The sequence below is a fragment of the Rhopilema esculentum genome, chromosome 5, assembly GCF_057945365.1.
Source record: "Rhopilema esculentum isolate cy_ngs chromosome 5, ASM5794536v1, whole genome shotgun sequence".
Lineage (NCBI taxonomy): Eukaryota > Metazoa > Cnidaria > Scyphozoa > Rhizostomeae > Rhizostomatidae > Rhopilema > Rhopilema esculentum.
In genome coordinates, this window is record NC_142819.1 from 11,613,796 (window position 1) to 11,674,882 (window position 61,087).

Sequence of the window (61,087 nt, forward strand, 5' to 3'; positions counted from 1 at the left end):
TTCCAGCTTTTAATTTCTTTCTTAAACTCATTAATAGATTGAGCATTCCTTATGTGCTGAGGTAAAGAGAGCCAAAGACGCTGCTCTCTATATTTGATAGTTTCGGTTCCATAAATGGTTGTTCTTACTCTTGGTACCATAAATTCATTATTATTTCTCAAATTATAAACAGCATGACGCTCGCAGAAAATCTCCCTCATAAAAGGAGGGTTGATATTTCCCTTTGTTTTAAACATTTCAATCATAAGATTTCGCAGGTGTTTTACATGAATATTTACCGAGCCATCATTTTCTAGCAGAGTGTTGAAGCTAGAATCATAGTCTTTGTATGCAATTCTCAGAGCTCTTTCGTGTATTCTATTAATCTTACTATTCAAGTGCCTACTGTGGAACATCCAGACTAGTGGACAATATTCGAATTGGCTAATTACAAATGCTCTCATTAAGATTTTAAGTTTATTAGCGTCCATGTATCCAGATATGCGAGCGAGGGCGGTGAGTTTGCTACCAGCCTTCTTACATAACTTACTGATATGTGTCTCAAAACTGAGTTTTTTGTCTATCACAACACCTAGTAGCTTTTCCTCTTCCGAGTTTTCTATGATAGAATCTCCTACATTAACTTTAACCTGTTGATTAGAACTTTTGCCAAGAATAAGTAAATGACATTTGTTTGTATTCAACTTCATAAAGTTATCAGCGAACCATTGGATAGTTATACTTGAGTCATTCTCTAGCCTTGCAATTACATTATTGAGATTTTTATCGCACGCATATAGAGTTGTATCATCCGCGTAATTGCAGATATCCGTATCCATTAAGGAGAGAAGTAAGTCATTTATGTAGATGTTAAAGAAGAGGGGACCAAGAACTGATCCTTGCGGAACACCAAGGAACAGTTGTTTGTAGGTACTGAATGATACATTAATCTTAACTCTCTGATGCCTATTTTCCAAGTAGCTGTTAACAAGACACAGTGCTTCATGGCTGAATCCGTAAGCATCTAGTTTTGCTATAAGGAGGTCATGTTTAATACAATCAAAGGCTTTCGAGAGATCCATAAGGATTGTGCCAACATTTTCTCCCCTGTCTAAGCTTGCTTTCCATTTTTCAAGCATTCGAACTAATGCGTGCTGCACATTGTACCCTTTACGAAAACCACATAAAAGTGACGATAAATAAGATTGCATATAATCAATAATCTGTTTATCCATAAGTCTCTCAAAAACCTTTGAGACAGTTGGTAATACACTAACCGGTCTGTAATTTTTCTTATTGGTTTTCTCCTCCGATTTGTGGAGGGAAGTGACATCTGCTAGTTTTAATAGGTCCGGAAAGATACCATTTTGAATGCAGTTATTGAAAATAAGCTGCAACGATTCGGAACAAATGTCAGAGCTATTTTTCAGCACTCTCGCGGGTATATTTCCAAAGATTGTTGCCTTTTTAGGATTAAGCCCCTCAATTTCAGAGTGCATCTGTTCCACAGTAACCTCTTGGAATTTAAAGTAGCCGTTAATTCGAGCAAAACTGCGAATTTTCCTAATGCTAGGGTGTTTTGAATATTTCATTATAGCCTTTTCTATAGGATCTGATAAACCATTTGTACTGATGGTAACCTCCCTGTTCCCTGTCAGACCTAATGAGTCAGTAATCGATATAAAATAATCGTTCATGGCTTCTGCAACTTCCTTATCATTGGAAATCATCCTATTATTATCGATAAGGGTAATATTTGAGTTCGATCGACTTTTATCGGAACGGACACGTTTTACAGTTTTCCAAAATTTCTTTTTGTCTGTAATATCAGAAGTATTCAAATTTTTATAGAAATTTCTTTTTTCCGTTCTAAATAATTTGACACACAAATTACGCTGTCGACGAAACGCTTCCCAATGTTCAGCTGTGCGGCTTTTATTATATCTATTTTTCAACCTAGAGCGCAGCATAGTAGCTTTACGAAGAACTCGATTCATGAAGGGACCATCATTGGCCCTTGCATATTTTTTCTTCATCGGTGCATGCTTATCAAGTACCTTCTCAAAGCAATTTTGAAAAGAACTGTAGTCTAAATCAGTTGTTTTAATGCTAGCCAACTCTTCCTTAAGTTCTCGTTTTAAAGTCTGCTCCGAAAATTTCTTATATTCTCTATAGTTAATAACAGTAGGTCCAGCCTTTTGGTACGTCGTTTTCAAAACTGTGACTACCATTTTGTGAAAGTCAGAGAGACCTGTCTCGGTAGTGGTGGTATGTTGGAACAGGGGTGGCGCTAGAGACAAACCTTCAAGGTGCCGAAGTTTATATTCTCCGTAACTGCCGACGCTGGATGTGTCAAATTGCCGACAGAAAAAAAATTCGATTTTCCCCATATAGCAGGCAGGGCCGTCCCGAGGCAAGCCTCGTTGGGGGGGGGGTGTGTGTGAAATACAAATTTACCGGATTAAAAAATTATTGCCTGAAACTTTCTAGCTGGTGTCACCGACTTTCATTATAGTCTTGTCAAATCTCTATATCGGGACGGGCAAAACATATAGTTACTACCCGAGGCGGCACCATGGTTGCCGCCGAAGGGGCAGGAAATTTTCGAATTGTGACGCTTCTAGTTCCCTGGAAAATGCGCTCTTTTAAGCAAATTTCACTAAAGCAATCCTCCTAATCCTATTGAAAATTATTGTCTTTTTGCAAAACTTTTTTACAGCAGATAAAAAAAACAATTTCGCCGTGGTCTTGAAAAATACCAGTTTGTCAGTTACTTCTAAATTTAGATCCCTCTCTCCATCTTAGCATGCCTTTTGAATGTTAAGAAAAATCTGGAGCTCATAGTGAATTGCAGTTGACGCTTCTACTGAGAAACTTTAGGAGAAATAGACACGAGGCACAATTTTACCTAAGATTGCTTGATCCTTTATAGATTTCATGACATGAAGGTCTCTGAAATACCTAAAGCGTTTCTTCCACCGAGCGGATTTTACCTGAAATTTCCTATTGAGATACTATTGGGGTGGGTGTGACAACCCCCCCAGTCGCGACGCCCCTGAGCAGCTGTTAGAACACAGGGTTCCCATTCATTGCAGGACATCACATGACAATTGCATCATTGCGCTGCAATTGCATCAGCTTCTGTAAATTGTATTATTCTTAGGGTATATAAGGGGTGGCTTTATAGTTAGGTTCAGTCTTGCCGTAAGCTTTGTCGAACTCAGTGTACCTTGTCGCTAGCTTGCAGAATTGTGTTTGCCGTTACATTTTCGCCGTTAGCCATTTAAGATATTTTTAGTCGTTTGCCGTGAACTGATGAATTAGAAGAAGTGTATAGAGAATTGGATAACAGTTTTTGCCGTATTTATCGTGTACGTTTCTGCGAACGACCTACGAACTCACATTTGTAAAATCCCCTTTTTAAGTGGTTTTACACAGCACCTCCAATGAAGGGACACCGAGGGGTCATGGCCCCCACTTTTTTACAAAGCAATAGAGCATTTTTCCAAAATCTTTTGCTGTGGGTGCAAAATTCTCCCTTGCCCCCTCCCCGCCCCCACTTTCCAACCTGAGTTGGAGTCCACGAGATTTTCTCGGCAATTTGTGCCTTGTAAGAAACTTAATGCGCAAATATTGCCTATTGTTGAATATTTCTTCCTATCTATGGTGGAAGATATTAATCGATGGTTTTCTCTAAACCATTTGTTTCTCGCAAGCTATGCGGTGAACAATGCTATTGAAAAATAGTTGATAAAAAAGGACAAGAAGTGCATTTTGAAGAATTTATTACGCAAAATGTGCTCATGATCGAAATGTTTTCATTGGCAATAATAATGTCTTGAAACGAAAAGAGAATCCCTTAAGAAGAAAATTCATTAGAGACTTTATTTATGACAGCGTGATTTTGCTGTTGTTAGGGTAAATTTCCTTGAAACGGTCCAAAACATGATCTAAATCAAGCATCTCTGCACGTTTCGCATGAATTCCAGGCAGCAACAGGGATTTCAACCGAGAGGAGCACGATGGTATTGTGGGTCATGCGAAGGAGCACCACGAAATTAAGTCACAGCTTTCACGGAAGCGACAGAATATAATGCAATTTAATGGATTTAATGATAATAAAATTGCCAAAGAAAAGCCTTTGAGAAAACCATAAACCAGCCAGTGCAGTTTTCTCCTCGATTATTTATGTCATTCAAACAACATGTAAACCGGGTGACATCCATCAAGTGCCGACGGTATTGAGAAAGCAAAAATTGATTGGTTGCCGACGTGGGGGCCAACAAAAATCTAGGGGGGGCTAAAGCCCCCCCTTGCCCCCCCCATGCCGCCACTCCTGTGTTGGAAGCTCCTATATCTGTTGGTTAAGATTAGGTCAATACACCGTGGATTGTCAGCCTTGAAACAGGTTGGCTCCTTCACCAGATTTCTGAGGTCAGAGCTATTCATAAAAGTACGAATCTGTTGACCTGTCTCTACTGTATTAAAATCCCCAAGTAATAAAAATTTGTCATATTTTTCACTGTAATGATCAACTGCTTTGACAAGATTTTCGAAAAAGTGATCTTGTGATTGGGACGGTGGTCGGTAAACACTGAAAAGAGCCCACTTTTTCCCCCTTAAATTGATTTCAAAACAAATACATTCAATGTCAAGATCAAATTTAAATGACTTTAACTGCTTCATTGGGATGTCACTTTTCACATAGACCAACAGACCGCCACCCTCACAATTTCTGTTTGCTTTCGAGATCGAGTAAATGCACGATGCATGTTGCCCGCCAAAGACTCCTTTGCATTGAAATATTTAAAACAATGAATCATTTGAATCCACCATTTATGCAGAGCATTTTTGAATTACGTTCTTCAATTTATTCTTCAAGAAATCCAAATAATTTAGCACATTTTAGGCCTAATCAAACGACAAGGTGACGACAGATGATCAAAGGAGAGGAAATGCCATGTGGGAATAGCAGGGTTTTGATGCTGATGATCGTCATGGTGATTAATGATGATAATGTCGTAATTGTCTGTTGGGAAATGTCTTACGTGTTAAGTGGAATGTGTTGAACAGGCAGAAACGAGTGTATGGCGTAGGATGGAAAATAGGCCTAGGCAGGGTCACTACAGTTCTGCTTGTTCCTGGGTTGTTCCGCTTTTTACTGGGTTGTTACTGGGTTGTTACGCTTGTTACTAGGTTTTTCTGCTTGTTCCACGTTTTAGCAAAGGTCGTTTTTTACAACTACTCAAATGAGGCGGTATCAACATAAATCAGGTCAATTGGGTATGATGTGTCAACAAAATGAGGGAATAAGTCACCATTGCCACTAATAATGTATGCCCTGTTTCTATTTAGTCTTGCAGTGAAGATTTTATGTTTGACCCTCGGCGACTTTTTTTCTCAGGTAGGTTGAGCTCGTCAGTTTTGGTCGGCAATCAATCTACAATGCCTGCCAAAAGTCTTGGAACACTGACATCAATTTCCAAGGTCAAAACCAATCATCCCCCTCTCCCCCACGGAACAATGTTGGTTTACTATTAAACGGGTTAGGGTTTTAGGAAGCAATTTCTTTTGCGCTTCTTTTATGATATTTCTCTAAATCATCAACATTGTTTGAAGGGAAGGGGGCGGAAGTAGCAATTTTTTTCATGAAAGGAATGAAAGATATCAAATGCAGCGTAAATTGGTAGGTGTTCCAAGTACTTTTGGCCGACGTTGCTAAAACGAGGAACTAGCGGAACGTGCGCGGAACTAGCGGAACGACTAAGGAATGACCGCGGAACGACCACGGAATGAGGAGAAAACTAGCGGAACGACGAGGGAATGACCGCGATACGAGAAGAGGGTTAGCGGAAAGACCAAAGTACACCAATTCAACTGACGGCCTCAGTTTCATTTTGAAAAATTCTTCAAATTCTTTTTTACAAAATATTTCACTCCAGATTCGGATTGAGAGCAAGGGATTAATGTATCGCTCACGATATTGATTTTATGACGACATTAAGATTTTACCGTTATTGCCGACCATGGGTGTACTGTAAAGTTTCCCCCAGAATGATTTTTGCGGCCAAATCCCTTACAGGTTTTCAAACTTCATTTCTCTGTAAAATCTAAAATACAAGCACAAACAATATGAAAGATTGTATCCAACCTAAAATTATGGCGATAAAACCAAATCTGAGCTTAAAAAGCCGTACAATGAAGTTTGGAGAAATTTTCAAAACGAGACCGTAAGTCTAATTAGAGTATGGATTGATCAGACTAGATAAATAAAAAATAACTTCGAAAATAAATATGAGATGCAAGATATATAAAAGAAATCATGCTGGAATGATAAAATTCTGTCAGGGCCCTAGAAATTTTTTTGCAACAAAATCTTTTGTTATGGGAGTTTAATTTGCACTGTTTCTGATCTGTAGCACATTAGGCCTAACATTCAGAGTATCGTCGTGATAAAATTTCGTCGTGGATTTAAGCACAGCGGAGATAACAAAATACTATCAGGATTCTAAGAGGCAAAATAACCTGATCCTTGGAGACTTGAGCCCCACTTGGAATTTGGCTTAACCTTGCTGACAGCATTTTCATACAGAACAGCATTTTAGAAAAATCAAACAAAAGCGTGATGTTTCCCACGTTTCTATGAAAGTATTCCGTTGTTGAATATCACCGCAGCGATTATGGCGATCTGGCAAAAGGTAAAAAACATTAATCAGTCTAGTGCGAATACATCTCTAAGCAACTTAATGAATAATAAACCAAAACATGACACCAAAATAATGTACGCCTGCGAAGTTCCCTGACATTGTTCCATCAAAAAGTCTTCCTGTTGAGATCAGTGGGTTGTTCCGCGGTCATTCCCTGCTCGTTCCGCTAGTTCTCTCCTCATTCCGTGGTCGTTCCGCGGTCATTCCTTAGTCGTTCCGCGGTCATTCCTTAGTCGTTCCGCTAGTTCCGCGCACGTTCCGCTAGTTCCTCGTTTTAGCAACGTCGACTTTTGGCAGGCATTGTAGGAAAACTCTGATTTCAAACTGAGGTAGGAGGGACTCCTTAGCCTTGGCCGGAAGCTCTCCTGGATATGGTTTCTCGATGAAAATACTTTTTTAGGAGGAGCTGTGACCCCTTATCACATTAGCAACTGAAAAAAGTCATGACAAAAGAAGCTCATAACTCACATTGCAGCCTCGCTCGTCGGGCGGGTCACCAACAATGATATAGAAGCGCCGAGGGCGCTAGATATCTAAGGGGCCCTTTACATGAGACCCGAAATGAGCTCATGCCGGCATGAGTTCGTGCCGGCATGAAAATTCGGTGAAATTTGCTCGCCGTTGCATGAAACCCGACAGGAAACTGTCGCATTCTTTCGCATGATAGGTTCTTAATTCTTCATACAATGTAATATTTCTAATTGTTTAAAAGACTCACACATCTGCTTGTTTTTTGTTATCTCTGTTTTACTGTTAGTGAAGCAATTCTAATTACCGCTTACATTTTTTCGATTCCCAGTGTTTTTTTCCCCGACATGATTGCAACCATAGAGCCGAAATAAAGAAAATGGCGCCAAAATCAATCCGTAGCGTCCACTGAGCAGCATTTGTGCAACGGAGGCATGTCATATGCGTTTCGGTAACCTTATGCATTTCGGTTCGGGTACTCAAACGCATGGCAATTTTGGTTATGCAAAATCGTACCCAAGCACTTAAACAATAAGGTACCAAAACGAATTGTGGAATTTAGCATGCAAAACGGTCCCGGTACACAAACGCATGACAATTTTGCTTATACAAAAATGTACCAAAGCTCTTACAAAACAGGGAACCGAAACGAATGGTGGAATTTAGCATGCGAACCGGTCTGGGAACACAAATGTTCTGGTTCATACTGTTCAGAATGTAAAGAACAATGGCTGTGCTGTGATTTCCCTTTATGCAAAAAAGTACAACATTAATTCAGTTCAGTTTTTTTTGAATTCCACTGGATACATACACTTGTTGCAAATTAGAAATAATCTAAGCTTAAAAGTATAAACAATGTAAAAGGAAGTTAAATAATATAAACGTAACATAACAAATACAGAGTAGAGGAGAAACAAGCTAGTATTGTAAACAGGAAATTAAAGGAGAACTGACACGCAAAAATAACTTTAGCTTATTTTATGCAAAATTTGTCGCTGACTTCAAATCTGGAAAAAGTTTTCTTCTAAGATTCACCGTTTTTCTGATATTTGCACTTTTATCCGTCAATTACGTCACAGCCAGGACTCGGGAATTTCCCGAAGCGGAAACAAGATTATCGCCAGGAGTTGTTAAAATTCTCGGTTGACGTCACAAGTGACATGTTAACAATGCCGTTGTAAAGGCCTTCACCGCAACGGTGAAAGTACAAATGAAGTTTCGTGTTTTATTGAAAATAGTCCGCGGTGAAAAGACAAACAATTGTCAGGCATTTCATTTATAAGTATAAAAAAGCTAGAAAATCTTAGCTACATGTCTGCTAGGACGCCAATATCCACATAAAATTTATTTTTTTTGCCATGATATCTTCGAACATGCTTTGAAACATTGAAAGCACCTCTAAGCTTCTGAAAAGAGGAGTCGACTTTGTTTGAAAACTGACACCGTTTCTTCAAAGTTTTTACTTTTATAATTACAAATGAAATCGCAACATGGGGGAGGGGGGATGAAGCAATAGCCAAAAGACAAACGAAATCTAGTGGAGACGGCGGTAAAAGCGATCCTGCAACCTGCTTTGGGTGCAAAAATATGAATTCAAGAAAAAACCTTGGTTGACGGGAGCTGCGAGTGTGACTAAATAATAATTTCACTGAACTTGATTATCGTATTTTAACAGAGGTTGAGATACTAGGGAATAACCTAGTCTTGAAAAAGACCATCCCCTACCCAAGTCAAAATTGTTTGCAAAAGAAGATAATGCGCCAGTTGATATTCCTATGACAACTAAAAATCATTTTCTTCGACTAAGAAATCAAGTTCTGTGACTAAGAGCTAAGAGCCTATTTCGTAAATCCAGATTTTTCAACAGCCTTAAAGGTAATTCCCGAAACCCTTCACACCCGGTGAAAATGGCATATAATCCGCACAAGTGAGACTTTCAACCCGCCTTTACTATTTAATACCACGATACAGTTAACGAGTTTGAAACATGGAAAAACGATCATAGAATGCTATATTGATAGTGAATAACTTGCAGTTCCGTTCAGGGCATCATAGGCATTTCAGCGAATTAGGCCATACAGACAAAGCAGTCTGGACAAAGACCCCTCAATCTGAAATGAAATTCTAGTTTTACGATACCTGATCTCATTTAGATTGTAGCAATAGCATTGTTTTTAATAGAAACTCCATATCAGTTTGTACTTTCAGTCTGTTCTTTGTTCATAATATCGTCACTGTTGAGCCATGGAACGACTGTCTGCCCAAGCGGCAGCGCTGGTTGGTAGCAAAAACTCAGACGGCTGAAATTTTCCATTTGTTTCGAAATCAGTGTAATAAAAAATGGAATCAAAGTCCCAAACCATTGAAAAAGTCAATTATGTGTCAAAAATGCAAAATTAGCTCCTTTCAGATGCACAAAATAAAATTTGTCCGCAGCATTTTCTTAAAGGTTTCTATAGAGAAACACAATACGTGCTGAGAACATGTCACTTGTGACGTCAAAGATGATCGCCCAATCGTGACGATTTTCGCCTCGAGTCTCAAGTTGTCGGAACAATTGTCGTTTCTCAACTTAAAACGCCTGTATTTCAAAAACGGTAACTGTGATTTAAAATTTTTTTTCGATCCCGGAATTTGCTTGTCACAAACTACCGTTTTAGCCAAACTTATTTTTGCGTGTCAGTTCTCCTTTAATGGCGACTCCAAAGTTTTTTTGATTGAAAAGTGTGAAATTTTAAACTCAAAAAGCATTGTGTTCAATTTGTTATTTATAAAGTGTCATAATATCGCACTACGATGAAATCACATGATTTGAAACACATTGCGTTTCTCAATGTTACATATTTGCATAGGGTACCAAAACGCATATTACACCGGCATGAGATTCGTTTCGGGTCTCATGTAAAGGGCCCCTAACTTGTTGTTTCCAGCTGAGGCAAAATCACTCAAGGGCTCAGTACGGGAAATTGCAAGGCAGCCGAGGGAAAATCAATATTTTCGAAAATCGGCATAAATTTGAGAGGTAAGCGATACTGTATCAGCTTGCCATATTCATTTCGTTTTATACTGTTTTGGTAAACAGGGTTTTAAGATTTTTAAAAAAAGTTACTTGCTGCGGCGTTCGTAAAGGCACTGGCCTAGGCAATGTTTATGTTGTTACAAACATGGTTTATAGGATAGCTGGCACGAAAACCAAATTTAAGTGAATACAGAACATTCTGTTGCTCTAAGAAGTTGATCTCACAATGTTATGACAATGTTATGGCTATACCCTGATTTGCTAGCAATCTTAATGCCCATCTAACGAGAGGGTGATAAACGAACTAAAGGCAGTGGCGAAGCCAAAGGTCCTGCTTGTCCTGCCGGGCAGGACCACGAATTTCCAAAGATAACAATTTTTAAAATGTTAAAAATTGATTCACTTTATGAAATCATTATATGCCTGATTCAAAGGCATTTCTTGTCTTATTCTACACTTATACTTCGTAGCTGTGCCCTTTTTCAATTTTGAGACACAGGGTGACTGAAATGGAATTTCGAGTATCCCGTTCGTAAATTGATATCGTCAAAAATTTAGCCCTGTGGTCAGTCCTGCCCAATACTCGTAGGCAGGACTAAACCCTATGTTTGGTCCTGCCCAACAATGGGCAAATGCCTCGTAGCCCTGTTTTTGGTCCTGCCTCACAATAGAAGAAAACAATGGCACTCCTGCCCTTCAGAAATGGCAGGACCTCAGGTCCTGCTCTTTCATGAAGGCAGGACCTAGACTTTTGGAGCCCTATGTTTCGGTATAATTTGTTGATTTTCTGCGCCGTGGTCAAAGGTCACAAAGAATTTTCACTCAGGCCATAGTCAGGCTTAACTATTTTGATATCATGGATAAAACTAACTGTAACGAAGACATCATGATTCTGCTGCTGAAGAAGTTTTTGCTGCTAGAAGCTTCGGCCCTACACTGTCGTCAATTGATTTATAAAAGAATCGATCGTTTCAAGAGGAGTGGTACTTATGGAAATCAAATTGTTTAGGATCGTTCTGTTGCTCCTATTTACTGTTAAAGTCGGGAATATCACAGACATCGCGAGAAACCTGATATGCATATAGTTTTCTCTCAGACTGCTATCCATGTTGTGACAAAATATTTTTACTTTTTTAAATAATTTGAATCAATTATGTTTCCAGTATGTATTACAACTGTATATGCCTATCTCTACAAGCAATTTCTTTTTAGTCCATGATTTCAAAATTTTCAATCAATGAAAACATTTTCAAATCTAACTTATTTTAGAAAGAATTTTTGTGATGCTCTTTTGACTTCTTCAATGTAAGGCAGGAGGAACTTGAAAGGATCCGAACCTTCATCCCCTTTTTTCCAAAATGTGACAGTGAAAAATGTTTCACTGCAATCTTGATTTCAACATATCCAGAAGGGCGTTTCCCCCTTTTCTGAGGGTCTTTAGGGCGTGGCTTCACGCGATTTTTCTGGGGGCTATGCCCCCAGACCCCCTTTCAGCAGGACCACCTGTTCTTGGTTAGCTTCGCCACTGACTAAAGGTGAACAAGTAGAGGCCAACATACCAATGTCCCAATGTCAATACCCAAGGTCATGTAGTCAATAACAAGTGTCACCAGCTTACAGGTTCTAGGAGAGACTTAATCATGGCATCCCTGAATGTTAATGGGCTGAGAAGTTACCTAGATGAAGTCAAGATACTAATGAATGACCTTGGAATTGATATATTGGCACTAAATGAGAACAAACTAGATGGCTCAATTGACCATCATATTACTGACGTGATATGTGACCATCAATTGATCTATTTTGTTTTGGCGGAGGGGGGGGGGGGGGGGTGGTCTCTATATATGTTAGAGATATTTTCAAATTCCTAATAGGCCGTAAGCTGTGTCAGATTTTTATTTGGTCTCGCTGCCCCCATTCCGGCACTACGTTTAATAAGCATTTTCCTGTGTGTTTTTTCGTGCTGATTACGAATCCTCTTGTTGTCAACTGTAAAAACCTGCAATTCTCTTGAAATTCAGCTTCAAACTTCACCATTCCCGCGCTTAAGGTGTATAACGTGGAATGCCAAAAGCCGATATTGCTTAATTATTCTCGTCCCTATATCACAGTCCGGGTAATACCTAAGTACCAATTGCTTTAAAATAAACATGGCGGTCGGCTAAACAAATGGGTCGTTGTTTGATACATTCTTGATATTATTGCCTTCCAGTAGCGACACCAATTGTTTTAGCTTCAAATTTTCTTCATTTTATGATTATATCTACTTATTGCGGCCTCTTCCTAAATGAACAGCCTTCAGTTAGCCTTGCTCTACCACCTGTTGGTTGGCAGAGTACAGTTGAACAACTGACACACAATACAACTGTTTGGGCATGGCTGAATACTGTTGTGATTTTGAAGCATCCTGGACATTTGACATCCATGAAGTATGAGTTTGGTGACTGAACCAGCCTTTTTAGCTTAAACATTCCTGGACATTCTTGCTTTCCAGTAGCGACACCAAGGGGTAGTATGGACGGTTATCCCCCCCCCCTCCCCTCTTGCAAAACATTGTCCAGATATTCTCCTAAAATTGATGAAAAATGCACTGGGTAGGGGCAGGTCATATTTTTCAAGATTTGTCTATGAAAATGCACCTGGCATAAAAATCAATTAAAATGAGACAGTAAAGGCCTAGTCTCCTGGGTCACGCCCATTACCCTCCCACTCTGCTACAGCTGGCGCTACCACTGTTTTATTTTTAACGCTTTTACAAAGCTTAAATAGCTGAAATGTTTTTCATAAAATTATTGATTTCAACCTGATGTAAGAAAGTAAAGTACAAAAATTATAAAGGGATGACGTCATTAACTATTCAAAACCTGTATACGAGAACAGGGCCGCGGAGAGAATTAATGGGCCCCAGGTCAGGACAAAAATTAAATTATGAAGCATGCCTAAGGCAGACGCTTCTAGGAGGTATGGGGAATGCTCCCCAGAAATTCTTGAAAATTATGGTTGCTTAAACTGCTAGGGTGGCTATTTTGGTTGCTAAAATTGTCATGGTGGCTAAACTGCGCCGGTGGCAATGGTGTAGATAGAGGGTGCCAGAGGGAGCAAAAACACTACTATAGAGCTAAACTGCTATTTTGTCGGAAAACCTCTGCTCTTTTCAACAATTTAACATGGTTGTCTATGTTTATCTAAATGCTATGTCTTGATGGAAAAAATTTGAATCTAAATAAACATAAGAATATTCAATATATCAAATGATCTTTTTTTCAGTTCTGATGTCGTTATGTTATGTTGAAATTTATGAGAAAAGTATAGAAGCTTGTTAGATTTTTGTCGGAAAATCCATGGTTCTCACCCCTTCTGTGAATTAGAAAGAAAAAGAAAATAACAGTTACAAGATGATACGTTTAAATAACTGAGAATAAAAAACAAATGGGTTAGGCACAATATTTAGGGATATTCAATGGAAGAGATATAATCACAAGTACATTTAATACTTTAGGCAACTGTTTATTCTGTTTCCTTCCCTATCGCACTGTTTTATTCAACCTCGCACTTCGTAAATACAATCGAAATACAATGTACGCATCAAATATCATACTTACCATACCTGATAACTGATATCTGATACCTGATAATTTGAGCTTAACTGATGTCTTAGCACCATAATGCATGAAAAGGAAATTTTCTTAGAAATTCTTCCATTCACGTTCCATTCATTAACTAAATTGGACCACAACCGACACACTGTTGCAAATAGATGCGAACGCCATAGTGTAAATCTGTATGACATACATATTGCCCTGTATATTACCCTGCAATCACATTTCGTAACATTTTTTTTTCTATCAACTTAAAACAACTACAACTCTAATATTTACATTCAACTGTGCCCCTCATAGCGGGAAAAGATCCAAGGTCATCGTGTTCCCACTACGAGGGACACTTACAATAAACAATCCCTTACAAAGAATATATACAACAAACTAAAAGGGGGGGGGGGGGTAACTGCTGTTTGGGGTTTCACTTAAAGCGTTGAGTAGTCTTGATGTATGATATAGTGGCATCCATGATCATCCTATTGCTAATTATATTCAATCGTGAACTGCCATATAAAAGGAGATCGCACAAGGCTGTTGTATCCATATCATTAATGTCAAGGGCAGGGATTTCTGAAAGCTGACCAAAGAGATCTGTACGCATCAAATCAAACTGTGGGCAGTGCAGGAGATAGTGTTTATGTCCTCTTTTCCAGTTCCACAACTACAAATCGGGTTTAGGCAGTCAAAGTTATGCCGGAATCTATGTTCGTTTAATAAACTAAAATTCAATCGAAGTTTTGTTAAAGATCTAACACCGTCAATGTCATGAATGTTATATGTAGAGTTTCCTAATGGTCGTATGATTACAAGAAGTTTACGTTTGAATTCAGCAATGCTTACAGAATGTTTTATATCATCACAAAGAAGATTCCATTCCAAAAGAGTATTTTGGAAATACGTATTCGAAAAACGGACAGTTCGCCCAAAATTTTGGTTGTAAGCGCGTGTTGCTCTGAGTTTGTAGGTAAGTTCGCGTTCATCTGGATTTTCCCCAAACAAGTAATGAGGGGATTGTGATTTTTTCACGTTGAAAAAATGACACAAACGTCGATACCATCTTCTCTGATACAAGTTTTCCCAACCTAATTCCTCGTAGAGTCTTTGTCTACTCGTACCTCTCCATGCTCCAGTGACTGCAAGGGCAGCTGAATATTGAATATGCTCCAGTCTTTGTGTGAAAGCAGATTGCATTTCAGGATCATATCTATGATATATGATGTCTCCATAATCTAGGTGGGGCCTCACATAGAGCTTATATATCTGATCGAGCACATTCCTAGAAACATATTTGGAAAGGTATTTTACCATACCGATACCCCTTCTTGCTTTTAAACTAGCTTCTCGAATATGGCTTTCAAAATTTAATTAAGAGTCAAGAGTTAGTCCCAGGTGTTTGTGCTCAGATTTTGTATTTATCTCGTTGGATCCCAAAGACAGGGGGGAATGGAAGGGAGGATGGAAATTTTGTAACATTCAGAAGCTTTTGAACTTCTTTAGCCCTAGCCAACAAAGATGAGAGATTCTTAACAAAAATGTCTTCACGACTTCATGGACCTTTGTTATTATTGTCTCATATATTATGTTTTGTTAATGTTGATGGGGAGGCTGGATTATTACTTAGAAATTTTGTTCAATTGAGTTATTATTTATGGGCCCACTGACCCCCCACCCCCCCCCTCTCCTCAACACTGTACGAGAATAACCTGTACAGTATGAACAAGCTTACTTGCATTTGCCAACTGTAAGCTCGTTCATGCTGCTAACTACGGTGTTAACTACAAAAACAGATGGTTTTGACCATAATACATGATGATGTTGTGATGACGTCATCAACCGTTAAAAGGCATCTTCTCAGACACGAAGCGTTTGACAACGCTCTAAGTTGCACGTTTGTATACTAACTTAAAGTGATCTAGCTGGTGAGGGCAGTTTCTGTGTCAAAAAATGTTTTTTAAATAATTTGACTGTATCGATGACGTCATAAAACCTAGAAATTATTGACCCCCGTATCTCACGAGATGCATGTTTGTCAAAGTGACAACAACTGATTTTATATTAAGTAACACATTATAAACAAGAAAAAACAGTCGTGAAGTTGTGCCCGGATGCGGGCAACGAAAATTGATTTTGGAGCACCTTTTTTGGTCACAGCTTACGGCCTATAACTAGAACTGACATTCCCAATGATAATCTGGAGATGCTTTCCGTTAAAGTTTCATCCCCGAAAATTAAAACCTTCCTTGGTTGTTGTTTGGTGTTGCCCCCTAGCAGCCCAGTTAGCACCTTTTACAAGGCTGAAAAGTTCTTTTGTACCTTGACAACGAAAGTAAGGAGATAATACTAATCGTTAGTAATGGGTGACACAAACTGCGACATATCTCCTGAAGTAATGGGCTCATCTGATAGTGATTCTAGATGTATCTAAAAGCTTTACCGGCTATTCCGATAATTGAAGAGCCAACTAGGGTAACACTCACATCCTCCACACTTATTGATCTGATAGCAACAACATCAATTGATAAAGTTATAGAATCAGGGGTGCACAAAGTTTCCTTGAGTGACCACGACATGGTCTTCTGTAAACGCAAACTAAATGCTAAGATTGGTGGAGGTCATAAACCACAATCCTTGCCAAAAATAACTGGAACGCCTTCTCATTGCAGCATGCAAATAAACAAAACAAGTCTAAAACTACTATCCTAAACATCAGTTCAAAAAAATCTTCAGCTTTGCGCAAGTGTTCGAACAATTTTGGCAAGGATTGTAGTGATTACCCGAATCATGAAACATCTTAATGAAGAATCATCTTTGGCTGATATCTCCAATTTCTGTTGGAAAAAATTGGTTTATAGACCTGATGACATCAACACAATGGTTAATGATTGGTCGTCTGCGTTCTCTGCTGTGATAGGAAACATGCTCACATCAGAGAGATAAGGGTTTATAATGAGAACTCTACCTGGGTAAATTGTGAGCTGAAGTCCTTGATCAAGTCAAGAGATAAACTCAAAAAAGCTGCTAACAAGCATAAATCCTCACTATGATGCGCTGCTATAAAAAGGCGCGAAATAAGGTTAACAGCCTTAAAGTAGCCTCTGCTCCAGACCCGTAACTTGAAAGTTAGGGTTCTGGAACACAGGCTACCTTATAGGGCCTCTCCAGCCAAATTTTGCACTTGCATTTTATTGGCTAATCTAAAGGAGTTGAACCTGCTGGTCACGAATTCGTTATTTGTTTTTCGATATTTTTTACAGTTTGTGAGATATAAGCTCTTGCATTTCGATAATTGAATTGAATTAACCGAGAAAAATTTTTCGGCTTGGTGACACTGTGACGCAATTTTGACGTCACAGTGTATTTCGTTAGTCTCGCCTCAAACCGAATCGAACGACGGCGATTCGCAAATTAAACACTGCAAGTGATTTAACTCTCAGTTCTGTTCCACCGGCTTTTGGTTTGAGCATTTCAGATATCAATTTTAAAGCCTTTAGTTGTTCATCGTTTCTGGTGGACAACTGAAGTGTCAATTTCGATTAATTATACGCGAGGAAAGAGCTGGAACAGGAAGCCGTAGCTTTGTAGGCCTACACAGGTGATCAAAACAAAGTCGTGACACGTTTTGTTTGTCGTGACACGTGAACCCTATCTGGAGCACAGGCTACACGGCATGGACACATTCCGACCCGCAAACTTAGAATGATTGTAAACATTTAATATTTTTTGATCCTAAAAAGCTCCTACTCTAGATTTAGATGCCGTTATCAACGCGTGACCATGACTCCTTCACGATTCGGTGGAAGTGTACGAAATTAATGGCGAACGAGAGCCGCACATTGTGACGTCAGAATGTCACAAAACTGATTCGGCTTTTGTCGTTTTTTTCTTGGAAAACTTGCAACTTTAAAGCCTTATAACTTCAAAACTAATTGGAATTTTGCAAAAACAACGACTTTGCCATAATACACGCACCAGATGCTAACATTTTAGTCAATAAAAATTTCTTTTTTTTGGCTGGAGAGGCCTTTAACCTTTTGCTAAAAAACAATATTTTACTAATAAGCAGAAGCGGACTGGCCCACCGGGACACCGGAAAATTTCCCGGTGCGCCCTCTGTCCCAAGTCATTTTTTTCAAAAACATGAAACTTTCAAAAAGCAACTAATCTTCGCACAGAACTAAAATTGATTACAATCATCAATTGTCCAAAGCACGTTTGCATAAAAAGTGTAGATTCACTTTTAAGCCCTGGTTTAACTAGTACAGTGGTATCTGTAATACAAATTAGATTCTGTTTCCAGTTATATTTGAGAAGGGGGTTAGCGTCGATCAATTTTTCTCCTTTATGCAGAGCAGCTAATGGTCGGTATAAACCCCGTTTTTCCAGAAAAACGAGAAAAGATATTCAACTGATTTTTGTTGTATATAGTAGCTACTAGAATGGTGATATCTGTAATAGGAATTAGATTATGTTTCCAGTTGTATTTGAGACGATAAGGCCCTTTGTCTTATCTTCAACTTACTCGCGAACGTGAATCTAAATCTGATTCTGATTCTGCAGACACGGTAGTAAACATCACGTCCTCGCCCAGAACTCAAACATCTTTGTTTGCCCAAAGTGTACGATTGCAACACTGCCCTTTTCAATATGCGGTGACTATCAAATGCTCGATATACGATATCTGAAATCGATGAGGAACCTGACAATTCTGCGGAGGTTCACATTCACATCTATTTACAGGTTCTAACCACAGAATAAGAATTACCAGAAGGGTCATTCAGCGTTTTTGAGTGAAGCCTAAATTTACTCGCGCATGCGTTAATTTACAAACTAATTCTCGGCATGAAAACGAGAATAAGCATGTAAAGGAGCTTCGTGAAAGTTTAATGTGCATTGGAAAATATTTCTCTGCTTACTACAGTTGCTACAATAATGTCATATTTGTCAAAGAAAACTCCCAAAACAGGCTGGGCATTCACAAGAGCTGTAGTCTCTTACCTCACGTCGAATTTATCCAGCAGTCTGAAGTATCTGATAAGAGAACTTAGATAAAGATTTCAAATTGCGAAATCTATTCAGCTCCCTCTAAATTTTTTTCCAACTTCATGGCTTGTAAATCTGTAAAAACAACAAACATCCTTTCTCGCAGTAACTAGCCTTATGTGTTGCTTTGAGCTTCGAACAATTTTTAAGAAAAATCATGGAACTCTGCTGGTCCTCACAATATACCAACGGCAATTTTGAAAGACACTGCTTATTTTATTTGTAAACCATTAACGATGATCTTTAACAGCTCTTCAAGGCTGGGGACTTTCTAAGACCATTGGAAATAGCACGAATTACACCAATTTACAAATCAGGTGCCAAAGATGATACGAATAACTATAGGCCAATTTCAATTTTGTCAGTGCTATTTAAGTTATACGAAAAGATTGCACATGACCATTTTAATGATTTCCTTCAATCTAACAAAAAACTAACGCCGAATTAGTTCGCTTTCCATAGGTTTCATTCTACAATTTCCTCACTGATTGGTGTCTCAGATCATTGGTACTCAATTATCGACAACAAAAATGTTAACTTTTCTCTTTTTCTTAACTTGAAAAAAGCAATTGATACCGTTGATCATGAGATACTGATCAGTAAATTAGAAATGTATGGAATTGAAGGTAATGAGAACAATTGGTTTCAATCCTATTTAGCTAATAGAAGCCAGTACTGTTCCATTGATGATCAAATATCTGTTTTTCAAATGGAATGCGGGAATTCACAAGGCTCATGCTTGGGACCCCTGCTCTTTATCATTTATCTGAATGTTTTGGGCATTGTCTTAAACACTCAAGAGCACTGCCAACATGTATGCAGATGATACTGAGATAACAATATCCTCAAACAACCAAGCAAAGCTAATAGAGACAGCACAAGCTAATGATTAAACATTGCAGAATGGATGAGGAATAACAAACTCAATCTCAATCCCACCAAAACAGAATTCATGATAATATATCATCCTCGTAGAAAGAGAAAAAGAGAATCATTACCACAATTATTCATAAATCGAGAAAGAATCAAACGGGTTGATAAAGCAAACTATCTCCAGGGTAATAGTTGATGATAATTTGGGATGGTAAAAACAGTATAAATGAATTAAGAAAAAGTTGCTGGGGGCCTAGCAGCAATGAAAAACTTAAGAGTATCCTCCCACAATCAATGCTATTTAAAGTGTGCAAAGCGCTTGTTGCATGTTGATGAGATAAACCTAATCAATATTGCAAATTGAATTTTTCTATGGCAGTGAACGATGTGTCCGCATCTTCAGCCGATTGCGTAAAGATGATTGAAACATGAAATTTTGTAGCTTTTAAAAAATATTCCATGGAGGCGAACAAATTTATGTAATTAAGTGGCGATGGGAAGGCGCAATAACAAGCGGGACTAAATTGTATATAAAAGTAAAAGAATTAAAATCGTTATTGGAATGGGCTTTTGATAATCATTTCAGTTCATATTTTGGGTTGGATTCGTTGAATTTGTTGAGTATAATGCGCCTGCTTCTTACCCGGGGCCAAATCCACTTTTAATGCAAATTATAAGAAAAATAAATAAAGCATATTGTAATGAGGTATAAATCATAGATGGAAGAAAGATTTACAATCTCCAAAAAACTTGACGGCCATGAGATGGGAAGCTATGCAATTAATTATGACCAAGAGTGCGTGGTCCCTAAATGGAGTAAATAACCATGTCTACTTTTAGCGAAGATAGTTCTCATTATGTCGAGCATGTGTAATTACTTTTATAAATTTCTAAATTACCATAAAATCTGTGCCATTATTGGTACTTACTAATGTTCGGAAAAATATATTCGTGCCCTTTTTATTCGTTTTGGCCCACTGTAAAACCCCTTAAAATGGGGGTTTTACAAACGTGAGTTCTTTGTAGGCAGAAATTCTCAAAAATACGGCAACGGCAGATAAGATCAAAATTCTCTTTTTTATGGCAATGATACGACTAACGGCTAACAACAAGTTCGACAAATAACGACACGGCTTCAACAGGCACGACAAAACTAGCGACAGAGCTCCAAGCAGTACGACAAAACTTTCGACAAGACTACTCCTAACTTATGAAACAACCCTTTATATAACCTAAGCAAACCTTAAAATAATAATTACGTAATACAAAAAAACATATTTACAGACGCTGATGCAATCACAGCGCAATAGTGCAATTGTCACGCGATACTGTCCGTAAGGGAACCCTGTGTCGTTACACCACTGTTCACCGAAATTTCTTCCCAGGACACTTCAACAAGTACATCAATAATATCTGAAAAGGAGTCAGATATTGATGTTGAGAGCCGTGGAAGAGGAAAATGAGAATTGACCGACAATATCTTTCGGAAACCCTCAGCAAAAGATGGAGCGGCAAATACATAAAAAATGTGGCTTATTGTAATTTGCGAAATTTCGTTACATGAAATCCACCTTTTATACCTGAAATCGAAGCATAAACCAATTGAAAGTGATATATAAACCTTACATTCCTTGTCTACCATCATAAGAACGCATATTTATTGCATTAAAGCGACATGTTTCTTCTCAGTCTCCAGCGGTAGAAGCCATGCTTTCCGAGCCCGTCCCAAAGAAGACGGGGGTTTAGTACATAGTATCTGGTTAGCGAGACACAACGTCAATGCCGCTGTGACTGCAACAGAGAAGACAAAGTGTAATGAACAATTAGGCTGTCATTTGCGAATGCAGCCTTTCAATCGTTCCAAAATTATCAACAAAGTATTTACGAGTGGTCTGTCCAAAATAAATTTTTTGCAGTGGAAAACAGCTTAAGTCATATTGTATGCTTATTTCAGTTAGAATTAGGATCCAAAAGATTACCATGATCCACGGGAGAATCAAATATAGCAAAATCCTCGCTTTAAACTGCGTTTTGAAAAATTAGTAATTTGCGAAATTTCGCAAAATACAGTTTTTTACAACTACTCAAATGTGGCCCTATACTATAAACGACTTTTCCCCTCATTTTGTAGACACATCATACCCTACTGACGTGATTTATGTTGATACGGCCCCATTCGAGTAATTGTAAAAAAACTGTATTTTGCGAAATTTCGCAAATTACTAATTTTTTAAAACGTAGTTTAAAGCGAGGATTTTGCTGTAATTGTGTTCCCTTTTGATCGTAAAGTCGTTTTATATTCTTTTCCGAACTGATATGATCTTTATCACATGAAAATTTGGTCAATTTCCTAAGGGTCGAGAGTCAAACCTAAAATCTCTAAAGCAGGACTAAACAGCAACAGGGCATACATTGTTAATGGCAATGGCGACTTTTTCCTTCATTTTTTAGACACATCATACCCTACTGACGTGATTTATGTTGATACGGCCCCATTTGAGTAGTTGTAAAAAAACTGTATTTTGCGAAATTTTGCAAATTACTAATTTTTCAAAACGCAGTTTAAAGCGAGGATTTTGCTATATTTGATTCTCCCGTGGATCATGGTAATCTTTTGGATCCTAATTCTAACTGAAATAAGCATACAATATGACTTAAGCTGTTTTCCACTGCAAAAATTTATTTTGGACAGACCTCTCGTAAATACTTTGTTGATAATTTTGGAACGATTGAAAGGTTGCATTCGCAAATGACAGCCTAATTGTTCATTACACTTTGTCTTCTCTGTTGCAGTCACAGCGGCATTGACGTTGTGTCTCGCTAACCAGATACTATGTACTAAACCCCCGTCTTCTTTGGGACGGGCTCGGAAAGCATGGCTTCTACCGCTGGAGACTGAGAAGAAACATGTCGCTTTAATGCAATAAATATGCGTTCTTATGATGGTAGACAAGGAATGTAAGGTTTATATACTAGAAATAGCTCTTGCTAGTACTGCCCGCAAACAATTAGTTCCTTGATAATGATTGTTTTGAAAATGTAGGTCAGGATATTCGAAGAAGACACCATCTTGGGTTTTCACAATTCTATAAAAACAGCTGCTCTAGTTGATGCTAAACTATTCTTTTTATCAAGAATTTTTGGTGTTCAGTTTGCCTTTGATTTAAGTCCAACGCCCTTTTGAAAATCATGAAGTTTTTCGAGGGTTTGACATTTATTTTTCGATAATCACGACAATCATAACTTTTGCTCGTACGGTCTCGAGTTTTTGGGAGAAAAGTGTGGCATTCGACTGGTTTTGATTCCCAAAACTTCGAAACAAAACTTCCATCCATTGCGGAGAACAGAGCTGTGATGCAGCACCGTTTTCGTGCCAAAAAAACCGAAGGCCTTTAACAGAGTCTTGGCAGAGCAACGCTCCGAAGATAATTCCCTTCCGCACAAAGAGGTGGCGGTTAACGACCTCCTCGACAAAGCCGATTGATTGACAATGAAATTGATTGACAGTTGTCATGGCAGCAGAAAAGTGACAAAATCTGCTGAAAAAGTGCTGACAACATGAACTGAAGCTTCCATATGCTACTTATACGCGGGGCAGACTATAAGCCCTTCACTCGCGCGCTATCGCGCGCGAGTTGCGGGCAATCACTTTCAATTGGTTTATGCTTCGATTTCAGGTATAAAAGGTGGATTTCATGTAACGAAATTTCGTACGAAATTTCGGCGAAATTTCGCAAATTACAATAAGCCAAGAAATGTTCCGTTTCAAGAGCAGATACACAATGTCTGCCAAAAGTCTTGAAACACTGACATCAATTTCCAAGGTCAAAACCAATCATCCCCCTCTCCCCCACGGAACAATGTTGGTTTACTATCAAACGGGTTAGGATTTTAGGAAGCACTTTCTTTTGCGCTTCTTTTATGATATTTCTCTAAATCATCAACATTGTTTGAGGGGAAGGGGGCGGAAGTAGCAATTTTTTTCATGAAAGAAATGAAAGATATCAAATGCAGCGTAAATTGGTGGGTGTTCCAAGTACTTTTGGCAGGCATTGCAGATTATCGCAGAAAAGAATATTGTCACAAAGAAAGAGAATATAGAAGTAACAATAAGACTGATTCACCAATTTGAATGCTCAGAAAGGAATTTAAATCAGTCAATGGAGCAATTTGGAGCAATAATGGCTAAAACGAAGGCTGAAGGCTTCCAGATGTTGAAATACATGTTTCAACCAAACAGTTCTCAATCACCAAGCCGCACAATAGAGTGAAACCAGTCACAAAGTTTTCAGCAGCAAAGTTTCTCTCAAGAACACTGTGACGTAATGTTGTTGTCGTTTTTATTGTTTAATTGAAATGATGTAATCTTTAGTTCGTTCATTTCAAAACACACGTGGAGTTTCTTGCTTCCTTTCCTTATATATAATAATAATAATAATAATAATAATCTACCATATTTATACAGGATAGCCTTTTTAGTAAAGATAATACTGCTATCACTAAGGGTCCTGTAAAAATAAAAGTTTGTAAAGTTACAAACACCAGCATTCTTATACAGAATCATAATTGACTTCAGTCTTTAAATTTACAGCAAAATGTCTCATAATTTCTTGTTTATATATAATTTTTTTATTGTATTATGTCTGTCGGTATTCTATCTAACAGTTTCCTTGTAGTTCTTAATCACAGTTTCACTCAAAGTCAAGCAGAAAATTTTGAGCAATGTCATTTTGACTTCAGCCTCAAGCTGCCTTTTTCAGCTTAAAGTTGCTTAGTCATTTCAATTCCATTCACATCATAAAACCCAATATAGATGCAAAAACATGTTAAACAATACTGTTCTGTTAAAATATCCAATAACAAAGAATTGATGCTAGCTGGCAAATCTGAGGAACAGCAACTGGAGAGAGGTGTATAATCACATGCCTTATTTAACATGATTAATTGTGTTGAGAAAACAACTTAAATAAGAGTAATTTACCAACATCAAGATTATGTTAAAATAAAGCTTAAATACTGTTAATAAAGAAGCAAGTATAAAAAGAAAATTCACGAATGTAAGCAGTCTAGCTAAAGTAACAATTTATTGATAATGAAGAATGTCTATTTAATTATTATTAATATCATTAAGAGAAATTAAAGCTAAGAAAAAATCGTTAAGGAAGTTAGTATATGTTTTCTTGCTTGCTATATGAAGTCCAAAGAAGGTCACTCTCAGCTCAGGTTTTTTTTAAATGATGCCCGAGTTAAACTTCTAGGTTAATCTATCGTGAATTATATTAAGATGAAAGCGTTGGCTGAGATCTGGTAATAGAACAGGACATATATGAACAGCTTTGCAGTAGCTCAAGGTTTCTGCCCTATGATCATATTTGTGAGTAATATATAATTAAGAGATACAAGCTAACTCCCGAGGAAACTGCTTAGAAATTTATTCAAAATTCTTTTCAAATACACATCATTTGCCAAACCTTTTCCAATATCAATGACTATTTGTGCACAAACTGTAGTTTCGGGTTACAAATGCTTCTACATTCTACGTAGCATCTACATCCCCCCAATAATTGTCAAACTGTATTTTGTGTTTTTATAACAGTGTACTGAATGAGAAGGGAAACAATGGCAGGCCCCCCCTCCCCCTAATATGAATTTCGTTCCGACGGGACTGTTAGTATAAGACAAAATGACATCTTCTTGATATCCGTTGTCCAGAAAGATCGTTTTTAGGGTTTTCTAGTTCAGCGTGAAGTTTAGATTCCGAGGAGATCATGAGTGCCCTATGTACTAAAGTGTGACATGGTTGACCTTGCGTTGTTTTGGGGAAAATGAGTTCCAGCGTAAGTACTGACCGGTAAAAGTGGGCTTGCCACATACACTGGTAAGAAATCCGCAACACCATCCTTTTCTTGGTACATTTCATTGTTAAAGCGGAATTCAATTGAACGTGTTGCAGTTTCCATTAGTTCAATGAAAACTTCCTCTGGGAATGGTGGGCTATTAAGTTCGCTCCGGTACAAAGCATCGGTACAAAGCATTTAGCCCTTTGGAATTTAACAAATTACGAGCTCGACCAAGCGATTTTGGCATATGCGTATAGCGGCTACCCTATCGACCACACTAATTTTCTTTTGTATAAAGAACATTTCCAAGCACTAAAATATCTACGGGTTAACAATGACATTTTAACTACAAAACCCGATAAAGGGTCTAGAGTGGTCATTTTGAACAAAAAAGACTACATCACAAAATAGAGTGAATTCTCCATGACAAAGAAAACATTTGCCAAATTTGATGATGTTGAAACAGAGGAAACGGCCAAACTAGAGCTTAAAAGGCAGAAACGTTTTTTGGAACTGGTCAACTCAAAAGTGGTGACGACAGAAATTTATGACAGGATAAGACCCACGGGCGCTCAACGGCCACAAATGTATGGCCTCCCTGAAATACACAAATTGAATATCCCACTTAGACTCATTGTGTTATTTCAACATTACCAGTCTTTTCACAAATGTTCCTTTGAGTGAAACAATCAAAAATATGTGCCCACGCTTTGTAGCAGAGCGAGCTTGCAGCCCACCATTCCCAGAGAAAGTATTCAGTGATCTGATTGAATTGCGAGTGCGACACGTTACAATACAGGGCGTATAAACGTAAAAGAGAGGACGCTACGAAAGCGTTGTTGATTTCCTTATTGTGGATATGGAGACAATAAAATGTGTTAATGACAATGATACAATGTAAGACAATGGATTACATTCGTCAATTGTCACTGCAGTATTTCATGATGCTCATTGTAGTGATTCCATTCATTCTAATTTTTCCTGACCTATCGCCATCCATTTTTACTTTGTTTATTCTACCTACAGGAATTTCTTTACATGACTACCTCATCACTACACTCTACGAGCATATCACCATGTCAACATTTCCTCTCTTTTGTTTAGGCCCTCGTTAACGCTACACATCTACCTACACCACAATTCATGAACTATTCACACTCGGCCTAGCCGTTCCTTCCCTACGCCACCTTATTTGTTTTACGTAATTTACCACCGCTTATGTATATACTTTTCCAATAGATTTTAAGTAAGTTAGTTTTCTTTTCGCTGGAAAAAGACGCACAAAAACTCAGCAGATTTGTTTTCATTGTGTCGTTGGCCTAAGGCCAATGGCGGCGCCAGCCACTGCCCTCTGGGGGGGTTGACAAAACAAAAGATTTCAGACCACGCTCCTTTTAGAACCAGAAAACGCCCTTTTACTAACAAGGAACGCAATTTTTACCTGAAGGGAACGCCCATGAATCACTTTTGGCTATGTAAAGGCAGTTTGAAAATCATAGGATTACATCACAATAAGTACGTTGCCAAAATATGACCCCTCTCCTAACATTTTCTCATCGGATTTAGACGAAATGCAAAACTGATCCTGCCAAGAACTGGGGGGACGTGCCCCCCAGTCCCCCCCCGTGTCGCGGCCACTGCCTAAGGCAGTGTAAACCAAGAGTCAAGATTATAAAGATAAAGATCGGTGAGATCGTACAGAGCCACAATTTGACATATTTAACTCTTTCGTGTTGTTGTATACACATTAAAAATTCTTAGAATAGACCTTTATGACATCATTATTTGATAACTTTATTAAAATGTAATTTAAAGCATGAGACTACCACTTTGACAACAGAATTGGTTGTATTGTTATTGTTTATATGCTGTTGTTTTGAATTGTATTGTATTATAAAAGGGAGGCTGTTCTTTTCAATTGAGCATTTCCTAGTAAAGTGAATGGGAAATCCGAGGGGCAATACACTCTTGCAAATAGTGGACGAGATTTTTCCTAAAACAAAAGGATTTCTGGGGATTTCCAGATAAAACAATAGGATTTTCACAAAAGGTGTAATTAGCTACTTGCAGTGATTAGCTCCTCGGGGAAATCTTTGCACATCAAAAGTGTAAATGAATTCTTGTATCATATTTTGTGCTTCCCAACAATCTTAGCCCTCTTGTTGTGCCCTTCTGATTTTATCACCTTAGGGAGCTGTTACAATTGATAACAGATAAGGGCTGGAAGCATTTCTTTGGGCAAGATATTTTAGACCCCTACATTTTCCCCACTAAATACTTCCACGGCACACAAAATTTACCATAAGGAATGTGCCCAGGTTCCTGCAATAATTCTATGCCTCCTCTTTCATTGCCAACAGGAACTAGCAGATGCTGCCTGAAGTCCTAATCAACATTCAACATAGCAATGGGAAGGGGGGGGGGGGCACATGTTGTCAAAATAGGAGCAGTTCTGTTAGGTAGCATCTCTGTAAAGGCTAGCCTGCGCCGCAGACCCAATCCTCCAAAGATTGGGTCTGCGGCGCAGGCTATGTAAAGGCGAGTTTCCACTTTATTCGCTCTGGTCGCGACTGAGCGAATGCACCCCTCAGGATAATTAGCACCCTGTCTTTCAACTTTTCGTCGCTGCTGTATATTTGCGCATTGTTGACGTTTTGACACTATTTTGCTGATTTTGATTACACCTTCGATGGAACTTTTGGGAGATTTGAGTAGTTTTAGGCTCACAAGAAGATTTGCAGGGATTTTCGGATATTTTTTCCGATTTCGGGAGGGGGTTTACGGGATTTTTGAAGCGAAATGCTCCTCGGGTATCTCACACTGACTCCCATTGGAATTTGCATTGAATAATCACATAATGATTTTGTGAACTGTGCGTGCAACAAGGCACGATTTCATAGCCACGTGACACCACTACGCAGCAGGTGATATACTTAGTTGTCCAGGAAAAGGAAAGCAGGTAAACAAGGAAAGATCAGGAGTTGGACATAAGAAGAAAAATGAACTTGATATTTGGTAGACTGAAAGTTCGTCCAGAGGTAAAGTATACCGTGAAGTTGCTCATAACGCAGTTTTTGCTTCGTTACTTACGATCCATAGCGACCAGCTTGCATTTTATAAACAAGATCGAGGGTGAGAAAGTTGTAAGGCGTTATTTATGTTGTCGTTGAAGATTAATATATCTTGGAGCAAAATTTGAATAACTGTTTTAAAAATCTATAAATGCCGCTAGAATATTGAAGCAGAAAATCTTAAAGTGTGACAGGGCGTTTTTGATCCAGTTGAGGTGTATCAAGCATTAATACACACAAGGCTTGAAGGGTTTTGCATCTTAGTTCACGCTATTTGGAGTTTTAGATTCATCTTTAATCAAATTCTAATAACCCTTTTTATCATTTATTCTAGGTTTACCCTCTCATTGTCATATTGTCTGGAGCGTGTGGACTAGCCGCCTTCTTCGGAGGCAGAGCGGCCTTTCTATATCCGGACGTTGCGTGAGTAGCCGGCATCTTGCATGGTTTTTTGCGACTTTAATTTTGCCGCTAACTAGGGGTAGGTCTAGTGAATTTCGTCTTATGGACAAAAAGTCATGAAAAACCCTCAACTTAGTATTTGTGACACAATACCGGGGTTGGAGATATACGAAGCTACTAAAAGATAGTTTTGTGCAAAGACCGAGATACAACTTTTGTTTGAGGGGGCCAGCCCTGATAAATAAATGTAAAATCAGTCATATTTCACAAATGAAAAGTACTTTACAAATACCATTTAAGTTTTTTTGGGGGTCAAGGCCCCCTGGCCCCCACGGTATCTCGGTCCTTGCTTTTGTGTAAAAAATGAACTCAAAATTTGATTTTGGATTTCTAACAGGCAGAGACCTCGTTGCCTGTGAAAAAGCAGGATAGATATGAAATTTCTAATTCGACTTGTTAACCAATATATTTGGCACGGACACAGGTTGGAACGTGAGGGCCAAAAGAATGTCCACTCTTATCCAGTAATATCCCACTATTAAATTTCACTGTATGTATCATTTTTGTTGTAACCAAGGAGCATTTGAAAACATCATCAAAATCGAAATCCCCCCATTTGCCATTTTGTCAAATGCCCCCAATTTTGAAAGTTTTGTAATTTTTTGCCTGTCATAACTCAGGACAAATAACTGCTTAAAATCACATACGCTTTCGAAAATAATCACACTTTAATCACAAATTAATCACATTTATCACCAAAAATCACCAGTCTTATTAAACACAAATATTTGAACCTTTGGTCACGTTTATTTGCATATGTTATTGAAAAAAATTAAATGTCCCTTTCAAGGTTTTCCACATTGTTATGAACATGTTCAAAAATCTGCCAACACACTCGAGAACATCAGCAAAAATGAAAGCCTCATTCTCAAGCCGGGGGTCGCTGAAACAACTACAAGATGAAATATCATTTTGTTACCGATTTTTAGGTACTTCCAAGCTTGGGCGTTGTAGCTAGGCGGGACACCGGAATATTTTCCGGTGGGCCCCTTTTAAGTGAGTTTGTAAAGCCCAGGACAAACAGACCTCTGTGAGAGAGATACGTGGAATATGAACAGGGGCGCCGACAGGGGGACTAGGAAGGGCAAACTGCCCAAGGCCTTCAGGTTTATGGGGCCTTTTAAAGCCAGGAATTCCAATTTAAGAACTGAATTTTAATGAAACGCAAGAAAGTATGCCTAAAAAATTGTAAAACGTAGTAACCGACTGTAGAAAACATTCTGAAATGTATTTCAAGCTCATTCAAAGGGCGTGGCCGGCAAATATTTCCGCTCCCTTCGCTCGCAGTCAACCTAAGTGCTCTGTTACGTTTGTGTTTTTATCAAATGTGCACTAAAGCATTAGATTTGTTTCACATTTTTTGCATACCAACCAGGTTTATATTCACTAAATAGTTTGATAGATAAAAACTGTAAGACGCGAATAAACTTGTATCCATTTCGCATTTCAGTACATTCCCAATAAAACTATCCTTGCCCCTTGTTTAATGACGCTAATGTCTTTTGTCTTTATTTAACTGCTGAAATCTTTTCGATGAGTTTATTGGAGTTCGAAACTCCCAGGATATCAAAATCTGCTGTCATTAAACATAAAGCAACAACGTGCTACTGTGACATTGTGGACATCAGTTCCTTTCTTTTCTTTACCCTTTTCAGCATGGTAAACAATTTTCACCGGAGGAACATCCGTATGGCAATGGCAAACTGAGCAAAAAACTAAGCGCAGTCATTGCATTGGTGAAAGCTCCAGCCAGGGCTAGCTACCGAAAGTTTCAAAGGCCCTGGGCTAAAAACAAAATATGAGGCCCCCTGCGAGCGGAGCGAGCTAAAAATTCTTGTGACCACGCCCTTGATTTCATTCTTAGAATGGAATTCATTACTTGAGAAAGCCCCCTAGCTCAATTCAAACACAAGATTGAAATCAAGAGCACTTTAAAGGCTTTTCAAAATTTTGCTCGGGGCCCCTTAAATCTAAAAATTTTAGGGAGCCCTTGAGCTTGGGCCCAATGGGCCCATGGGTAAATGCGTCATTGTTCCCGTTGATTGCTGATCTAAGCAACAATGAAAGCATAACTGAATTTACTGGTGTGTGATTGAAATTTTGAAGTTGGAGAATAAACCAATTTCAGCGGAATTTGCATTTGTAAGAGATTAACGGGCGACTGATTGCTATGTTGAATACCGATGAGCTGAACGCTGAACTGCTAGTACGAAAGCGTATTTTTCTACCTGAATTGCTTACTCGTCTAATGGTTTGGCTAATGAAGTTGTTTTCATTGATAATGCGACACATTATTCAATTTTACCTCTCTTTATCAGCTGCTGAATAATTGTTCTGCAGAATATGTGAACTTGCCCCTACAGACTTTAAACTCTGTTGTTTATTGAAATTATTTTAATACAGTATTTATATTGGTCATGTTTATAAGACCAACATCTGGAATAGTCTAATTAGACTATTTCAACTACCACAAATATATGATATGCAACTTTAAATGCCACTCCTTCCCTCTTTTATTGTCAAATTTAGTTCTCACCAATTTGAACTTTTACTTTAGTTGTAGAGACTTACTACACTTTAACATAGATTTGTTTGAAAAGTAAGCACCCTAAAGCACGTCTTTAAGTATGGGTTTGTTTTTTAAAAGATAGACATCAAATCAAAATTAGCTTTTTACTGAATTTAAGAAAAAAATAATCTGAAAAAAGAATTTTTGTACATGGGCGTTTCCTATTGAATAAGGGTGTGGCCCTGTCCATACAGCAGGACCAACAACTTTTGGCTAGCTTCGACACTGGTGCAAATGCAAATTTCTTTTAGGGGGTGTTCTTTCAAAGGAAAAAGTTTTCGCCACGACAGACCAATTTTTGCGATATAGCCTTGTTGGGGGTGGATTTCAAATTTACCTGAAATTATATGGTAAGACTTTCGCCTATCTTTCGCTGGTTCTACGGATAGTTGTCGGTGTCTTAGAGAAAAGCCAAGAAAAAGAATCCTTCTAGCGCTCAGCAATCTCTATTCATCACAAAATTCTCGTTTCTCTAGGCTTGAATACGAATACTACTGATAATTTCACATGTTTTTATATGTTCCAACAAGGAATCACCGAAATATAAACCAATAACAAGCGTTCTTACAATTTACGTAAATTTGTCACGTGAATACTTATTACAATCACAGGTTTGATAATTATTAACTGTCCCCATTTTCACGAGGAAGAATTTGCGTATAAATGTTAACTAAACAATACATACTGCGTAAAACAGCAATGATTCATTCCTATTTAAGCATTTGAAAGTGCAATCATATAACCACGTACTGTGGAATCTACGTAAACATGACTAACACGGAACCATGCTGCAATGCACGGGTTAATAAATGGATAAGAGGGCTGGGAAAATCCACACTCTCCCCTCCTTGACCAGCTATAAGTCAAGCATAATGCGTGTTTTCCAACTAGCATCCTTAGCAGCTGCGCGTTGCGGCCTAACCCTGACGAGGCTCTCATTACTTGCATCTGTTTCTCCTGTGGTATTCTTGCTTTCCTCGCCATTTTCATTCCCTTCCTTCTTTAACTCGAGAGGAAAAAGTTTCTGTAAAGTTCTACTTACATAATCTTTCTTACCCTTGGAGCAAGTCCTTACTTTTGCTCCTCTGATAACTCCATCCTTCCCATGAAGTAGGTTTTCAATTTGTCCCATTTCCATTGGTTGCGCTTCAAATTGTCTTCTATTATCAAAACAATGTCTCCTCGTTGAATGTTTGCTCCCCCTGTGCCTCTATGTCTGTGATGTTCCCTAAAGTCAACTAGATATTAATTTTTCCATCGAGAAGCAAAATGGTTGAGCTTTTTAATGAGATACCAAAACCGTTTTGTGCATATGGCTACATTTTCATCGACCTCATTAAGATCAAATTCTAGATTATTTGCTAGCAAAGGTAATCTCCTACCATGCAATAAATGATTTGGTGTCGGGGGCTCATAACCAATCTCATCATAAATATATGTCAATGGCCTAGAGTGAAGTATAACTTCAACTTCTAGTAGTGTGGTGTTTAATTCATCCAAGGAAAGTCTTGCATTCCCTAAAACATTTCTTAGACAAGACTTTGCAGATCCTACAAGACGCTCAAATTATCCACCCCACCAAGGACTTCGCTCAAGATTAAATCGCCATTTTATCCTTTTGTCCTGTAGGAAGGAAAATACTGAAGGATTCTTAGCAAGAGTGCTTAGGAACTTAGCAGCAAATTTGAAAGTTTTAGCATTATCACTATTGATGAGTGATGGTGTACCTCTTCGTGCAGTAAACCTTCGCAGAATCCTTAGAAAGGCTGGACCAGATAAATCTATAACTAAATCAAGATGTAATGCTCTTGAGGTACAACAGTTATAAAGAACAATGTAACATTTCTTCATCTGACCATCTATATCCTTGTAAAAGAGTGGACCGGCAAAGTCAATACCAACATTTGTGAATGGTGGCACATCCTTCACTCTAAAGTCTGGCAAGGGTCCTTCTATAGGTCTATTACATGACCTTCCTTGTTTGTGAATACACACAATACATTTGCTCAAAATTCTTTTTACATATTGTCTACCCCTTGGAACCCAAAACCTAGAACGCAGTTCTGCTAGGGTTGCCTTTAAACCTAAGTGTCTAACTCTGTGGTGGCAATCTTGTATTACTAGATCAGTAAATGCGTTATCTCTTGGTAATAAAATTTGAAACTTTGCTTCTATGTCCAAATCAGAGTTTCTTAGGCTACCTTTGCATATCAACATGTTGCCCTTTTCTACAACGCCTAGTTGCACAGCAAGTAATTTAAAGTTACCTGATTTCTTCATTTGTTCTTGTGTATCTCTGATCCAATGTGCTTCTGCTTCGCATATTTCAGTTGCAGTTAAACCATCTGTTTGCCTATCTTCCTTTGACAGCCTTATGTTTCGAAGAAAGCGCAGAACTTATGCAGAAACCTTGTACAATTTGGCCAAAGTGCTGAATCTTTTAGCATCTATGATATTTCCAATATGGCTCTCTGAGTCTTGTGCTACTGCTAAAGCATTTGTTTCCCTCTTCTTTTCTTCTTCGATTTCCTGTGAATCAGAAAGCAATAATTGTTTAGGCCAATGTTTTTTCCCCATAACTAACCAATGGGGGCCTTGCCACCACAACCTACTGGTATTCAATGCACCGGGTGTTACACCTCTGGAGCCTAAATCTGCAGAGTTGCAGATACCTGCACAATGACCCCAGTTCCTTTTATCTGAGATCTGTAATATCTCATTAACACGGTGCTGGACAAATTGTTTCCAGAGCCCTCGATTGTTGATCCAGTAGAGAGCAGTTTTTGAATCTAACCAATATCTGCATCCATCAATTTTCACCTGAGGGCTCAATGCTTTATAAACAGTGTCCATTAGTGTTGACAATATTCGTCCAGACATAAGCTCAAGTCTAGGAATACTGAGTAATTTCAATGGGGCTAGCTTTGTTTTTGCACAAATAAGCCTAGAAAGAAACCATCATCAGTTTCATAGACAAGATAGATCACTGCACAGTATGCATTTTTACTAGTATCTGCAAATCCATGGAGATAGCAAAATGTGACAGTACCTGTTTCCTTACCATTTAAGCACCTGGGCAAAGAGATATTTCCAGTTTCTTTTAGATCATCGTCCCATCCAAGTTTCAAAGTGCAAAGTTCCTGGAAATTTTGAGACCTACAATGACTGGGCTTACAAGTCCTAGTGGGTCAAATAGTTTTGCAATTATACTAAGAATGGTTCTTTTAGTTACTTTTACATCCTCATCAATATTTATGAATTTCCTGAAATCAAAAATGAAGTCATCACTTCCTATATTCCAAGATATACCTAGAACCTTTGTACTATCGTGTCCTTCCTCAGAGCCAAGTGTCTCCTTAGCATATGTTTCTTCAGTGGGAGAAACATTTTGGCTCGCAGTTATGATTTTCTCCTCTTCAAATTCTTTTGCTAGGATAGGATCTGAGGTTCAATCCAGCAGCCTTCATATGTTCTTTAGCTGAAAGAAAAGGTTTTCTATCGTCTTCCGGATCTGAACTTCTAGACACTAGGTCATCAACATAAAAACTTGTGGCAAGTTTAGTAGCAATTTGAGGATTGATTACTTCATATTTTGCGATTTGGTATCTTAGCGCAGCATTGAGCAAAAATGGGGAACAATTAGCTCCAAATATCAATCTTCTGAACCTATACACAATCACAGATAAATCTTTTGCATTAAAATCTTTAACCCACAAGAATCTAAGACAATCTCTGTCTTGTGTATCAACTTCAATATTCAAGAATGCCTTTTCAATGTCAGCTATAATTCAAATCCTATTCTCCCTAAATCTCAATAAATTGTCAAACAGTAACGTAGTGAGTGGGGGTCCAACATGAAGGCAATCATTCAAAGATGTACCTGACCTGCCCTCTTTTGCTGAAATTCTAATTCTGAAACCTCTTAAATAATTCTATTATCTAACTGCTCCTAGATAATATTGTCATAGCCCTCTAAGATTTCAGGAGTTGCTTTCAATCGGCAAATTTGTGACTTCAACCTGGGAAGACTAACTGAATAATTTGTGGGGATGGGTTTATGCCCCATCTTCCATGGAAGCTTTACAGAGTAACGCTTGCCAGTGAACTCAACATTATCAAGAAAGTTTTCATAAATTTCATCAACTTTATTTATGCCTATTGTCTCCAAATCCCACATTTTGTGCACATCTTTATCTAGAGGTTCAGCACAATTAAAAGTAATAGATTTCTGCGGTTGAATTATCAAGTTGACATTAGAGGTTTCAACTGAATTAAGTTTCTTACCTTTCAGCGGACCAGAAATTACCCAACCAAGCTTTGTCTTTATGGCAACAGGTTGGCCTGGCTCCCCTCTTATAGTCTTATCATCTTGCAAGCTGTGCAGAAAATCTATTCCCACAATAATGTCAACTGCAAGCACTTCTTGTGATCTACAAACATCTGAGAACCATATATTTTTAAGGTGCTTAAAATCTTGTTCAATTACCTCAACATGCTCATTTTGTACCTCTGAAATATTTTCAACCACATATGCCTCAATAACTCCTGCTTTCTTTCCCTCTGTGGACTCAAGTCTTAATCTTACCACTTCTCTCAATCTCTCATCCACATTCAGGGACCCAAAGGTTTTAATACCTAGCTTCTCCTGGCGTGTGGGTTGCAAGCCTAGTTGCTCCTTAACCTGACGCGTAACAAAGGTCTTATGGCTACCAGAATAAAAGAGCGCGCGTGCCTTAACCTTCCTACCTGCTTCCCTTACAAATGCAAGTGCCGTTTGCAGTACTGCTCTCCCCCCATATTCTACCATATTCTACCATATTCTACCATACTCAATGCTACCTAAACAAGAGGTGGTATTAGCAGTACTACTAAAACTATCAGGGGCATTGGGCTGTATGGAGATGGCTTCATGTGAAGACACATAATTATCGCAAATCGAACATACATTGCATAAAACCGAAGTGCGGCAATCGTAGGCTTTATGTCCTCGTTTCAAGCAAAGAAGACAGCGTCCTTGTTTATAAAGAATTTTCTTCCTATCTTCGATTGTCTTGACTTCACTGCATCCCTTCTCTTCGTAACTGCCATTGCAAAACACGCACGTCCCTTGTTTTGACTTCTGCTCTCCGCCATCTTGCTTTGCAAACAGTGCGCTTGCTGTTGTTGTTCTTCCTGGAATTCTTGGTTTTACGTCAAACCGCTCCTTCGCAGCAGATGGATTTCCAACCTGTTTGAAGAATGACGTGTGCTGTTCACGGATGTCCAGTTCTGTCCTGAGTGCACGTGGCATGTCTCCCATCACCCATTCGCGATAACCGCTGATGTTACGTATCATATTCAACTTAACAGCATCAGGGATTTTGTCCATAATCACAGGGACAACAATCGTAGAATACGAGTCTTCGTCTACCCCCATGGCTTGCAAGGCACGATAGTGTGTTTCCAAACCGTCACAGAAGTCTCGTAGCCTCCCAATATTCTTCTCGTTAAACACTGGCGATGCATTCAGCAACTCGTTGATATGGGCACGCTTAATCAACGTAGGTTGGGCAAATCGTTCCTTTAAGAGATCCAAAGCAATACAATAAATTCTTTCAGTCAAGTAAAATCCGGAAATTAGCTTTTTTGCTGACTCCTCCATGTAATGTCGCAAAAAGGCGAATTTATCGACCTCTGAAAGCTCTTAATTTTCATGGACTGCACTTCGGGAACCATCCCAGAATTTGGGCCAGTCAATTGGGCGTCCAAAGAACTTCTTCAACTCTAATTTGGGCAGTTTTGCACGAACTTTGTTGAATTTCGTGGAGGAAACGCTGGAATCCAAACTGTCATTAGAAAGAGCCGAATCCTGTCGCTGAAGGTTGACATGAGATGGTGGTGCTTGAGGTTGTCGTGAAACCTTTAAATTGTTTTTCAGCTCCATGAGGCTAGTGTCAATCTTCTGTAGAAACTGCCCTGCGTTATCTATTTTTGCCATACATCGACTTCCATCTTCGTCATCATTTTCCGAAATCAGTTCCAAAATTTGCTCGTCTAACTTTCTCAATGTGGCCCTTTTTTCTTCCAATTGCGTTACGAGACCTTTCAACGTTGTTTCATCATTTTCATCACCGATTTTTGCTATTATTTGAGAGACGTACCCTCTGAAGCCACCTCTGAATTCTCTTTTCCTTTGAGATTTCTTCCATTTTCAAAAAATTTCACCATAGATAATATCCGTTTCGCTCGACGTGGACCATTTGTTAAGACTTCCGCCTATTTTTCGCTGGTTCTACGGATAGTTGTCGGTGTCTAAGAGAAAAGCCAAGAAAAAGAATCCTTCTAGCGCTCAGCAATCTCTATTCATCACAAAATTCTCGTTTCTCTAGGCTTGAATACGAATACTACTGATAATTTCACATGTTTTTATATGTTCCAACAAGGAATCACCGAAATATAAACCAATAACAAGCGTTCTTACAATTTACGTAAATTTGTCACGTGAATACTTATTACAATCACAGATTTGATAATTATTAATTGTCCTCATTTTCACGAGGAAGAATTTGCGTATAAACGTTAACTAAACAATACATACTGCGTAAAACAGCAATGATTCATTTCTATTTAAGCATTTGAAAGTGCAATCATATAACCACGTACTGTGGAATCTACGTAAACATGACTAACACGGAACCATGCTGCAAAGCAAGGGTTACTTAATGGATAAGAGGGCTGGGAAAATCCACATTATATAGTTGCTGTCACAAACCTCTGCAATACATTTTGTGAATCGAACTCTGTATATAATTCACCACATGTAATTTTATTTGATAATAACAGACTTTCCTAATAGTTTTGTCAAATCTGTATATCGGGACGGGCAAGGAATATAGTTACTACCCAAGGTGGCACCACGGTTGCAACCAAACCACTGGATAATTTTCGAATTTTGAAGTTTCCAGTTCCCTGGAAAATGCACTTTTTAAGCAAATTTCACTAAAGCAATCCTCCTAACCCTATTGAAAATTCTTTTTTTGCGAACAAATTGAACAGCAGTTAAAAACAACTGGTATAATTTCGCTATGATCTTGAAAATTACCATGTTGTCAGTTACTTCTGAAGCTAGGTAACAAGCAGCACTGGTTGGTAATTTAGATCCCTCTTTCAATCTTAGCATGCCTTTTGAATGTTGAGAAAAATCTAGAGCACATAATGAACTGCAGTTCGAGAAACTTTAGAGGAAATGGAAATAAGGCACAATTTTACCTAAAGAGGGCCTGGATTTTTAGATTTAATGCCAACAAGAACATCATATTTAACCAACGGAGCAACTACCTTTGCTTGATCCTTTATTGGTTTTATGACAGGAAGGTCTCTTAAATACCTAAAGCGTTTCTTCCACCGAGCAGATTTTACCTGAAATTGGCAATTGAGATTCTATTGAGGGAATGTGACTGCTGCTCTCGCATTCCCCTTGAAATTTGCTTATCCACCGCCGCGCAAAGCACGGAAACAAGATAAAGTATGTACATGGCGAAAAAGTTATCTTTGTCCGTGGCGGCTAGAGTTTTTTTTGAAAATGGTTTTTGAAAAAAGCAAACATTTTACGACATACTGAAAACTTTTGGTCAACCATACCGGTCTTGTGCTTGCGTTTTTCTGATTGGCCTATTTCGATCCACAACTGGTATATACTTTCCATTGTGTTCTTTCGGAACCTTATTCTGACGTTTTATGCTCCGAGGAGTGTCAACGAAAAAGCTTTTAATATGTCGTAAAATGTTTGCTTTTTTCAAAGCCATTTTCAAATTCTGTACCGCAAAAAAATTGTTCAGAGTTTTTTTCCAAAGCAATTGTTCAGAGTTTATCAACATAACTATAACTGACAGCAAGTTGCATCCTAACAAAAGCATTAGGGACGTCGTCCATTCAAAAACCCATTAAATTCGTTCTGAAGGCATGCAAGGTTGCTCATACAGAGTTTATCATGGACCAAAAGCATAGATCAATGTACAAGTTGGGCATCTGGCCATTAAGAACAGATTCTCTTCAAGTAATTACTTACAAAACCTTAGCTTCTTATCGGCAAAAGCGTAGATTTATTTGTAAATATAGGTAAAGCTCCAAGATATAAAGGGCACGTTATGCGGCATGTATGCGGCATGTTGAAAAATGCCGTGGAAATGTTTTATTCACTGTCGAAATTCTTCTGATTTCCGAATGCATAGAGTACACTAATTTTTTTATAATAAAATGGCTATAAGAAACGAGTACTAATAACTTCAGTACTCGAAGCAGAAAAATTAAGAAACTATTAAAACGTTGAGAAACTATTGAAAATAAACGACATTTTTGTAAAATCCAAGAACATGATTGCCCTTTTGGCCTAGAACTTAAGACACAATAATGAAAATATCCTTCCAACATCTGAATACAGCATCAGAACGGTAGCGAATCTCTTAACGTGATAAAAAAGGTGACGAACATTGCATAATAGTATTCATGACATCATAATTAAAACATAGGTATCCCGCACTGTGTACGAAAAATGCCGGTACTCTTTTGATGCTTTTCAGGTAATTTGTTTTACTTCATACTCGAGTTGCTTTTTGGAATGGAAACCGTTATAAAGTTTTCAATATTGACTGATGCGATGATCTTCGAACCTTTCACCTACATCACCTGGGGACCTGAGGGCAGAAACGCCGTGCCGCGAAATTTAGCTGTTTGTTGAGACAGAGATAGTTATAATTTGTTCACTTGCTTTTTGGATTTGAAATGGCTTTAATTGGAAATGATGGTGTTATTACGTTGCTAAGTATTAGTTTAGGTGACACGATTTGTAAGATCTTTTCAGTCGCGAAGTGCATAACTCTTAGGCACATTGGAGCGCTAGAATACGTGCTGAGGTATCTTGAAGGTAGGAGCACAGGGCTCTAGTATGCAAATAAAAGACCATAGCGATACACTTTTACGAATCAAAACTTTTATTGCCACTAAATCCGTTACTTAAACCACATTTTGCCACAAAGGATTGATTGTTTTCGCGAAAAGCAGTGCCAACTTATCTTCTGGCAATGATACAATACTTCTTTGCATCGTTGACTTCGTGATGACGTGGAGCCAACATCATTTCGTGGCCGCAAGCAATATAAATCGGTACCCCAATTACAGGGAAACGAGCATGCCTTGCATGGCAAAAAAAATTAAGGAAAATCGTCTCTATATATTTATTTATAGGTATATGTATGCGTTCCCCGCGACCCACTACATAGTGTACTCAATTCTTCGTACACAATGAGAGTAGCCCACACAGGTGTTGCCATGAGTGTTGCCGTGTTTTTGTGTACGGCTGGAAGGTACCTTAATATGCCAAATTTTAATGGCTGGAAGGTAAGAATATATGCCAAATTTTTATCAACAATGGACTACGCATCACGATAGAAGCCAACAAACAGATCATCAACTTCCTAGACGTCACCCTCAAACTGGAAAAAGGTACCTTCCAGCCATACACAAAGCCTGACACCATCCTTCAGTGTGTCCACCGCGAGAGCAACCACCCAATAACCACAGCAAAACATATACCAATCGGCATCAACAAACGTCTGTCATCACTTTCCTCTGACAAAGCATCATTCGACCAAGCCACGCCACCATACCAAAAAGCACTCAACGAAAGCGGATACAAATACACCCTACACTACGAACCAACTTCGATTAACACAAGAAAAAACAGAAAACGGAGCAACATACTTTGGTATAACCCCCTATTCAGCAAAAACGTCAGCACCAACATCGGACACAGATTCCTCAACCTCATTGACAAACATTTCCACAAAGACCACAAACTCAGAAAAATCTTCAACTGCAACACAATATGCCTTACTTTACTGCAATACAGCATGGTACCAGCAGAATTGGGACCAGCTTTTGGTGTGATAGACAGAAATACTAAGTAGAGGGCTAGATCGGAACCGACTTTATAGCTATCAACTTTCAACTGGGACTGGGTGGTGACACTCCCACCCCCACCCCCTTCATTTGCGCTTTTGTGTAGAAGTGTTTCTGGAAGAAGACAGAATTCACAGTCAGATGTTTGACTAAGGTTCCATTTCAGCAGATTTTCACGAGTTTGAAGAGTGTTGTTAAGATACTTGATGGTAAAGTTGAAAATGTTACTAAGCAAATAGTTCTGTGTACTTGACCAAACACCGTTCAGCTTTTCCAGTGAATGTTTCAGCAGGAAGGAAATTGTAGCTCCCTGTGCTGCTAAGGGTGCACCGATAGCAAGAAATGACTAGAAGTAGATCAGGACAAAAAGAGTCTCCTGTTATGATAGAGGGTGAGAGATAACCCGAAAGGTCTACGTAAAGAGAGCAATTAGGTATAGCTTTTAAAGATTGTGCTAGGAAGTTCAATGCAGAGTTATGGCGCCATGTGTAACGGCCTTCTTCGAGGTATGTTTTGCAGCCTGCAACAATGTGAAGTAACGTTTCTGGCATATGGCAAAAAGAGCAATCGGACGGCTGAGTAATGTTCAATTTAGATAGGTTTTTCGCGTGGCAAGAGTTGCTAAGATATTTGATAATATAACTATAAATGTTCTTGGGTATGTCGCTTTTAACCGTGGTCCATATTTTAGAAGCTATAGGAGGAGAATGGTCAAAGATGAAGGAAAGAACGGTACCTTGAGATATAAGATGGTTTTGAAGGCGCTCTTTATGTTCTGATCTAACAGCCTTCAATACTTTTCTAGTATTCTTGTAAACATCATATTGGATGTTCATGCTTTTGCTGGTATTCTTCCACAAAGGTTGGATCTTTTTGTTGGGAGAGGATTTCTGTAGCAACCAGGGGCGGATCCAGAGGTAAATCTGACTGACTTACAAAGAAGAAAAAAAGCATTAACGGGCGGGGTCAAAGGGTGTGGTCACAAAAAGGTCTTTTTGTAAAATGCATATCAAAATGGCATAAGTATATAAGAATGTTTGAATCAAAGATTTAACCGTCTCGTAAAGCAAAACCTTGATCTTGAATTTGTAGGTACTTGGTATACAAATTAAGTCTTACAGATAAAAGAACACACTTTGCAAGGAAGGAATCCTTTGACCTTTGCATGTATATCTTTTTTCAATGGCATAATTAAACCTGCTTATTGCTAAACCTGTGTAAGTGTTGTTTCATTCATGAATCTTTGATCCATTTTGGTATTAATCAATTCCAATACTTGCAAAAGACTTTCTTCAAAAGACTTTCAAAATGCATTCTGACCAGTTTTCTTCTAAACAGAGCACAAAGTAGACAAACAGTGTCATCTAGTTGCTCTAAGTGTGCAATTAAATTGTTGTTCCCTTTGAACAGCAGTATTCAAATTTATGCAAAAGCATATCTAGTTTCTTTTCCACTTAATACACGTGGTGATTTATGCACTTTGTGTATGATTATGGGAAAGCTAAATATCTGTTAAAAGTCTTATTCAGCATCTATTTTTGGCTCATTGCACAAAAAATAATAAATGAGCCAAGAGTATACAAATTTCCTTACTTTTTCAATGATTTTTTTATGATAAAGTTTTGTATCTGGCTTCCAGATATTTTGCATGATTTCATAATTCTGCATATCTGTCATGCCGGTAGCTTTTAGCTAAAAGTTCCAATGTTTGTCAAATTGACCATAAGAACTGGAAGATTTGGATTTGATAAAGCATTTGGCTAATCAGATTTGTTTTCTCCACTGATTCTAAAGTCATTTTAATGGAAACATTTTTAATAGAGGAAATCTTGGCTTGCTTTTCTGGTTGCTTCCTTTTTTCATTTTGGTTCTTTCTTGAAAACATGTTAAAGGTTGTTGCAAACAACTTTTTTGCCAGGAAGAGGAACAATATGGTTTGCATTGAATGATGGGTTAAGGTCACAACCACCTGCCTTAGACTATAGGTTCAATATTTTGATTGCTTTGCTTAGATTAATTTTTGCACTGCTTTGTCAAACTTTGCCGAGGCAACCAAGACAAACAAAAAGGGTAAAATGAGAGAGGACTGGGGTTGCAATTTTTAATGATTTAAAGGAAATTTTAGATGCACTGTCTTAAAATTTTGTACATGTCAGAAAATATCTAAAATCTAGATTTAGCGAGTGGCTAGCTCCCTCATGGTACCATGGGCCATTAATATAAATATCAATGTTGTCTTAAGAAAAAGTTATATCTCAAGGAACCTCGCTTTGGCCTAGTAAAAAAATTTCTCGTTCTCGAATAGGGATTCCTCAAGGCCCGCGGCACGAATTTGAAGTTGGGGGGCAAGGTTTAAAATGTATGGGGCCAAGGCTCTTTACCCTTTTTATTGTAGCTACTTTCTTTGCAAAAAAGTTGGGGTCATGGCCACCCTGCCCCCCTCCCAGTGGTGTAAGCCCTGTTCCTTGTGTTGAGTGTCTGTAGACAGATAATTTTTTATAACTATCTAGCAATCTGCCTAAACGAAGTTTTAAAGTTTAAATCAGTAAAGGCCATTCTGGCAAATAACACTCTTCTGGAAGCCACGTTTCCGGATGCATGAAATCTGATGATGCTATCAGAAAGAGTATGCAAAATTGAACTAAAGATATTGAAAGAGCAATATGATCTGACCTATAAGAAAAACGTTATTGCTGTTGAAACTTATTATTTTGTGAAACAACTTGCATCTGAAGTTTCATGATAGTACAGATGTATAGCAGTAGAATTATGTGAGTTTTGATAGTAGCATGACGTTTGGAACAAGCTCAAAATCCAATATGCTAATTAAGATGAAATCCATATCAAGCTTCAAAATGCCCCAAAAAGCCATTTTTGGACGGGTACCCAGTCCTCTTTTAGGTATAGTACTACAACGTTTTAACTTTGCAAGTTATAAAGCTTAGAATTTTTTCTGGCGTTATTTGATGTGCTTAATGAAATGAGGCGCAAAAACAGCTTTTTAGGTAATTTGTCCATATAAAAGGACTGCGTATACCCAACTTGTCAAGCAGCATCAAAATAACGCTTGCGATTGGTCAGTATTCTTGCAATGAAAAACTGCTCACATGAAAAACCAACCTCAAGCAGGGTTAGATAGACAGAACGACCGTAATGACTGTGGTGATGACATAAAAATCATATGTTTTTGAAAATCCCCGTAGAGTTGCTTGCTTTAGCTAGCCTGCGCGCAGGTTTTCCAACCGACGAGTTTAGTTACATGAATCTAAGTTCAGTTGAATGTAAAGTTTCATGAATCATTATTCATGCTTCCAGAAACGCTACTTCCGGTCATTTGCCAGAATGTTCCCAAGGCTTAAAACGGTCAGTGGCCTATACTCTTATGATTTAAACTCTAAATTCTTTGGTTAGGCCGGTTGCTAAATGATTATGCAAAACTCCCTGTCTATGTTTTATGATTTTGAAATTGTAAATGAAGTCAGTAATTTTTTAGCTTTATCGCTATTCTATTGATCTGATCGTTCGTTTGCAGATGGGATCATAAAAAAAATCCTCACCCGTGGTTGTCCATTCAACAAAGAGAACAACGAAAGGTTTGTCTTTGAATAGTTGATTGGCTGCTTGGCGACTCTGTTTGTCCATTTATTTCAAAGACTGGTTGTGCCATGTACTATTGTCCATTTATTTCAAAGACTGGTTGTGTCAGTTGATTGTTTTTGCATTTGAAATTACATGAAAGCAAAATATTACTTCGAGCAAATGACTCTGATCCCATGGCTCCTACCCAAGACTATTCTCATTCACTAAGATCACTCCTAGGAGTCTCTGAAACTGGGATGAGACTGTTGGAATTAGCCACCTAATTTCTACCAGAAAATTGTTAGAGCAAGGTAACCGTACCAGTTTTGATACGGGTAGCAAAGAGTGGTGCAGAAACAAGGCTTGTCCGTACCACTTTTGATACAGGTAAAAAGTGATTTTTAGTAGTGTAAACAGGGCAAAAAAGGTATGATATGCTATCATCGTAATAATTAATTAATTATTAATGCATACCCCCAGTCGAAGTATGCTATAAAATATGTTCGAACCTAACAAGGGGTCACTCACCACTCAGTGGTCAAAAGAGAGCCCCGTTGTTACAATAAATAGTTACAATAGAACATTTAAATTCAGACTGAGATGGTTACTTTGTAAAATATACAAATAGAATATACAAAGGGTGATAAGATAGAGTAAAACACCAATCAAATGAATCATTGGTCTTCCTTTCGCACGGGGCTGGGAATAGTTTTAGGGTGAAAGATTTGACCGGTCAGCTCTTTTGTGTCAATTTGGTGGCCTTCTGGTCTTCTGGTTAAACTATTGCAAAGATTTACATCTTTTTACCAAAAAGTTTGCTTCTATTGTCATTTACTGCCTGTAGAACGGATAAAAAAAACTTTTTAAAAGCTTTTATAAGTACTCTGCTGCGGTAAGCCAGATCATTCTTTGACATATATACCTTTACGGCGTAGTTTTGGGCTAAGGCAACAAAAGAAATGATATCAAGTGAAGATGATTAGTGGGAATCATGCTGTATTTTTATGCATAAAGAGCAATTGTAGGCTCAAAAAATTGAAAGAAAAAGTTTTTCTCGGTGAACTTTATGGAAATTGACGAAATTGTCCCCTGTCCGTTTACTTTTTTCTACCCTTCTTCCATTCACCTCAATCTTTACTCTTCATGTGTTTTCAGTGCTAAACTAAATGGGCAAAAAGAAAAGAGTGGATCGGCGTGGAAAATTGATCAACGACTCAAAAATAATTTTTGAATTTTGGACGGATTACTTCGTTCTGTCCCGTCATTTTTTCGATGGAGTGCAGCTAGGCTATAGTAAATTTTTCGTAAAAGAACCATATCGAATAGGAACCTATTTGATAAGTACTTGATGTGAAAAGAATGTAGAGGAGCCTTGAGATGTTCAGGAAGGAGCTTTTGAAGCTAACAGAATTTAGCAGCAAACTTGTAAGCTGTCATGAATCTCTTCATTAGCAGAATCTCGACGTAGATTTTAGATTCACCGATAAAAAGAACTTATGATAATTATTAGCGGGACATTATAAACATGGATAAAATTTGACTTGATTAAAAACGGACAACTGTACTTTGTTAAGATGTAAAACTTGGAACGTAGGTTTCATGTAAAAGACATCGACTAAGCATGTTATAAATTCAAATTGGTTGAATGTTTCTTCAAGGATATGCCTGTCATAGATTTTTGCGCTTCTTCTGGTCCGTTGACCTACTTTAATAATAGCTAAGATTGACAGCTGAGATTGCAACTTCTTTTTATATCGATTCCAGGAGTGGCTGGGAGTTGAAAAGTATTGATATTAGCCTGCTGAAATTGAGACATAAGAAGGCCCCAATTCAAGGTCGAAAAGCTTTTAACGGGGGTGAAGCTTATATGTTTTGATTTAGGGAGGGTGGAGCCTTTTCTATTTGATGGTTTGGAATGGCATTTTAGCAATACTATATCTTACAATATCTTTTGAAGGCACTGGCCTTCTCTGCCTCCCCCGAACTACAGAGCCTGATGTCCCCGTGGTAACGTAGTGCATCCAACTAGATGTTGGTGAAGGAAGGGTCCTACTAAATACAAATGGATGATGCCTGCGGCAAACTACGTATTTTGACACAGTGGATTGCTGTCAAGTAAAGGTGCCACAAGATATTAGCCCATTAATTCTAATACGAAAAAAGGCGTTTGGCCCGTTGGTGAGATTTGTGATATTTTGATTCAAGCAGCGATTCACCATAGAGACATGCAGCACAAAAACATAAAATGTCTCATCTGATTAGACAAACGAGAGAGGTATTGTGAAAATATTGCTTTTGACTCTACGTAGTATTTTTTTATCTTTCATTTCCTGCATAACACATTGAATTAAAGTTTCATACAAGACATCTTCTTCAACTTTCTTAAAAATCAACTGTGTCTAAAATGGATGTTGACTGAAGGAAAATCTGACGCAATATTCTCAGGCTTGTTCTTTTCTCTGATGGTTTCGTATATTGTAATGGTAAAATGCAATAGGAAAGGGCTTGCAAAGTGTTAGGATAGCCTTTTTAATGCAGTTCATAGGGAAAAATTTCTCATATTTTTAAAATAGCCAAAATTAGATGGAGGAAATAAATGTATGAAACACAGTTTAATAAAAAGCATTAAAAAAATAATTTTGTTCATTTGGGATATCATGTTGAAAAGCTTATCTTAATTTTTTCGGGAATAAAGTATTTTTAACAAAAAGACTCTAGATTTGACAACTTTCAAAATGTGTTTAAATAGAATGTAAAATAACGTCTAGATTCTCTCGTTTTTAGTAAGAATGGATTTTCCACAAATCTTTATTAAGGCTTTCTTGAAAACAATTTTAAAGAACATACCTGCTGATTCTTTAATTTGCATATCCTCCAGCAGTTCCCTTTCTCTCCATTTTAGGGTCAGGGTTTAAAGGGCAGGGTTTTAGGATCAGAGCTTTAAGTTCAGGGTTTTAGCATCGGGCTTTTAGGTTCAGGGTCTTGGGCTTAGGGTTCTAGGTTTAGGGTTAGGGTTCTAGGGTCATAACTCTAGGATTAGGGTTTAGGGTTAGGCTTCTAGGGCTGCGGTTTTAGGGTTAGGGCTCTAGGGTTAGGGTTTAAGAGCTGGGGTCTAAGGGTAAGGGTTTTAGAGTAGGGGTTATAGGGCTAGGGATTTAGAGTTCGAGTTTCAAGGTCTGGGATTTTGGGTCTGGGTTTAAAGGGGAACTGACACGCAAAAATAACTTTGGCTTATTGGATGCAAACTTTGTCGCTGACTTGAAATCTGGAAAAAGTTTTCTTCTTAGATTCACCGTTTTTCTGATATTTGCACTTTTATCCATCAAATACGTCAGAGCCAGGACTCGGGAATTTCCGGAAGCGGAAACAAGATTATCGCCAGGAGTTGTTAAAATTCTCGGTTGACGTCACAAGTGACATGTTAACAATGCCATTGTAAAGGCTTTCACCGCAACGGTGAAAGTACAAATGAAGTTTCGTGTTTTATTGAAAATAGTCCGCGGTGTAAAGACAAAAAATTGCCAGGCACTTCATTTATAAGTATATAGAAGCTAGAAAATCCTAGCTACATGTCTGCTAAGACGCTAATATTTACATAAAATTTATTTTTATGCCATGATATCTTCAAACCAGCATGCTCTGATACCGTTTCTTCAAAGTTTGTTTTTTTACAATTACAAATAAAATCGCAACATAGGGGTGGGGGGGGGGGGGGGTGGGTTCGGTTAAGCAATAGCCAAAAGACAAACGAAATCTAGTGGAAACAGCGGTAAAAGCGATCCTGCAACCTGTTTTGGGTGCAAAAATAAGAATTCAAGAAAAAACCTTGGTTGATGGGAGCAGCGAGTGTGACTAAATAATAATTTCACTGAACTTGATTATTGTATTTTAACAGAGGTCGAGATACTAGGGAATAACCTAGTCTTGCAAAAAGACCATCCCCCGGCCATGTCAAAATTGCTTGCAAAAGAAGATAATGCACCGGTTGATATTCCTATGACAGCTAAACAGCATTTTCTTCGACCAAGAAATCAAGTTCCTTGACTAAGAGCTGAGAGCCTATTTCGTAAATCCAGATTTTTTGACTGCCAGGTAACTTATCAATAGACCTTTACCCTAATTACGTCATCATTGCGAATTTGCGCGTTGCATTCTGGGACTAGTGGTCACGCAGGCAACCAAACTGTTGATGTTTGTGAATCGACTTCGTGGAGAACAGCTTAAAGAACATCGTACAAATATGTCAGAATATAGCGATTCAGCCACAATTCAAGTGAGAAATCAAAGCCCTAGTTTTTTTAAAAACTCTTGCCCGGGCATAAATTCGATTTCAGAAGACAAGGAGCCTGGCGATATCGCATCGATTACCATCGGTAGGCCTAGGCCCGACAACGCTATCCGCAACCATGAAACCGAAAGCAAAAACATTACAGATGGCTGGACGAAATCATTGCGCTGTTTCCCTGGAATGACAGATAATAATATCGAAAAAGCACTTATTCACCAATCTGTTTCTTTTCCAAGACGTTGCATTGCTCCGAAAGCTTTTAGAAATAAGAAGCAGGGATATAAACTCTGGAAGGAAGGATTTGTACGCAATGTCTTTGTCAGAGAAAATGTCCCGGGACCAAGACTGATGTTTCTTGTGAAGAGCAGGGTGCACGCTTCGATGAAAAATACTTCATACAATGTTTATGTCCACCTAGATCAGAGTAATGGTGAAGTTCTGTACTCTAAATGCATGTGCAAGGCAGGTCAGGGTGGCTGTTGCAAACACGTGGCTGCTTTGCTTTTTACTTTGCTAGACTTCACGAATGCACAGTACAGCAAAATTCCTGATATGCTTACATGCACTCAAGCTGCTCAAAAGTGGCATGTGCCATCCGCAACAAGTATGACATTGTCAGCTGCTGTGAAGTTTGATGATGTCATTTTTAGTAATTATGAGCCAAACAAAGAAAAGAAAAGAGCATTTGCCAGCCAAGCCCGTCAGGATTACTGTGCAACCCCTCAGTTTGCTCAAAAAGTTAGTGCTAACGCATTTGAACAACTGGCTAATGATTTGAGTGATGCTGGAAGAGCCACACTTTTGTGCAAAACTTTGCAATCAAATGAATTTAAGCCAACTGAGTTTTTTGAGACATCATGCAGAAAGCAGGAATCCATAGTCAGAGGGCAAACGGAGCAAAGCACATCTGAAGATGCTATTATATTAAATATTTTTGAAAACATCAACAGTGAAAACACACCTCCTTTTCATCAAAGTGTCATGAAGGAAGAGATCAGGCTCAGTGTTCAAAAATTGGTTGGTGTTTCCCAAAACCAAATAATAGACATATGCATTGCAACACAAAGGCAAGCCAAGGATCCTGCCTGGTTTGATGAAAGATGCAAACGTGTGACAGCATCTCATTTTGGGAAAATAATGAGCAGAAGGAAAAATATTTGGCCCAAGGCTATCATAAATTCCATCACAAGAGCAAGGGCTACAGATAAAGGGAATTTACCAGCACCATTGAAATGGGGTATTGATAATGAAGATGTAGCAATCATTAAATATATTGAAAGTAAACCATTGGATGGAAACTTTCAAATTAAAAAATGTGGATTCATTATCAACACTGCTATTCCATGGCTTGGTTGTAGTCCAGATGGGGTAGTTTTAAGAGACAATGTACCAGTGGGATGCATTGAAGTAAAGTGCCCATTCACCAAAAGAGAAATGACTTTGGCTAGCGCTTCTGAGGAAAAATCTTTCTTTTTGAAACCTAGTTCAAATGGACTTCAGCTGAAGAAAAAACATAATTACTTTTACCAATGTCAGGGTATACTGAACATTCTAAATCTCCCATGGATTGACTTTGTTGTTTTTACAAATCTGGACTTGCATATTGAAAGAATTTATAGGGACACTGCGTTATGGCAGAATACAATGTTGCCTGAAGTGACAGATTTTTATTGTAATTATATTTTTAAAGATTGATGAGAGTAAAATTTGATTTTTTAGTCTTTTGAGTTTTATATCTTAATGGTTTAGGCCTTTCTTAGGGAAAATATACTTTCTCAATTCTTTTGCATTTAACAGTTCATAGTGACTTCAAAAGATGTCACTTGAAAATTCTAAAAATATATCGACCAACATTTTAAGGAACTTCTCATATTTTGGGAAAATCACAGATGCAATACTACAAGTATTTTAAACGTAAGGTGCTTACTTTTGAAGTAATCAAAAATGATGTCAATGATGCTTACTATTGGAGGAACAATAAAATAAAATTTTACAGGAGTTTGAGAAAATAGAAATCAACAAAATTTAACACCAATGTCAGTTTCAGTATAGTGATGTATAAAATATAGTATGTAATTTAGTGCATTAAATCATCAAATCTACCATAAATAGCACTACAAATCCAAACTACTTGTCTGTAATCAATGGAGGCAAAAAGTTTGTCAAATAGCAACAAATTACCCATATCTTACTTAGATCACAAGCCATTGTTATAGGAAACACTGAACTTAAAATTCTGAATGTTTTAATTCGTGCTATTGCTCTTTCGACATGAATGCGTACAGCTGCTATCTGCCTTGTCTCTTGTTCTTCGTCAATTGTCAAATGTTCCTTCCCTCTGAGGAAAGGGGGTATATTCAAAGATACATCCTTTGGTAAAACATTCTCTAACTCAAAGCCTTTATCAGCCATTATTGAGTCTCCTGGTTCTAGAAAACTCAAAACTCCACAGTCCACTGTTGCCTGTTTGTCACTTGTTCTACCTGCATACAAGTCTGATGCAAATGAAATACCACCTGCAGGTGAGATTCCTACAAGTCCCTTAGCAGTATTGTAATGTTTGTAATGTGAAAAGGTCACACTCTGTGATCTGACTGAGCTAGCCTTTTCAACAAATAATTCTGTGCAGTCTATAACAACACGTGTTTTAGGATAAAGGGCCTTGAAACAGTTTGGCATGGTTTCATCAACACACTCTCTTGTTGGCCAAATTGGCATCATCCGAAAGAAGTTATGTAGGAAGTCAATCCATGTTGTGCAAATTCTTGACAAATGAATGACAGAAATAGATGCCCTGTATGCAAGGTCTTCTTCAAGCAACCCCAAACGCAGTCGAACCAGTACAAGGAAAAGCTCCTGCTCTGGTGTAAGACTTCGTTTTGGTCCCCGTTTAACATGGTCTGGGTTTGTTAAATTCTCTGAATTGGTGCCAGAATCATAATAAACTAACTTGTAAGCTGCATCTCCAAATGATTTTAACAGCGGTTTAAAAGTTATGTAATCAGGTAGGCCAGTATAAAACCTGAACATTTTGTTATCTTCCTTTATATCATCTAAGGTAAACCCTGCCTTTTTTCCATTTAAGAGCAGCCTTTCGGCCATTCCAGCATTTTCTAATCTGAGTATAACGTTCTCAGTTCTAAGCCTTTGGTTTTCATCTTCTAGGAACTTAATTCTGTCCTGAAAATCTTTCTTAGCATTAATTTCTGTGTCCTCTAACAGAAACGATACATTCTCGTCATTGGTTTCTATTTCAACTTGTTCTGAAAAAATGTTTCGTGCATTGGGTTCAAAGGGCACCCTGTTCCTGGCCTTGGTTGTTGATCTTGGATTGATTGGCTTGTCCTTGGCTGTTTTGGGAGTCAAAGTTGGTGTGTTGCACATGTAAGTCTTCTTGCCGCCAGGGAAATGCTTTGAGCAGACTCGATGCCCTGATGTCGGCTTGAAGTCTTTCCTGCCAACTAGATGAATCCACCGCTTCCTCAGAAGCTTCTTTTCCTCTGACTGACCATCAGGAAAATTGTAAAAAGAGAGGTGAGGGTCTTTTTTGCTGTTACTGAAACACTCAGGGACGCAACAGGTGTATCCTCCCATTCCTCCTCGTCTTCGCTTGACGTCTTCGGTTCCCGGCCTATCACCTTCATGGCTTCTTGATTCAATATCGCCAGGCTCCCTGTCTTCTAAAATCGAATTTATGCCCGGGCAAGAGTTTTTAAAAAAACTAGGGCTTTGATTTCTTACTTGAATTGTGTTTGAATCGCTATATTCTGACATATTTGTACGATGTTTTTTAAGCTGTTCTCCACGAAGTCGATTCACAAACATCAACAGTTTGGTTGCCTGCGTGACCACTAGTCCCAGAATGCAACGCGCAAATTCGCAATGATGACGTAATTAGGGTAAAGGTCTATTCCCGAAACCCTTCACTCCCGGTGAAAATGGCATATAATCCGCACAAGTCGACTTTTAGCCCGCCTTTATTATTTAATATAACTATAAAGTTAACGCGTTTGAAACATTGAAAACAATCATAGAATGTTACATTAACAATGAATAACTTGCAGTTCCGTTTCCGCGCTGCCGCTTGGGCATCATAGGCATTTAAGCGAATTAGGCCATACAGACAAAGCAGTCTAGACAAAGACGCCTCAATCTGAAATGAAATTCTAGTTTTACGATACCTGATCTCATTTAGATTGTAGCAGTAGCATTATTTTAATAGAAATTCCAGATCAGTTTGTACTTTCAGTCTGTTCTTTGTTCATAACATCGTCACTGTTGAGCCACCGGACCACTGTCTGCCCTAACCTGGGTACCAGACTCACTATATATAAAATAAAATAGAGAGTCTGGTCTAGTGCGCCCCATTCCCGTTCTGGTGTGCTGATTTTAACCAATCAGGAGCGAGTGTACAGATTTCTGTACGTTCAAAGGTCACAGCGAAACAATAAACTTAGCTCTGGTGTAAAACATATAACAGAACACAACATAAATAAATGCTAGCGATGATTGAGTTTGAAGATGCTGTTAAAACTGTACTCGAAGAATATTTTCAGCATGTTCTGAAACGAAAGCCTTGTTTGTAGAGAGAAGAGACACCTTCGCCATATTGGCTTTGGAAAGTCTCTGATATTTCAGGCTGTGCCTCTCATTGCAAAGAAATCAGGCCTTGTAGTGAAATGCAGTAAATAAGAAACACCGCAAGGCGCCGAGAACAAACAACAACAAACACAAGTGAATCAGTTATGGCTAATATTTCACCCGGCATACGGGGCTTCGCTTGTCGTATTGGCCATATTTGCTGTGGTGAACTTCGAACGTGATGATTCTAACCGCCGTGTTGTCCAAGCGCGCTGCCTTCACAGTGAAAAAAGTAGACTTTGAAAGTACACACAATTTATGAGGAAAATTAAAAAAGACTTATTTTAAGTTGCATACGAAATTTAATAATGATTAACATTTAATAACTGCATTGTGCTAACTTTAATTTGATGCTTCGCACATGTTTTTTCCTGACAAATGGCGTTTTAAACCTGATTTGATTGGAATCTTGAGGCAGAAAAGTCTATTACCAGACTGTATTAATAATGTCGACTTTACAGAATTATATAAAATACATTTGCTTGAAGATTTCCCAAAACTCCTCTGACTACTGAGTATCTTTGCATACCTTCCAACCTGTAGGGAAGGGAAAGCGGGAGAAATCGCGAGGGGAGCGAGCGAAAAATAAGAGCTTGGGGGCGCTATAAGGCCCCCAGCGGGTCCAGAGTAGTACCCTGGTAGGGGTCGAGGGGGCGAAGCCCCCGGAAGCTCCTGACATTTTGTCATTTCTGAGGCCTTAAAATGGCTCAGGATTCTTTAATTTCTCTGTCTGTAATATGTTAATAGAAAAGCAGTTCTTCGTAATCAATAGGTCAATAATATCGAAGAACTTCCTTAGAAAGTGAGGGGGGGGGGGCAAATGAAGAGGCCGAAAAAGTTCTGGGCTTAGAAACGCCACTGTGCACAATTATAATTATATTTTTGTAGGAAATGTTTTCTTGCAATCAATTCCACAGTTTGGCGTCTGGCTTTATCCGATGTCGTAACTATTGTAATGTTGTGAATACATCGAATCGTTTCGTCCGTTATGAAAAGGTTGCACTGTTGACAGTGATCTTGATTCTTCTTTATTTGATACCAGCTTTTTATTTTTATTATAAGCTTTTTTCAAAAATCGGGAGGAATTTTTTAATTGTCGGGAGGTCGGGAGATTACCTCTGAAATCGGGAGTCTCCCGGTCATATCGGAAGGGTTGGAACATATGCTTTGTTATTTATCCGACAGTTTTGTTTCACAGGCCTTGTCTGTTAAATAGACTTCAGTTCTTTCAAGTAAGTTCACCAGAACGAGAATGGGGCGCACTAGACCAGACTATCTATTATTTTATATAGTGAGTCTGGTACCCAGGGTATGTCTGCCCAAGGTGCAGCGCTGGTTGGTAGCAAAAACTCAGACGGCTGAAACTCTCCATTTGTTTTAAAATCAGTGTTATAAACTCCGATTTAGAGTCCCAAACCATTGAAAATGTCAATTATGTGTCAAAAATGCAAAATTGGCTTCTTTCACATGCACATAATAAACATTTGTCCGCAGCATTCTGTTGAAGGTTTCTATAGAGAAACACAATACGTGCTGAGAACATGCCACTTGTGACGTCAAAGATGATCGCCCACTCGTGACAATTCTCGCCTCGAGTCTCGATTTGTCGGAATAATTGTCGTTTCTCAACTTAAAACGCCTGTATTTCGAAAACGGTAGCTGTGATTTGAAAAAATTTTTCGATCCCGGAATTTGCTTGTCACAAACTACCGTTTTAGCCAAATATATTTCTCCAGGTTTTAGTATTAATGTTTTAGGGTCAAGGTTCTAGGATTAGGGTTTTAAGGGTCAGGGTTTTGGGGTCATCGTTTCAGGGTCAGGGTTTAAAGGTTTACGGTTTCAGGGTATGGGTTTTAGGGTTAAGGTTTTAGGGCTAGGGTTTTTTGGGTTAGGCTTTTAGTGTTAGAGTTTTAGGATTAGTGCTCTGTGTTTTGTGTCTTAGAGTTAGGGTTTAAAGGTTAGGGTTTTAGGGTTATGGTTAAGGGTTAGGATTTCAGGATTAGGGATTTAGGGTGAGGGTTTCAGGGTCAGGGTATAAGGGTCAGGGTTTTTGGGTTCAGGGTCTTAGGGTATGTATTTTAGGGTTACCTAGCTCAGGGCTACGAGCCCAGGGCAGTGACATGCTCCGACAGGACATGAATGGGGATTTAAAGCGTCCCTTCCCTCCTTTAGCTCACAGGTCCAGCCTGACCCGACTGGTACCACATGGCAGGGTTCCCTAGCTCAGGGCTACGAGTGATGGCCAACGGCTAACTCGGCGAAAGACCAGCAATGAGAACGGATGAGCTACGACTCCAGGTGTCAATGACCTCGGGTGGAAAGAGGGATGGAGTCCCTTTAAATACACTGTAGAGGTGTTTCTGGGGGCCCATCTCTACTATTAGCCCCTTAGTTTTATCTATGACCATGACAACAAACCAAAAGACAGATTTTTGGATAGTTGGAGGGGCATGGTAGCCAACCTTCTGATAGAAGATGGTACCTGATGATGATTTCAGGGTTAGATTTATAGGGCAAGGGTTTTAGGGTAAGAAATTTAGGGTTCAGGTTTAAGGGTCAGTGTCTCAGTGTCAGGGTTCTAGAGTCAGGGTTTTATGGTCAGGGTTTTAGGGTCAGGGTATTAGGGTTTGAGTGATAGGGTTCTAAGGTCAGGGTTTTAAGGTCAGGGTTTTAGGGTCAGGGTTTTAGCATTAGGGTGTTCGAGCTAGGGTTTTAGGGTTAGGGTTACGGTTAGGATTTAGGGTCAGGTTTAAGGGTTTAGGGTTTAGGGACAGAGTTTTAGGTTAGGGCTTATGGTCAGGGTTTAAAATTTCATGGTCAGGGTTAGGCTCATAGATCTGGGGTTTTAAGGATAGGGTCAGGGTTTATGAGTTGGGGTTTAAAGGGTTTTAGTGTTAGGGTTATAGGGTTAGGGTTAGGGATTTAGGGTAAGGGGTCAGGGCTTTAGGGTAAAGGTTTTAGGGTCAGAGTTTTGGGTCAGGGTTAGGATTAGGGTTAGGATTTTTCTGAATCTTTGTTTCGACATATTGACTTTGGTAGGACTGTTTCCCGTTGTACAACTAAGAACATAAAGGGGTTTAGATTGGAGAGGAGGACGAGAAAGAGGAATAGGAAAAAGCCAGTTAGTGCGCTTCCGATCTGTGCATATTTGGCGGGAATCACCAAAGCGCTGCGTTCGTGAACAGTTAGTTCACAACAAAGTTTTGCAAAAGGGTCCTTGCGACAAGAACGTAGTTTTTGTAAATTCATAGACCCTGATAAAACGGAAAGTAGTACCCTGAAAATGCCAAGAGATGTATTTGTTTAGAAAAAAGTCCACGATGACTGTCTTGTGACTGAACATTTGGTTGTTGAGCCGTACAACACCTTAACCACATTATTTTCAACTCACACCTTGCGTATGAATGCATTTTATGACCGGATTTGTTTACTACAAAAACGCAGCATCTCAAAGGCTTAAAAATATTGAAGCTAGATGATATTTCCAGATTTCAACAATATATATTTTCGCATTACTTTGGTAAGAATGAACTGCCAAATGAATAAAACTGGATTTTTCATAGAATTAAAAATGTGCACAATCAACTGACTCGTCTTTAATCTGCTAAAAGACTCCAATCTTGAAAAATGCAACACAACTTCATATAGACTAAGCTCTCTGCAATACACTGGTACTAAAGCTCTTAATACTCTAAAAAGCGACCCTCTCTTCAAAAATGTGACAATGAATTTACTCTTCTATTAGATCCCTTCTTAACTATTTGGTTTATCTATAACAAATGAATTTGATTACTTACCTTTGTTCAATTTAGGCATCTCATTTAAATTCAACTAATTGTAGTTCTTTCATTCATTAGTTTTACTTTACTTAATTTACTATTTTCATTAGTTTTACTTTATGACTGATTGTAATTTCTTGTAATTCCTTGTTGGTTGAAATGAAGATTCTTATGTCTTATATGTCTTTTGTCTTGTCAAATAATTCGCTTGCCATTTTCAGTTGAACTTAATCAGCAGAATTTGAAACATAGAAACAATTTTGAACTGCAAGAAAAAATTGAATGTCGTTTTGAACTCTAAGAATGTCGTTTGTATTGTTGGGCATATAAACGAAAGCTGCTCAGTTAGTAGCCCTAATGACACTAATTTTGAAGATTGATCTGGCTTTCCAGAGCTTACAAAAATTTTAAATAGGCAGATATACAGATAGTAAATGCAACCAGGAGCAATAAATCTATTTAAAATTGTGTAAAACTTTCTTTTTGACGACCATGCACCAAAAACAAGCAACGAAAATAGACGCTCAGTCAAATCTTTCACCCAAAAACAAGTGCCAGACACCCTGCTAGATGGAGGCATGTGGCTCCTTAAAGTGATTTGTAGGCAAAAAAAGGCATACTGTAAAAACCAGACTCTGAGACCCTAAAACCCAGGATCCTCAAGTACTAACAACAAAATTACCCAGAACACAGAAAGGGTCTTCACCCAGATAAGACCATAGTAGATAACTGTTGACTGCCATCATCGTACTATGAAGACACATCAACTGTCAAATGCGCTTTTGCGCCTACTCCAACATTCTTCCGCACATTTTCCACATCAGCTGCTCCCTTCAAAGAAGTTCGTCATCGAGTCAGAAAGCGGCAAGGAAGTTTAGATTTTCTTCTCGTCATTGCTTCTTGTTTCCTTTTAGAATGGTTGCCGAAGAACTGTTGTTGATATTTTCCTGAAAACTTTACAAAAAAATTAATCTGAAAACCCTTGCTATTGAATTTAAAAAAAAAAATATTTTTTCTCAAATAATTTATTCATTGAATTTTTTTTGATGAGGTGAATTATTTAAGGCGAGCTCTGTTATTAGATATGAGTTCCAGAACCATGTTGTCTATTTTTTTATATATTCGAGTTTTAGGAGGTTCAACTCTTTTTCAAAAGGTTCAACCAAAAACAATACATAAAAGGCAGTGTTTTTGCATTAGTCGATTGAAATACTTTCTTATTGTTTCTTACATTATTATTTTTTCAATTTTCTTACATGGGGGTATATACAGTATGTTCTTGAATACGCAAAAAATTAATAAAAGGTTATTATAGAAAACCTCTGTTTGAACACCCTATAATTTGCCAACCATGTCATACTTTTCAGACAAAGGAGGGCAGTATAAAAAAAAATGAAAAAGCTACAAGCAGCAACTAAAGAAGTTACCGTGCACATGCTCTTAACCTCCTTCTCGCTGTCTGACTCTATGTCACACTCATTTGAAGGCAGCAACTGATGTGGATAATAGAGAGTTTAATCACAGCAACGCTAACTTTAACCTTAACCTTCTTGTGTCATCAACTATTGTCTAGTTATGAACCCCTCTGTATATGATATGTACTGTGAAGTTGAAAGGGGGAGGACCAAGCGTATCATGTGAACAGTCAAATTCAAATGGTGTGAACCCTGACGTTAGCTTTCTACTCCATTGTTTAGGAATGCTAGCATCAGTGAGTTAACGTTGGGCTAAACGCTAGTTCTTTTTTCAACTCACCTTGTTTCTTTTTATCTTGATTCTTTGACATCAACGTAAACAGACATAGACACCACGTATTTGATGATTCTGTCAAACGAGGGAAGACTTTGCAATTTATTTTTTTAGATTTTACGAAGGTACTGTACAAAATGCAGCCATTTATTTGCCCACTCGCCTAGCGTGCCATTCTGCTTGCTCACATGTCTGATTATGTGCCTGTGACGAGTGGGCGTATTATGATCTCATGATTATAAAGTTAACTTTAGCGTTAGCTTTGTTACCTCTCTAATATGTGGAAGAGCGCTGGAGTTGGTGAAAAAGCGCATTTGCCAGTTGATGTGTCCTCAGGGTGCAATGATGACAATCAACTGTATTAAACTAATGTCTTATCGGGGTGAAGACACTCCTGGTGCTCCAGGTCTTTTTTAATGTCTATATTTAAGAGTCCTGGGTCTTAGGGTCTTCGTGTCTTGTTTTTACGGTATGCCAAAAAACAAAGCGAAACGATGACAAGTTTGTTTTAAAAAAGTTTTGAAATAGTTTGGGAGGTTCAGTGTTGATGTGTAATACACGCAGAAAGATGCAAGCCATTCCTGTTTTGATACAAAGGGAAGAATTTAAACCTATTCCAAAATGGAAGTGAAAGGGAGAACACAGCGTTTATATCATATTTGCGTTAATCTGACTGGCTGGAGAGGGGTCCACGTAATGAGGGAATAAGGGAAAGAAATATAATCGTGTCTGAAACCTTGTTGATATTTGTAACATTACCATACCTTTCAATTTTTTTATTTTCTGTGTTTAGCTCTATTCCACAAAAGACTATGATAAGCTACCTAAAGGAGACCGACCAGACATCTAACCTGCGGTCAATTCTGATCTTCAAGTAGCGAGAAGAACATCAAGGCATGTATTAAATTATTTGTATAGAAACATGGACAATAATTTTCCGAAATAGATGTAGATTTTAGTTTGAATGCTGTGTGGCTTGCACTAATGCATTTCGCCATAATGATGAAAACATTCATGCTGACAATACACCTCTGTATTTCGAGCTCCTTCTGTCTAACATTTACCTATAGCAAGGTCAATGCCATCCGTTTTTATCTGAGAGGACAAGTAAATTAAAGGAAGGGTGGTCGCATTTCCTATCAATCCCCCGTCGTGGAAAATGTTTGCTGACGCTGTTTCACCTGTGGATTCAGTTTAATGTATTACAGAGTCAGTATTGTAAAGAAAAGGTCTGCTCTCTGTTTTAGGTTTTGTTTCCTTTGTTTAATCCACATTTGAATATTTTAGACCTTGAACAATTAAATGACCAATACCTCAATGCAGTTGACCTAAAAATATGAGAACAGACACAAACAGACATTTTTATGCTTAGTTCACAATCAGAATTGAACTACATCACCGTAGGAAATTGCAGGACTGTTAAGAGTGTATTCCACTTTGTTGGAGAAGGATCACGAAAAAAGACACCTCTATGTCTGACCAATACAC

At 38.3% G+C, this 61,087-nt stretch overlaps 3 protein-coding genes and 1 pseudogene across 3 annotated transcripts; 2 read left to right on the forward strand and 2 right to left on the reverse strand.

Moving 5' to 3' along the window:
- Positions 1-12,392: 12,392 nt before the first annotated feature.
- On the reverse strand, positions 12,393-12,665 carry LOC148960283 (small ribosomal subunit protein eS27-like pseudogene; annotated as a pseudogene).
- A 15,749-nt stretch (positions 12,666-28,414) lies between these two features.
- On the forward strand, positions 28,415-60,623 carry LOC135689672 (cytochrome c oxidase subunit FA4). Its single transcript, XM_065206984.2, has 4 exons — positions 28,415-28,563; positions 28,931-29,019; positions 45,096-45,156; positions 60,393-60,623. The coding sequence occupies exons 1-4, from the start codon at positions 28,525-28,527 to the stop codon at positions 60,447-60,449; spliced, it is 246 nt and encodes an 81-aa protein (XP_065063056.1). The 5' UTR covers positions 28,415-28,524; the 3' UTR covers positions 60,450-60,623.
- Positions 48,876-51,404, forward strand: LOC135694359 (uncharacterized). Its single transcript, XM_089108553.1, has one exon. The coding sequence runs from the start codon at positions 49,332-49,334 to the stop codon at positions 51,123-51,125; it is 1,794 nt and encodes a 597-aa protein (XP_088964679.1). The 5' UTR covers positions 48,876-49,331; the 3' UTR covers positions 51,126-51,404.
- On the reverse strand, positions 51,397-52,557 carry LOC148960284 (uncharacterized). Its single transcript, XM_089108554.1, has one exon. The coding sequence runs from the start codon at positions 52,530-52,532 to the stop codon at positions 51,558-51,560; it is 975 nt and encodes a 324-aa protein (XP_088964680.1). The 5' UTR covers positions 52,533-52,557; the 3' UTR covers positions 51,397-51,557.
- Positions 60,624-61,087: the final 464 nt, after the last annotated feature.

Excerpts from the sequence above, each read along its gene's own strand:
- LOC135689672 (XM_065206984.2), top strand. The coding sequence starts at position 28,525 with ATGAACTTGATATTTGGTAGACTGAAAGTTCGTCCAGAG. Across the intron at positions 28,564-28,930 it reads GACTGAAAGTTCGTCCAGAG|GTTTACCCTCTCATTGTCAT; the intron begins GTAAAGTATACC and ends CATTTATTCTAG. Across the intron at positions 45,157-60,392 it reads AACAAAGAGAACAACGAAAG|CTCTATTCCACAAAAGACTA; the intron begins GTTTGTCTTTGA and ends TTCTGTGTTTAG.
- LOC135694359 (XM_089108553.1), top strand. The coding sequence starts at position 49,332 with ATGTTTGTGAATCGACTTCGTGGAGAACAGCTTAAAGAACATCGTACA.
- LOC148960284 (XM_089108554.1), bottom strand. The coding sequence starts at position 52,532 with ATGGCCGAAAGGCTGCTCTTAAATGGAAAAAAGGCAGGGTTTACCTTA.